Source organism: Brienomyrus brachyistius, unplaced genomic scaffold, assembly GCF_023856365.1.
Source record: "Brienomyrus brachyistius isolate T26 unplaced genomic scaffold, BBRACH_0.4 scaffold58, whole genome shotgun sequence".
NCBI classification, from domain to species: domain Eukaryota; kingdom Metazoa; phylum Chordata; class Actinopteri; order Osteoglossiformes; family Mormyridae; genus Brienomyrus; species Brienomyrus brachyistius.
Genome location: NW_026042333.1, coordinates 1,325,518 through 1,383,698, shown reverse-complemented (window position 1 = coordinate 1,383,698; position 58,181 = coordinate 1,325,518). Strand labels below are relative to the sequence as shown.

Below are 58,181 nucleotides of genomic sequence, written 5' to 3'. Positions count from 1 at the left end.
GTGTGGCTTGACAGTATCGCCCTGGCCCGGCTGGGCGCTGCCTGCCTCCCTCTGCATTCTGCGGCAGACTCCATATCGCTCCTGACTGGCTCGCCAGCGAATCAACCCACTCATCGTAATTAGATGTCGATATGTGCTGTCACTGCCAAGACTCCAACAGCATGGCTCTGCCTTCCACAGAACGCTGTGGCCCCACCTCTTCCTTGAACTGAGCTTTTCTTCAAAGATCTAGCAATGTGTATAAGCCTTAATCACAGGGGCATATGCAAGGGGCCTGACCAGAGATCACACTCTGTGGCTACTGAAGAGTACATGTCATTTCCTGAGGCTACCGGGCAGCACATGTCACTTCCTGTGGCTACTGAAGAGCACATGTCACTTCCTGTGGCTACCGCTGGGTGTCCTGAGGGTTATTACTGTTATTATCTGTAGCGGTTCATTAAAGGAGCCCAAATCCAATCTTCAAAGCATATTTGGATCTGCTTGTGTGGAAGGCATCCGGTCTGGTTGGGCCTTCAGGGAAGGGAAGTGGAGATGAGCGTGCAGTCACAGGCCCTTGGGTCACTCCTGGCCACCCCCACTGGCCACAGCCTCCCCCTCCATTTCAGCGTTTGGGCCGCCCAGCAAAGGCCGGTTGTATTTCAGGTCACCTTTTCTACCCCGTCTCCCAGTTCACCGTTCAACTAACGAAAAGAATTCCTCAGTTCTGTTATTTATTATTTCCTAAAGTTCTTCCTTAAAACCGGGACTCACGAAGTGCACAGTAAGTAAAGAGAAGGGGTGACGTAAATTACTGTGACATTTAAGAGAGGAGTATGAGGTGAAGGAAAGGGATGCGCTGGGCTCTGAAGACAGGCCTTTAAATTTCCAAGTTTATTTACGTCGCTATAAAAACTGACTCCAGCCTGTTTGTTTGATGACAGCTGCAGACTCGAGGGGTAAAGGGAGAGATTACCCATGATGCACCGAAGACAGAGTCAGGTCAATGGCTTCCCAAGAAGACACAGTCTCTGTCACTCGTAAAAAACAAACCCCAAAGTAATACTGATGATAAATATACGTATATGAATATCATTACCTTCTGCCTCATACTCCACCTTTTTGTCAAGGACCTCCCATGTGTCTGGAAGACCGTGTTGTTTTGTAGGCTTCCTTTTGGAGAGCTCACCTGTTTTTGATGTTAGCGGTAGGTTTGTGTGCCGTACAGCTGTTAAGTGTTCATGGCTAAATAAGTACTACCTCCCCCATGTGCCAAGTTCTTCAAGCCACACCTCCTACTCTTAACAATTAGCAGTTAGCATGATACAGACATTAACCTGAGAAACTTGTAATGGAGGGCCAGGGTTCAAAGCCAGTGCATTCTCCATCCTAACTCAGGGATACGGGGCCAGGATTCAAAGCCACTGCATTCTCCATCCTGCTAGCTCAGGGACACTGGCCCAGGGTTCGACCCCAATGCATTCTCCATCCTGCAAACTCAGGAGCATGGGGCCAAGGTTCGACCCCAGTGCATTCTCTATCCTGCAAACTCAAAGACACTGGCCCAGGGTTTGACCCCAGTGCATTCTCCATTCTGCAAACTCAGGAGCATGGGGCCAGGGTTCGACCCCAATGCATTCTCCATCCTGTTAACTCAAAGACACTGGCCCAGGATTCGTCCCCAATGCATTCTCCATCGTGCTAAGTCAGGGACATGGGGCCAGGGTTTGACCCCAGTGCATTCTCCAATCTGCAGACTCAGGGACACCGGCCCAGGGTTCGACCCCAGTGCATTCTCCATCCTGCTAACTCAAAGACACTGGCCCAGGATTCGTCCCCAATGCATTCTCCATCGTGCTAAGTCAGGGACATGGGGCCAGGGTTTGACCCCAGTGCATTCTCCAATCTGCAGACTCAGGGACACCGGCCCAGGGTTCGACCCCAATGCATTCTCCATCCTGCAAACTCAGGGACACGGGACCAGGGTTCGACCCCAATGCATTCTCCATCCTGCTAACTCAGGGACACTGGCCCAGGGTTTGACCCCAATGCATTCTCCATCCTGCAAACTCAGTAGCCTGGGGCCAGGGTTCGACCCCAGTGCATTCTACATCCTGCAAACTTAGGGACATGGGGCCAGGGTTCGACCTATTCGTGTTTGTGCATGTCACAGGAGGCCCCAGTGACATAATGTCATGTGTGTCACAGATGTCACAGCTCGCTGTCCCCACTGCGGATAGCAGAGAGGGGGGGCAGGTGGGAGGGGGGGGTTAAGACAGCAACAATCTGGAAGGCTGGTAGGTGGGGCAGGGGGAGGCTATAAGTGTTCGTAGGTGCAGCAAAACAATACAGAAGCAGAGCAGACTGATGATGTAGGAGAGTTTGCAGAGATCAGGCTGCACAGAGGCCTGTCAGAGTAACGGAGACTGTGTGTGCGGGGGGCGTAAAGTGAGAGCCCCCGAGGACTGTTCATTCTAATATGACAGCAAAAATATTGGTCATTAGATACTGGAGATCAAACTCCATTACATTAAGGTGGCAATGGGGGAGGAGGGGGACCCATCTGTGCTGCTGATTCTTCCAGGCTGAAGGCCATCAGGTCCGCTGCTGTGCTCAGCCAGAGTGTGAGCAGACTGACTGGCCTTCATCCTCCTCTTCCTTTACACTTATGGGATTACTTTCCGTCTGATATATATGAGCGTTATTGGGAACCCCACTTGGGCGAGCTGAAGAGCAGAGTTGGAAGTGCTCTGGTGTCCAGCCCCAGCGTGTGAGGGGATCACGACCCCATCTAGCAGATGGGGGGAGGGGGGTGTGGGCTGGGGCAGAGGCTGGCCATCTCCTTGGGAGGCTAAACGGGTTAATGATCAGGGGAATCGGCCGGTTAAGGTCCTTATCCTGCTGGAGCTTCTGAGGTAATGCCACATTAATCTCCTTCACCTCCGAGGACATTAGCGGCCGCGTTACATGGGTTTAGCCATTGGCCCGTCAGACCGTAGCCAGGGAACCGTCTCCCTGGCGTCGTGCCAAAGCCCGGCTCTGTCCCGTTTGGGTTCTGTTATGGATTGATTTTCTGCCTCTTCTTAATTCCCGCCCATGTTCCCCACCTGCTTTGGCAGAACATCTGCCACCATGGGAGATCTTCCACAGCATCATCCCTTGGAGTCCAGGGTAACATCCCTCAAAGCCACCATGGAGAAGCTGTCTGCTGGGCAATTTCCACTTTCTACAATGGGAATTAGAAAGGAAGATCCTCATCTCTAATGGGCTCTTCTGTTGGGCTGAAAATGGTCTAATGATTAAAGTTCAAGTCTCTCTCTCTCTCTCTCTCTCTCTCTCTATTTGTCTCTGTCTGTCTCTCTGTGTTTCTCTGTTTTTGTCTGTATGTCTCTCTGTGTATTTCTGTCTGTCTCTATTTGTCTCTGTCTGTCTCTTTCTGTCTGTTTCTCTCTGTGTTTCTCTGTTTTTTTCTCTCTACCTGTCTCTGTCTCAATCTGTCTCTATTGCTGTCTGTCTGTCTCTCTCTCTATCTGTCTCTCTCTCTGTCTGTCTCTCTCTGTCTGTCTCTCTCTCTGTCTCTCTCTCTGTCTCTCTCTCTGTCTGTCTCTCTCTCTGTCTGTCTCTTTCTCGGTCTGTCTCTCTGTCTGTCTCTCTCTCTCTGTCTGTCTATCTGTCTGTCTCTGTCTCGATCTGTCTCTCTCTCTGTCTGTCTCTCTCTCTGTCTGCCTCTCTGTCTGTCTCTCTATCTGTCTTTCTCTGTCTGTCTCTCTCTCTGTCTGTCTCTCTGTCTGTCTCGCTCTCTGTTTGTCTCTCTGTCTGTCTCTGTCTCGATCTGTCTCTATTGCTCTCTGTCTGTCTCTCTCTCTGTCTGTCTCTCTCTCTCTGTCCGTCTCTCTCTCTCTCTGTCTGTCTCTCTCTCTGTCTGTCTCTCTCAGTCTGGATCCCAGGTTTCCAGGTCAGATGTCTTTGTTCACACTTGGGTTTCTTTACCACTCCAGACTCTGGTCCGTTAAGCCTCGCTGAAACTTGCCTGCCCTGCTCTGACACCCCAAAGGCTCTTAACACCATAATCCGGGACTTTGCTGGGAGCTTACTTGTGGTCTTTCTGATGTGGCTGTTTGTATGGTAAATGAGCAATGGTGTGTGGATGTCATCTGTCTTATGGGTGGGGGTTTATTGTGCGAGTGGTTTGTATTATAAATTTGGCCGGTGTTGTGTGCTGTAATATGTGGTTTTTAGGTGAATGAGGTCTGCTTTGTGCGTGTGATTTGTGATGTGTCTGCTGTACAGCGTGAATGCAGTCTGTGATAAGTGTGAGGTTTATAGTGTGAATGGGGTCTGTGTTGCGGGCGTGATTTTTACCGTGGGTGTGGTCTATGTTGTGGGTATGGCTGATGCTATGAATGTAGGTGTGGTTTCTATTATGAATGTGATCTATGAGTCATGGGTGTGGTTTGTGATATGGGTGTGGTTTATGATGTGGATGTGGTATGTGACATGGGTGTGGTTTTTAGCATACACAACATAAACTGCACACTGTAAAAGCCACACATTTTAGAGCCTCACCATTCAATAGCCAGGATGTAGCTTTAGAATACAACCTGGAAGGCCCCTCTTCTCTCATCATAACCACAACCACAGCCCAGCGAGTGTCCCACCCCCTCTCACCTTCTGCCCACTTCAAAGCAGTTACCCTAGGTTACCCTAGGAAGAGGGACAGAGGACAGGAAATGACATCATCAGCCTTAATGGGCTGGGTGATCCCTGCTGCTGTCTTGGAGCTAAAAATAAATGCCAGCAGGGGTTCAATGAATCCCAGGAAGGGGTGGAGCTAAGGGGCCCACAGGATGCCACATATACAATAACACAGTTGGACCAGAAGGCGGCAGAGTCATTAAAGTGTTGAACATTGATCTCCTAACTGAATCACATTCGCTGGTTCAACAGGACTGGTTTGAATGTGCGTACATATGGCAACCACTTTGGAGTGAATGTGTGTGTGTGTCACTGTAGGTGTCGTTCAGACCTTGTGGCAACATCCCCATGAAATAAAAAGCAGAACAAACAAGCAGAAAGGCAGTGTGGCCAGTTCATCCTGGGGCAGAGATTGGGAAGGAGCTGACGTGGATCAGGGGCAGACTGACAGAGTGTGCCGTGTGATTAGAGGGGAGAGAGGTTTAGAGCGGGAGATCCTCAGTTTGACAGCCTGGGGGGGGGGGGGCTCTAGTTCCTCTGATGGTTTTATTTCTCTACTCTGTGGCTCCAGACACCAAATGAATTTGTAACTTTCTGGAAAGGCCAGCAGGCTAGCGGCTGCCTCTGTGACTCCCACCCATCTCAGTCTCTTCATGGGACAGGCGGGGGTGTGGGCCCCTCCCATCAAGGCACAGCAAGAGATACAGGCCACTCCCATCAGGGGATAGGCGGGGGACGTGGGCCCCTCCTATCAAGAGGCAGCAAGGGACACGGGCCCCTCCCATTAGGGGGCAGGTAGGGACATCGACCCCTCCCATCAGGGGACAGGTGAGGACATCGACCCCTCCCATCAGGGGACAGGTGGGGACATCGACCCCTCCCATCAGGGGACAGGTGGGGACATGGATCCCTGCCATCAGGGGACAGGTGGGGACATGGACCCCTGCCATCAGGGGACAGGTGAGGACATGGACCCCTGCCATCAGGGGACAGGTGGGGACATGGACCCCTGCCATCAGGGGACAGGTGGGGACATCGACCCCTCCCATCAGGGGACAGGTGGGGACATGGACCCCTGCCATCAGGGGACAGGTGGGGCAGGCCCTTCCAAGGCTGTAACACATGTGACTTTACCAACGAGCTGCCGCCGCTACTCTGCTGTGCTGCTGAGAGGCGACTCCTGATGTTTGCTGACCTTTGCCACAGACCTTCAGTTTGCTGACTGCAGTGACAGCTTCCATTTGACTCTCCCTCCTCAGTGAACAAGCTGGCTTTGATGTGTGTGTTGGGGTGCTGAGGGGGAGGGGGGAGTGGCAGAGCTCCCATAATGCATTTAGAATGGAGCGTGCGTCCTGCAGCAGCTCGAGGGGCCCTGATGTGATTAGCGGCTATTCATTTGCAGGCTGTGCGGTGCGGCCGTGCGCTCACTGCCCCTAACTGCTGCCGTCTCCTGTCCTCTACATTAGATTAAGTCCGGCTGCTACACACTCGCACGCTGTGCTTGCAGGTCCATTTATATGGCCTAATGTAACACAAAATTCATTACTGAGAGCATGATGCTGAGGCAGTGTGCGTGGCACCCCTCCCTGACTGACACAGAGAGAGAGAGATGGGGATGCGGGTGAGTGGGGGGGGGGGCAAAGAGAGAGAGATGGAGAGACAGGTGGGGGGCAGAGAGAGAGGTGGAGAGACAGGTGGGGGGCAGAGAGAGAGGTGGAGAGACAGGTGGGGGAGCAGAGAGAGATGAGGATACAGGTGGGGGGAGCAAAGAGAGAGATGGAGAGACAGGTGGGGGGCAGAGAGAGAGGTGGAGAGACAGGTGGGGGGCAGAGAGAGAGGTGGAGAGACAGGTGGGGGGTGAGAGAGAGACAGGGAGACAGATTTGGGGGCAGAGAGATGGGGAGACAAGTGTGTCCTCAAGATAGAGACCCAGCCTTGAGAATGTGGAGAAAAGGAGATGGGGGGGGGGGTCCTTCTGCCCCTGCCCTCCCCCCATTATTAGATTTCCCTCTGCAGTGTAATGATGCTAAATGGGATTCAGCTCAGCAGCGCCGACCTAAAAGAAATCCCATTTTCCTGCCAATACACAGCGATGCACACAAACCGACACAAACAGACGCAGACACATGCAGTCACGGGTTTTACCACATTGTGGTAAATACAAACGCAAACAGACACACACACACACACGGCCACATTATTCCACTGGTCCTCTGATTTTTTTAAAGATTAAAGAAAGCCCACCAACCCCCCCCCTGCCTTCCCCCAGATCCCGCTATGGTCACTCCAACCCGTTTTTTTTTTTTTTCATCTCCAAGGTGTCACGTTCCTGTAAATGTTTGATGTGCCTAAATTTCAATGGGACGTATCATTAGAAAATGCTGCCGTTTGGTTTCGTTGGAAATCCTGAAGAAAAGCAGAGCCCAGCCCTTTCCTGCTCACCTCCACAGACGACTCATGTCCGCTCAAAGCCGACTGTAGCTACCGCTCAAAATTCCTGCCCAAGGGCTTTATGAGTTACGCACCAATCATCAATCTCCTCAAGAGTGGAGATTGATGATTGGTCCTCCCTCAGAGTCTGTCTCGTGGCTTTGATTATATGTTATTAACCCTATAGCTGGAGGCATTAGCCTGAGGGGGGGGGGGCTTACTGCCTGTGTCTCACTTCCTGTAACTCATTTAACACACATTGCTTTCAATCAGACTGGAAGTGGAAGCCCAAGCCACACACCATGAACATCACTTCAGCAACCGTGTCCTCAATGCAGCTGAGGTCACTTCCTGTGCTCCACTTCCTGTGCTCCACTTCCTGTGCTCAACTTCCTGTGCTCCACTTCCTGCGCTCACTTGATTGGTCATCATCATGTGGGGACACCATCTCCAATGTCGCCCATGTGATGCCCCACCTGTTCCTCAGTAGTTTTTTTTTATAGCATGTCAGCTTTTCCTAATAACCAAACATGGGGCAGGACAACTAACGTGCTGTTAAAATATGGGAAGAAAGTATGAACATCATAGTTAAACTCAGATCACTGGACATGTGAAATCCATCATGGCGTCTGTGTGTCTAAGCAGCTAAGTAGCACCCAGAAAGATGCCACTATGGTGTTCCGATAAAGCAAAAGCACCGTAGGGTGGCGCAATGACAGGGGCACGGGGGGCTGTTCTGTAATGCTGGAGTTAAGTGCCAGTCCTCTGGGACCCTGGCCACCTGAGGCAGCATGGTGTGGAGGTCAGGGGAAGGGACCTTCCAATCAATGAAGGTCTAAGTGAGGGCACAGTGTGCTACAACATGCAGGAAGATGCGTTGGAATAAACAAGTCATTTTATTTGAAAGATAGAAGGAATCTGTTGCTTTTAAATGTTTTCAGTGAAAACAGTAACAGCCATCTCCTTTCTGGTAGATTCCTGCATCGTACTTGTTGCTAAGAGTAACTCATTCTTGATTTTGAAGTTTGTTTCTTTATCTCCGCATGTTCTCTGAGCTCCTGGCAGAAGTAATCCATCCATTTCATAGCAATTTACAGGATTTTTTTTTTAATATCAGACACCGCATACACCACTGTCAACTCCTTTATTTTCTTAACATGTTCTTTATTTTGCTTCACTCTTTTGATATTTAAAATGAAAAATAAACAGGACCAACTCAGGTCTCTCGGCTTTATACCAACTGACAGTCCAACAGTGATTCCTCTCAAAATTATAGATAATCTACGGATTCATGTGTAACAATGTGAAAGGTGTTAAAATTTCTGATTGAAAGTATATTATGGGCAATGTGTGGGGGGGAGGGGCAGTGTCACCCCTGCTCGCCCTGTCTGTATTAAGATTAATTGGCGAGACATTAATTGGTGTTTTATGCTGCCGCTTTGCATCCTTGCATAGGCGATTTGTTGATACCCAATTGATATACAAAACAACAGGTTAAGCAAGATGCGTTTTTGCCCCTCCGCCAACTGTAAATATTTATTGTTTTGTTTGTTCGTATTAGATCTGGGGGGTGTCCCACAAAGCGGGATTTCTTGTTTAGCCAGATTACTTGTCGGATTGAATGTAGTCCGGGCTAAATTGACTTTCTCTTCGTTCTCTTACGTTTAGCTCAGACAAACCTTAAACCCGACAAGTTATCCAGCTAAGCAAGAAATCCTGAGTTGTTGGAACATCCCCCCCCCCCCGGTGCTTTGAAAATGACAGATTGCAAAAACACGAAGAAAAAGCCGGAGAAACAGCTACGCGTGCCAGCACAGATATCTGACGGAGTGCACACAGAAAACGATGTATTTCCGAAAACAAGAATCCAAAAACCCTGCAGGAATTAAACTCTCGTGACATTATAACATATTAATTACTTTCTAATAATGACTGGTGAATGTTTACATCAGGATTAAGATTAAGGAGATCAGCGACACATTTTAGGTTTTATAAAAATCATTGTTGAAATGTGTGTTCCTGCATATTTTTAACAGATGTAATTAAATTAAAATGGCAATTAAAAAACCGCTATTAATACATGCAGTGAGTGGCGTAATTTGTGAAATATTTATTTACAATTTACATTCCAGTGTGAAATGTATCAGTTATTAGGCCATAGTAAAATCGCGTATTTGTCTGTGTCTGATTAAAATTTGTGTTGTAAATGCGCGGTTAAACTTTACTTAACTAATTTTGGTTTAGGACTTGCTGTCAGCAGGGCGAGACCAATGATGAATAATAGCGGCGTCCAGTTGAAAATATAGACTAAAAATGTGCTATGGTTTTGATCATGGGGTTCTAATAATCCTTTTATGTAATTACTTTAATGCAATGTGATTTACACGTTTCACCGGTCAATTGTACAATAAATATACTCCTGGTCGATATCTTATCGAGAACATTCCACCAACTCCAACGATCCAAATGTCCATTTTTCTTACTGCAATTTTAACGTAACGCTTTTACCAAAAATCCGTCTTATCATTTTCTGTGCATTGGTGTTTCATCCTCTGAAATTATACTTACCTGTTCCATTAATTAGAAAGCCTAAAGCCTATAACCTTAGCATAGGTATCTGACACGGAGGGATGCAGGTGCCGATGGTCTTTCTCCACCAACGAGCGTTCAGATGGTGTCCTGCTGTGTAGGTAAGCGCTGGAACGCGCACAAATATAAGGCCTTTGTCGGAACCTTTATTTCTTTGGCTCGATGCAGCTCTTCCACACCAACGTATGTTCTGCACGTATTTCCAAACGTGTTCATAGGTCCTAAATATAATGGTTGGATTGCATTCCAGTGCTCCATGTTAGTGTGCCGCGTCCGGACCGCACACTTCACCTGAGCTGCGGAGACACGGAGCGGGGGATCCACGGAAGCTGGCCGGTCCCCAGGGCCGGTGTAGAGGATAGGGTCATGTAAGAACATTTAAAGCCGAGAAAATGGTGCCTCCACGCGCATGCACTCGTTACTGGAACTGAAATAAAGCAGTGATGTTGAATATTTTTAATAATTATCCCACAATTATTTGTGCATAAATCAGTGAACAAGCTGCAGACTGTTTCAAACTGGATTTAAATATATTATAAAAATTTGAAATCAAAATTTCCCTAATAAAATAAGTGTAACTGTAACAAGTAAAATCGATCCCCGTCTACCGGACATCCTGCTAATTACGGCAGTGGGGTAATTAGTTGATGGACATCGGTTTTCCTCTGATGTTTCACCTGCTCCAGTCACAGTGAAACTTTAGACAGCGGCTTATCCTGGAAGCTCCCCCCCCCCCTCCCCTCCCCTCCCACCCTAATCACGAGGGATAGGTATGTGTGTCATGCAAAAGATTAGATCCCATATGCCTTATGTACTTTTTTTTAACGTGTTAAATAGTGCGAAAATCGGCGTTGTAAATGACCGGGATTTACACACGTTGTGTGCGTACAATGCAAGTCTCGAATGATTCAGGAAATAGTTTTTTTTTTATACCAGTAGCAACGTCCCTTACTGCTGTGACTTGTGAACTTCGTACACTTACTTTCTTGTGCCTTAATAAATAAATAAATCGTTTTATTTTCTTGTTTACTTTATTTCAGTGACTTGCAAAGCCTTACTTTACACGCAATTCTGTGAAAGTGAATACACGACAATAATGCTGCATAACTTGCGATAGCGTCCGCTGGTGTTGTGGGTTTAGTAGGGGGTGCTGTTTTGTGTGTATACGGTCTGCTGTTCCAAGCTAGTTGGGGGGGGTCGATGAGACTTGTTAATTTTCGTCAGTCAGCTACAATTTGTGCGGCTGTCGGGACAGGGCCGCGGCGAAGAGGAGCAAATTGCACAGGCTCGCAAACAAAGCGCTGAACTGTGGGATTAAAACCAGACTTTAATGAGGGGAGGGGGGGGGCGGTCTACGGGAACATAAACAGGCAGAGGGAGGCAGGGGATGAAAGAGAGGAGAGTCGGGATAAATGGGAACGGGGGTGGGCCGATGAGAGGCCCAGAGTGTACATCTGAGGAGGAAATATGAAGGTTTGTGACGGGTCCTAAACGGTCTGGCGCCAAGGCCTCGGACTTTAGAGTAAATATGGCTGGAGAAATGATGCAATGAAGCCGGATGACGAAAGCGTGCAGGGGGGAAATGGAAAGGAAAGCATATCTGACAAATCCGCGATACGGTCCTCGGCTGCGTTTTACCTTAAGATATTTATGATTTTGTCTATTAGATGTTTTACGCTATTTCAGCAATACATATGGGGTAACAATGGTCATTTTCATTGTCCTCTTAGAGAAAACACGGAGTCGTGGGCTTACATCTAATAAGATCAGACAAACGAAAAGCCACAAGTGCCATATTGAAGTACCTGGTGTGTCTGCAGCCTACGTAACATTATTATCGCTGCATAACATCAGAAACAGTGTAAGTTCCAAATTAATAGACAAATGCCATTATTTGAGGATCACGCGTGTTCATGTTACCCAAAAGCGAAACTCTCAACATATAGTTGTTCAGCACCTTGTTTTCATGTCAATTTACGTTGTAAGTGTAACCAGGCTCCAGCACAAATAAATCAAAAACCATTTAAGTCTTTGTTTATGTAATTAGTCCCCTAAATATATAAAGAAAAAAAATCATTAACGATATCAATGTGTCGGTAATATCAACCATTTATTTTCCAAAACACCAAACAAAGAACATTGTGCGAAACCATTTATTTCTAGAGGTTTCGGTGGTTAATAGACAATTAAAATGATTATAACAATTTTTTGTTGTTGTTGTTATTTCTGATTCTGGATTAAACGTATTAATTAAGCCACGTAATAATACGCAACTAAAATAGCACATAAAAACGAGCGTCCTTGTTAAGACCAGCGGACTTGTGGTAAAGGGTAAGCGGAAGGTCACTTAAGATAAGTGCTTTATCTGTATTTAATCGGTAGAATTTGATGCGTTAATTTCTGCATGTTGCAACAAATTTACAGGTACATCAACTAATAAACTGTAAAAATTTAAAGTCATTTGCATCAAACATTTTCATTACACTCCAGCTCTACGCGGATCTTATCCAAACCGGCCTGCTTGTATTTCCAAAACAAGATCTATGCGAAAGCTATATTAATAAAACATTTCCGTAAAATGTATCTAAATTCTTTTCTTGTATTATACACCACGGGCTATTTTTAAATTTAAATTGATAATAATGTAACATACATTACGTTTTATTGATATACATAGCTATACCAATACATGTTATGCATGATATTTTACAGTATATTAGTTTAATCGACGGACTCAAAGACAGATTAATAATAATAACAAAAAATATTTAAATTCGATTATTGGCGATTAAAAATATTTTAAGAAATGTGAAGTCTACTTTTTTAGACGGAAAGCAACTGTGAAGATCGCATCTACAGAAAGTCAATGTAAAAACAATTGTTTTGACGCTGTTCATATACAGCATCTCCACTTAAAATTATAGCGATGATGCACAACCTGCAAGAATATCATGTTGAAATAAACGCGCACACTACTAAAAACACGACTTTGGCTGAAAACCGCAATTTGAAGTTAGCATATATAGAGCATAACGACGTAATCTCAAGTAGACCGAAAATAAACTATCTTAATAGACAGCGCATCCTGTACGGAAGGTCACGGGTTGGCAAGACACTGGAAACGGCGATGCCGCTGTTCAGAAGATTAAATTCTAATTTTTAAGATTTAGAGACATACCTCCAGCTAGGTTTTCCTATACGGGTTTTGCTCTAACACGGAGAAAGCAAAAAAAAAAAAAAAAAAAACCGTTTCTTTTGCCTTTTTTATTCAGAAGTCGTGCTGTGTCTCAGCAGGACGCGAACTGGGTGTTTCTGCTATGAGATGTTCCATTTGGCTATGCAGGTTGCATATACACACGTCCGCTGGAACGCCGTGTATTTCTTACTCATTAAAACCCATCGTTTTTCATTGAAAACGCGCTAGGAGCCGAAAACAAAAATGTCAATGTGAGCCTTGGCGCTGTTTTAATGGCACGGGGCTGATGCACGCTGTTTGAGCGTTTGGGGCTAAATGTGAAGTGACAGCAGACGGTCCTTATTGTGGGCGGCCAGCAGACTGGCGCCGGACGGCCCTCTAACGAACCGAGTGCCAGTTAATCAGAACTCCTGCGATGGCTTTCTTAAAGGTCCACAGCGGTACTGGGTCATCCGGAGGTTCGCATAACACGGTACTCAACACACGTTTGCGATGCGCAGGTTGGGTGCTTTTAAAGAATTTTAGGAGGGGGGGAATCACTGCCAGACTTCATGGTACTGAGCAAAGTCGGCCCTGTAAACAGGTTTCTCTGATTCAGTCACTGAAGTCACACATCACAGGCGCAGGGTGCTGCCGAACACTCACCGATTCCCGCCCCCGGCTTTTTGTCTTTTCACGCCAGTGGTGCGGAGCTTTAGTCCGGCCCGGGGACGCGTTTACTGAGGTGCCGTTTTATTTATCCTTCCCATTGAACATGAAACCCGTTTCCTGCAGGTCCAGTTAAACGCTTTCTCTGCGCTGTTGTCTAGGGAGGGCATTAATTTAATAAAAACCCGGTTAGATAACGACCATTCCTGTTATTTGGCGCACTTTGGACGTGCGTCAATCATTTCCCCCTAAGCACATAATAAACATCAGGTCTGGGTAAAACGCCAAAACGACATTTCGTTTGGGAAGACCTTTGTTCAGTAAGTGAAAAGTTACAAAAGAGCATAAAATTATGCCTAAATTAAAATAATAATAATAATAATCAATAAGCAAAGTAAATATTTGTACACTTTAAATGTACGCTTAAAAATACTTCCTTAAAGATGTATGTTTAACCAAAGATTAGTCTATCAACATTTAAAAAAAATAAATAGGCGTATTCTAACAGAAACTGACCCAAAGCGGAAAGAGCTGATAAGATCGGGTGTCTATTGGTATTTTCGAAACAACGTGCCTAACTCCGGAAAATAATTTACAACAAGTGAGTAAGGACTCTCCGCCGGCTGAGGACAGAGCCCGGAGCCGCTGTTTAACCTTTTGCTGGGTGGGATCTTCCCATCTCGTCTCTGTCATTGGTTAATATTTTATTCTGTTGACATGATTTTGTCACTAATGCTTCTGACACCTCGTTGCCGCTACAGCCGCCCCCTCCCTCTCCAGTCTTGGCCACCGCTGTCAAAACCACGCCTATTCGGGTCTGCAATTGGTCCGGAAAGCGTAAAATGAGTAATCAAAGGCTCGCTTCATTAGTGCGGGGACCGGGACCCAAGGCACAGGTGAGATGCTTTCACTTCCCCGGGAAGTGGGTGAGATCTGAGAGTCTGGGAGCTGTTTGACGGCTGCACTTTTATTTTCTGCGAGAGGAAGGAGCGCCGAAAGTGTGTTTTCAGAAAGCAGATAAAGTCGCACAGATTCATTCTGCTGCGGGACTATGTGGAGGGAGTCGATAATGGATGTTTTCTGATCGGGGTCTCAAACACAAACAAAACGCTGCAGTTTCATTTTCAATTCAACATTTTCTACTGCTTCTGTCAAGTGGATACATATTCTCCTGTCGAAGGGAGCGACCTTGCAGTCTGTTGTAATTTTGTACAGATTTTGGATGCACCGATGAGAGACCGAGTTTTCACGGGGACTGCGATGGCTTACCAACCTTTCCACCCTCATCGGCCGGCCGATTTTCCCGTGTCAGCCTTCCTATCGGCTGCTCAGCCATCCTTCTTCCCGGCACTGACGCTGCCTACGGGCTCCCTGGGCAAACCGATAGCGGAACAAGCTTTTGCTGCAGCCGCGGAAGCTGGGCTTAACACGCTGGGTCATCACCAGCAGGCGGCTCATCTGCGCAGCCTTAAAAGCTTCGAGTCGGCGGGGGAGGAAGCCGAGGACGACCCAAAAGTAACATTAGAGGCTAAGGAGCTTTGGGACCAGTTTCACAAAATAGGGACCGAAATGGTCATTACCAAGTCTGGAAGGTGGGGAGAATAATGGTGCTTTTGCATAATACATTTACGCGTGGGTCTAACAGTATGCTTTGGGAATAGGTTTAGGAAACGTATATGTTCTGATAATTAACATAATGTGTGAGTGGGTTGGTCAAACTCGCATGTATCCTCTGGAAAGTTATTTATAGCGACCTGGAATGGTCTTAAACTCGGTAGATTTGCCATGATCTGGCAGCAATGTTTTACAGACGTGTCTGGATTTGATTCTGACCTTTTATCGTCTATAGGTTTACTTCACAGAAGACAACGTGGTAGAATAGTGGGCATTTAAAACTAAAATATCCATAAAAGTGTTTTTTATTCGTTGGCCTTTTATATCGTACACTAAAGTAGAAATGCTCCTTGCGTTATGGGCCGAAGAGCGTGAGTACGAATATTTAATATAAATATGACCGTCTTTTAAAAGCTTCTCTGCGGGGATGTGCTGCATTTCTCTCCGCGTTTAGCGACGGACCTCCTGACCGTCTTTGCTCTCCATTTCAGGAGGATGTTCCCGCCCTTTAAGGTCCGCGTTAATGGTCTCGACAAAAAAGCCAAGTACATCTTACTGATGGATATAATGGCTGCGGACGACTGTCGCTACAAGTTCCACAATTCCCGCTGGATGGTAGCCGGGAAGGCCGACCCGGAGATGCCCAAGCGGATGTACATCCACCCGGACAGCCCGGCCTCCGGCGAGCAGTGGATGGCCAAGCCCGTCACCTTCCATAAGCTCAAGCTCACCAATAATATTTCTGACAAACATGGGTTTGTAAGTAGTCCATTAAATAGCTATTATACGGGGCCACTGCGCTTTGTGTATCAGTTTTATTTATTATTTTTGGTAATAGCTATATATAGCTTCCAAAACAGGTTAGAATCAGGCAAGTTAAAACATTCGAATTGGCCATTAGTGCGCCTGTGTTACAGTTAAAAGGAACAAAGGAGGTACTTTATGAATTAGTCCCTGCAGTGGCCACTGCACAAGTCTCCAGTGCATTTATAGGGTGGGCGCCTGGATATTTTATTTAGGCCTTCAATGCCTGCCCTTTGCGTGAAAGCGGTGTCGGTGGCCCTATTCATTGATAATTCGGAAGAAAATGTAATTAACTGCTGACCGGTGAATGTTTCAGCTGTTGGGTTTATAAATAATAATTTTACTTTTTATGAGATGTCGCGCATGGGGGATGTCCCATAAGTGCATTATTAGTGCGGGCTGCAAAGATACTGTAATTTGTCTTTTGTGTACAACAGACAGGCTGTAAGCTGACATCAATCCTGCAGGCCTGCTGCACTGTTCCGTGTTTAGATACAGACGTAAGAACGATTTGCCGTACGCGCTGCCATTGACAGAGATGCTTGGCGCGTTTTGCAGACCATCCTGAACTCCATGCATAAATACCAGCCGCGCTTCCACATAGTGAGAGCCAACGACATCCTGAAGCTCCCCTACTGCACTTTCCGGACCTACGTTTTCCCAGAGACAGAGTTCATCGCCGTCACCGCCTACCAGAACGACAAGGTACCTGCCGTCTCAGCTGGGCCTGTCCCTTTAACATCTCTATGGTCTGGTGTACGAGTCCCTCTGTTATAGCTAAATAATTTCCGTCCGTCAGTGGACTACGTTGGCTCACCAATATGTAAATATTTGTATATACTACCGAGGTTTGAATAATTAATGTACTAGTGCTATTTTGCAAGAAATATGACTATATAGGCCAATAATAATAATCATAATAATAATATTATTAAATTAATTTAATAAAGATGTGTCTCACATCTCTAATAAACGTGACATCGTGCGTGTTCGTGTCGGGGTTCGATACCGTATCACGCCGCGTCTCTGCTCTTCGCTTATACCACCGTGGATACGATTCTTCTTACATTAAATTATACTTTAATGTAATGAATGAAGTTGTCGGAAATGCGTGAATGCGGAGGGACGTTACTCTCCCTCTTTATTTTACGCCCGCTTTACTCCCTCCTTGCTCTCTGCTTGGTGCCATACAGATTATGGACCGTCGGCCTTTTTGAGAGTAGCTTGTATTAGTTTGTGAACCTAACGTTTCGTTGTGTATATCCGTATGATTATATCGTACATTATACTGTCTCTATTTTAACATGACCATTCGACAGTAGCCTAAAACATTTAATTTATTCATTTTAGCATTTACTTTTAACAATCTGGAATAGCTGTTCCGATTTCCATTTTGGGATATTTGATGGATATGCCTAATAAAGTTGTAAAAGTTAATAATCAAAATGTTCAATAGAATAACCTATGACATGCGGTGTATTCATTATTTTTCATGCCATCTTAAAATAAATGCTTATTAGAAATTACTACTGCGTTTTAATTCAGAATGCGTCTTATTTTAAACACAGGCCTATCATCCGAAAACCAAGCAGTATAGTCTACGGTAAGATAGGCCCATATTTGTGAAATCGCCAAAATCACGTCCGTGTAAAGTGTTTGAAAACGTGTAATTATTTTCAAGTTCCTATTAATATATGTAAATGTAGATTGTGCTGGTTTGTCGCACAGAAAATCCGCTGGCAAGTTATTTCTTAGCAATCTGATAATAAACCTCGATATACACAGTAATAACTTGATAAACGATTTCTAACCGTGACATGACCCCTACCTTCCGTTCTTTGCAGATCACTCAGTTGAAAATTGATAACAACCCCTTCGCTAAAGGCTTCAGAGACACGGGGAACGGGAGGAGAGAAAAGAGGTACAGTGATCGCTGCCATACTGCTATAGCCTAATAACCATTGCTATTGTCATTCTGCTGCGCGTTCTCTATTAACGCCGCTATATTGTTATTTTTACGGGCCGAAATGTAATAAATATTTTTGTGGACATGGGCTGTAATTGATTCCCGTGTCCTTGTGTAATGTGTGATTCATTTGCTCCCTCTAGAAAGCAGTTGACTCTGGCGCCACCGCGAGCATTTGCGGATCCGGACGGCGGGGAGTCGGACGCTTCCTCCTGCGACCCAGGGGCCGGTGGGGACTCGCCGCCCGGCCACGGGACGACTCGCTCCCAGAGAGGTATCGGCTTCACAAGAGAAATTTCTCAAACGCGATAACTGGCGTGTGTATATCTGATCTGCTTTGGCGGGTGTATTAAAGCCGTGTAAAATAAAAAAATAAAATAAAATAATAATATATATATATATATAGTAGGCTATGTTGAAGGCACAATGGGTAGAACCTAAAGTTTTTGTAACCGGTTCCAGCACAATTTCCGTTTATTCACTTTTATCCAATAAAAAAAGTGTTTCTGTCAGGGGGCGATTGGGGCACAGGTCCGTAAGTAGCGTTTTCGTTTTGGGTCAGAACGCAATCCGGTGCTCTGCGCCCCCCAGCGGCCGTCGAGCTCACGGCGCTTTCGCTACTGGCAGTGGACCCGCCTTACTTTTAATCGGGAAACTCATTCAAATCTGCATAGTGCGCTCCTGTTAAATGTTTTGCCTGTACCAGTACCAGTACCAGTGGGTTAACGTGGAATTTTGCAGACTCTCTGTGGGTCTTGACGGAGAGTAAAGCGGAAGATATTTAACACTGTACTGTGTGCCTTGTAATAATTACCCTGGGTCAGATCCAGCGACCAGAGGCCTGTGTGGATGTTTCTTTCATGTCTGTAAATCTGTTTATTGGCCATGTGACAGATGCTAGGACCCACAAAGACAGTGACGAGGAACCAGACCACCTGGAGAATCCCTCTGTCAGACCAAGCAGCCCCGGGACCCGGAGCCCCCCATCCGGGCCACGGTCAGAAGGTGGGGCCAACCCCAGTAAGAAGGGAGACCCAGGAAACCCCAGCGACCTCACGCAGCAGAAAGACCAGTCGGATAGCAGGTGCAGGAACAGGGCGGATCACGGGACCCTGGGGAGTAGCGAGGGCGGCTCCTGCCCAGTGCTGCTTCAGATGGACGGCCCCTCCCACCTGAGCACCGCCCACCTGCAGGCACTGGCCTTTTCCAGCCTGTCTGGCCAATCACTGTACGGCCCTCAGCCCCTGTTCCTGCCCCCAGGGCAGCTGGCCGTGACTCCCGGTGGCTTGTCCGCTATGAGCATGGGGCAGCTGCTGGCATCCGTCTCTGGGGTGGCAGGCCTGGGGGGCAGCGCCCTGTCGGGGGGGCCCTGCGGATTCCCGTGGCAGCTCTCACAGGTAATGCATCCCATTCCCGCAGTCATATAGCGCAGTGTGTCCATCAGTATCCATCAGACTGTGCTCCGGATGCTCGAGCCCCTCCTACCTGTAATAAGAGGTGGACCCTGCTGATTATGTGGGCGTGGCTTAACCGCACACATGTCCAGTAGGTGTGGCCTACAGTAGGGATTAAATGCAGCTGTGGTACATCATGCCACGGAGGGGTGTAGGGGAGCAGAGCTGCAGAACGGTGGTTCTCTGTTGCTCCATAACTCGCGCGTAGAGATACAGGGTGTAGGTCAGGGGTGGCCAATCTTACCCGCAAAGGGCTGGTGTGTCTGCAGGTTTTTGGGATAACCTTTAGGTCAGCCGTTCAAACCCAGGTGTGAGGACTCTTCGGCCAATCAGTTCTCTAATTAGTAATCTAATTAGGGAGCTGTAGCGAAAACTTGCACACAGCGGCCCTTTCTGGATACGACTGGCCACCCCTGGTGTAGGTGGATGGCCACTGTGGGAAAGGTGGGTTTGAATTTCATTACTCATGTCACTGGAGGATGTGAGGGTGACAGGTGGTGCTATTTCTCCTTTGCAGGGCATCCCTCTTCCGGCTTTGGGGGCACTGTTCTCCCACCCCTACGCCTACATGGCAGCCCCCCTCTCACGCAGCCCGCTGTTGGGCGCCGCCCGGTCCTGCCTGCACTACAGCCCCTACCCGGTCCCTGGTGCCCTGTGCCAGGGCGCTGGCACGCTCGCTCGGACTGCGCCAGCCAGCCGGGATACGAGTCCAGTGGCCCCGCCCACTCCTGAGCGCCATACAGTGACCCACAGGGGCAAAACCTTATTAAAGGACCCCATTAACGAGCTGCAGAGCATCCAAAAGCTCGTCAGCGGCCTGGAGGGGCAGAGGAGCGCCTCCCCAAAGTGACAGCTGCGCCTCCCGCAAGCCAGGTCAGGAACATTCAGTTCACTGGGATGCAGTTCTGCATAGGAATGGGCATCCACAAGTCACTGGGCTGAACAGCAGACAGGAACTTCCTAAACGGCTGCCTGACAGAAGTGGACGGCTGCCTGACAGAAGTGGACGGCTGCCTGACAGAAGCCCCACGGGCTGTTTTCTGCGCGTGAGTCTCACTGAGGCTCATAGGAGATCCGAGGTGGGGGACTCGCGCGTGCCGAGAAGTCGAGCGTGACGGCAGAATGAAACGGCTAACTTTCACCTCCTTCTGAGACGGGCGTTCACCGTGCACCAGAGCACCGAGGCTGTCGGGAGATACGGACTGGCAAGGTACTTAGGCCGAGGAACGATCAGCCGGCTTCATGGATGCCCGAATTTGACTCATTTATGTAGTTAAATAGAATCATTTATGTAAATTCGCCGCATGCAGACTGATATTAATTTATTTAACGATGTACATTGGCTTGTACGTAATGTTTTTGATTAGATCTGACCTCATGCTGCAACGACAGGGTGAGTTCAGGTATTTCACAGTCATCCCATTGCTGAAGAAAAAAAATGTTTCTAATCGACCATCTTCATGCTGGTTACTTCAACACTACTTCCTTGCCCTCACGTTTTCGGACACTCAATAAAAAAACAAATTGTTAATTGTTAGTCACACATGTTATATATTTATATTATAAGTTCTTTTATCATTTCAATAGGATTTGTTTGCATTGGGGTTTTTTACTTTTGCTTTTGTACTTTTTATATTATTATATAATGACATTGACAGTACGGGCAGGTACTGAACCATTTATTTTGTTAAAGATGCACGGAATTGTATTGTACAGTTATTATGATTTTAATTGCCCTCATTTGATGTTTATTTTTATATACAACATTATCTGCAATATAAAATATTCAGGAAGGTTTAAAATCAGTCTGATATGTGTATCCTTGGGCATAATCAGACACTCTTGTTATATTGTTATATTTTGTTGTCCTCGGCTTCCTGTGATGCGCTCCAGGTTCTCGGGACGCTGTACTGAGCAGTTGGGAGATGGATGGATGGATGGATATTTTAGACGACTAAAAGTATAGGGTTAACGTTGGTTTTTGAGTTACAGCGCCCCCTGCCGACTGTAAATGTGTGTATTAGGAGCTCTGGGCTACACTTGTACACATTGCGTGTATACGGAGACAAGTGTTAAATTATACAGTATTATTTATATCATTTATCGGTTTCTAAAGACGGAAAGGCGTTTTCAACTTAATAAACACGGGAAGGGGTCGTTTTGAATGTAAATATCATGGGATTGACTTGCTTGTCTACGTGCAGACATAGACGCGTCTTCCGAAGGTTTAGTTTGCTGAAAAAACTAGTTTGCGGTGTAGTATCAACTCAGGTTACAAGTGTTAATTACTTAGAATGACCGCGGCTCTTTCGCCCGTTCCGAGAGAGGGAGAGAAAACGTGCTGATTATGATGGGAGTTCTGAAGGGCGGCGATCGGGCGTCCAGCCGCCCAGACAGCGCCTTGTCCGCGAAACGTCGCCTGTCGCCTGCCTGCAGACCGGCTCACAAAGGCCGGGGCAGACAACGGGAGCAGTGGCTTCCAATTAGCGGGCGCTACAGCCGGTTTTCCTATAGCTGATCACTGAAACACTCTCTATTGTTCCACCCTGTTGTACCCAATTAACGAAGCGAGCTGCTGGACATGGAAAATGGCTGTCGGGCCCGATTACCCCTCATCTTTGACAAGAAGCAGCCCCTGCTCGCACGTTTAATTAACGGATTACAGGATGGACGCTTTGCTTAACCTTCCAAACTACTGCGTTCACTTTAATAAGTTTTGGTTGGTAAAGAAGAATTAAAAAGTTATTTATTTGGTGCTTGCTTTGCTAAAGCATAAAAGAGGGATGAATCAGAATACAAGACAAAGCAACGCAAAGAATGTGGGTTAAATTATAAAATCAAGCACGAACACTGTTGTTTTCTGACTGAAATCAGTTAATTTCATCCACCCATTTATCTTCGAACCATTCATTCTGGTCAAGGGTCGGTATTTTTTCTCATAAAACGTTAAAAATGCACACCAACTCTCGGGTAAACCGAATATATTTATCCGGATAGAACAAGAGATGACCGAGCCCGGCCCCAGTTAGTAGGCGATGTCCGGTGCCTGAGCGGCCTGTTTGACCAGGGACTGCATGGTGAGATTGGCAAAGAGCGAGTTTCATACTCATGAGAGTGAGGTGAGGCAAGCAAGTTTTGATTATGACATTTTCCTGATTAAACCATCCATCCATTTTCTGTACCCGCTTAATATATTCAGGGTTGGGGGGTCCGGAGCCTATACGGGCACAAATTACCTAAACCAAAGAATAAATAGAATCATTTATTGTTAATTTGGTTATTTTCTTGCATATCAGCGTTATAACAGTTTCTAAATTGCCCGTAGGTGTGCATGTGTGAGTGAATGGTGTGTGAGTGTGCCCTGTGATGGGCTGGCTCCTCATCCTGGGTTGTTCCCTGCCTCGTGCCCATTGCTCCCGGGATAGGCTCCGGACCCCCCGCGACCCAGTAGGATAAGCGGTTTGGAAAATGGATGGATGGATGGATGGATTATCATGCTATTGAACGCCAGGGGTCGCACTAACTCCATTAATTATCCAAACTCTGTGATTGTTACCGCTTTATTTAATGGAAGCATAAAACGTTTGTACAACATCCTCATAACAAACACACCAGCATTTAGATCTCACTGAGAAACACTGATATTTGCATCATTGTCCCTTCTGGGCTCCAGTTTAACGCGAAACTGATTTTTTCTTCATACTGGTTGTTTCGTATATATTCCATGGAACTTTTGGATGACTTATGATTAATTACTTAAGCTATATTCTTCAAACCCTCGCGTTGGATGGATGGATGTTTTGTAACGAAAACTCAATCATGGTATTAGTCAGCAATTAAGTTTTAACTGCCTCATGTTTCGTAGAAACGCCGTTCAAGGGGTATACAGCGCCTTTCCATGACGAAGTGCAATTGTCTGTTTAACTGAAGCATTACAGTCAAACGAATTCACATTAAACCAAATAATTAAAAAAAACCTTTTATTGCGTTAGACGGTAAACAGAATCACTTGACTATTAACGCTCCCCTATTTACATATTTAAATAATTTAAATCATAAGTTGGTTACTTAAAAGTCCAGTATTTTTAATAATAGGCCTATTAATGTTCGGTCTGCGCCCGTACACCTGACAAATATAATTACTAGGTGATTTATGATTAACTATCAATTAAGCTGTAAATTTGATATGTACGTCAGTGCTCGATTAAAATTCTTCACCACGCCCCTGTTTAATTTCAGTAATTAACTTTTACTGGTATAATCGATCGTTACATCTGCCAGGTGAGTTCATACATTGCATGTCTATGCCTGAGTTTCCCTTCACAGAGCTCACGGTCACGTGTGACAGAAACCTATTACACAAACTACCAAAGAATCATTACAATTTATAGGCCTAATTGTTTATTATTAACGGGCGTCCGCACTACGCGCATAATGTCTAAAACCAAATAATCAAGAAGATATTTACTAGAATTTAAAATGAGAAATGTTTGCGTTCACAGATAACAGCTTGTTGTTATTTTTGCTTGGTTAATTTACAGGTCCAGTGATGCTTTCCATTTTTCATTCCGCACTGATGAAGGTGCATATCAATGTAGGCCTATATTAACAGCTCTGTCATATTTGTGCGCCTAAAAAGAGACATACATAACGAAACCCATTCAATTCGTTGAGAAGAAGAAGTAAAATACGGCACACTAAAAAAGTGTGAGCCGTGAGTAGCCGCGCCGCGGATCACTAGGCCTAGTAGTAGTAGGCTTAATAATAATAATAATAATAATAATAATAATAATAATAATAATAATAATAATAAAAGTCGGATCTGTCTCCCAGTCCTTCCATCAAATAAAATCAAAAGATAATGTAAATTATTTGTTAGATTCGTAAATTCGCAGCTTAATATATATGCGGACAAACTCAACTCAACCCAACACATTCGGCCATCGTACACTGAAAATCCTTTGTTTTGTGTTTTGTTTTTTTTTTTTTTGGGGTGGGGGGTGGAATTACGTTAAATTGAGATTTTAGCTCTTTTGTATCATGTAGACTGCAGATTGCTGAAAGGTGGTGTTACTGATGGACGTTTTTTGTGCGTGTCCGTGTAAGACGGCGTTTTCCGTTTATCGCGCCGTAGCGCTTGATATTTTTATTTTTAAGTATCATATTTTATATCACATCACATACACGTAACTCAGCTTTAATAACCATGCAATATTTATTTCAATGAAAGATTTTTTCTTTGGTTGTCCAGCCACGCCTGAAACCTACCTGAACCATCGAAGATTGCACGCCATAAAATATATAGCTGCCATATATAAATGCAATGAAAGGGCAAAGAATAGTGAATTAAATATATTCGTAGAACGAACCACTTTGAGTATTCTTTAGTGGAATGCTTCAGTCGTGAAAAGGCTGCTAAACAGGGGGCGGCGGTGAGCAGCCCCCGCGCAGGGGCGATTATTGTGATTTTCACACCATAAACAGCCGCGTCGTACAGCAGAGAAATGGATTTATGAGGCTGAACACAGCACCAACGATCCGGTACTAGGAGAAGAGTTGCAGAGTCAGCTTCGTCTCTCGCGTGTTTTTAATATACCAATACTCCGAGATTGATATATGTGTATATATAGTCTGTCGTTACGGTAGCTGTGCTGTGTTGAATGTTGGTGGGCTAACGGAGGAGCCCCTTGGAGTGCAGTAACACCGACCTAAAGATACATAGCTTCATGTACGTGCCTCCTAATTTACCAGCATTGTAACGACTTCCACTGCGTGCCTATTCGGCGTGGGAAAGCAGACTGACGTTTGGACCGAGAATGAAGGAACCCAACATACCTGTTGTATGAGGTAACATTACATTTCAGTTGGACGCCGATACGGTTTCCAAATCCGTGCATGGACCGAGCCGTCTACGCGACCCGGATTAAAAAAACATTCGTTTTCCTACTCCAGCGTGTTGCTTTACGGTCCCTTTGGATTATACCTACCGTATCGTTGATCTTATATGGCATGATTTAAAAAATAATCTGTAATATGCGTATCTGCCCAAAATCCATGTGGGTTCGTTATGGCGTCAATAGATCAAATTGAAACATAACTAATATAATAGTTTCGTTTTAAATGGACGTATTTTACAATGTGTTTCTTAACACTGAATCAAAGTTAGACTAGGACGTGATATGCGTGTGTTGATCTAGTAAGCACAGAATAATTCCGTTCAGGATTTGAGAATTTATCAGTCAGGTTTAAATTTAATGCAGCAATACGAGTTGAACCACCGGACTAAGAAAACTTTAATTAATTATTATCAATCACTATTGTTTTATTTTTATTGCCTACAGTTATTTATAATAATATTGGTGGTTTACTGTGTATTTTTGTAATTCTGTGTTATTCTTCTGTTAACCCGTTGGGCTAAAAGTTATACAGCAACACTCAGGCCTATAGGCCTAGCAGTTATAAAAATATAACCACACATTAGTTTAGATAAATATGCTGCTACGAGTTACTTTAATATATATTATAAATAGTGCACATTGGAAACGGCATGTAGATGTGGTGCCTATCTTTCCGTTTTAATGTTTCACTATAATGAATATATGAATGACATCGTTTTCTTGGTTTCAGTCACTAATATGGACGTTTCTATGAGTGTTTATGGCCCATTTTAGCGCTTTATGCGCTTGTAGGATGAACAGTTACCAATTTTGATGACGAACTCATGCAGTCACCAGAAACTTTCAGGTCCCGGCCGATCCAGACGAGTCAGTTATTTGTTATATGTTAATGCGCAAGACTTGTGCAGGCGTCGATCGAACACTTAACTGATCATTACATTGTATTACAATGCATTCATGTAGTGGAGAAACATTCAACAACAGCTTATTGGAGACAGTGATATTTTTATTGGGCAGACAATACTATCGACTTTAGGACAAACTCGTATACATTTTTTAATATTTTAAAAATTGCGAATGTACATTAATATATGTCATTTTCGAAGCAATACAGATTCATATCCTAACGACTCCATAAACAAAATGAGTAAAAATTATATAGGAAAATGAAGTGTACAATATACATGCAGTATTTTCAAAATAATTAGAATAGAAAAATCTCGGAAATTGCAGAAATGGAACAGTAAAGTACCGGTGCTTGTGTAACGTATTGAGCGCGGTGTGTGACTCTTCGCCTGCGATCGGATACTTGCCGGTTCGAATCCCGAGACTGGGGAGTGCTGTCGCTGTTGGGCCTTAACCCCAATTGCTTCAGGACACTGGCTTGACGCTACTCTCCAATCCTTACTTGTGCTTCGCTTTGGACAAATGTCTGCCATTTAATGCAATGCTCTGCAAATGCAATCTAAATTATATATATCCGCAGAGACGTTTTTTCCCCTCAATATTTCTACAGAATTTTTGCTTGAAATTTTAATCCATACGTGAGTATAATCTTACCTTGAAATATTACCTGTGATTTATTTATGTCTTATCTAGGTCTATTCAGGTAGTCAGCCGATGCTGTATTCACGCGGACAAACGGTATTAATATCTGCTAGATTCATGCACTTTACGAATGGCGGGGGAGGTCGCTGAATTCCCGCTATATACACTCTCAGAAAAAGGGGTAAAAATTTGTATACCTTTGCTTGTCACTGGGGCTATACCCTTGTAATTGTACCTTTTAAGGTACAGAAATTGAGAAACGTCCCAAAGGTACAAACACCATTAATGTACCATCGATGGTACAGAAATGCTTCCGTACCTTAAAAGCTTTAGTTACCTACAGCTAAGGGTACAATTGGCAGACTCTTGAGGGAACAGCCCCAGTGACAAGCTAAGGTACACGTTTTTCTGAGAGTGTAGAAACGTACTTCGGACGGAACTAGGAAACCTCCGTACAGTCGATCACGGACAAATCTGCTGAATGTAGTTTTAGAAGGTTTTTTTTTTTTAAAAAAACTTGTTCTTACTTTTAAGATTAAGATTAACTTCATGGATATCAGGGTGAAAACTGGTGCGTACTGCAGCAAGAACATAAATGGGCCTATTTCACAGACGAGCATGCAGACCCAGGCCGCAAGAGACCGAGCCTTAAAGCTGAAATGTGGTTGAAATAATGTCAGTTGTTGAAAAATCGTTGAAACAATGTTTAATGCTAATGGTTGTGCAAAGGTCAACAAAATACTTATAAATTAATGTTGAAATTTTAACAGGAACTCTATGCTGAATCGACATAATGTCTATAACAATTAACATACAAAAGCAACTCCTGCCTTTTAAATTGCTATTATCACCATCATTGCTATTTAATTGTCATCTTATTATATTTTGAACAAAGCAAACGGAGTGCAAACATGCAGCATAATTATCAAATACTTCCCTGAATCCGTTTTTTTTTCTTTTCGTGAGCCGGCGCACACATTGTTCGAATCATTGAGTAAAATATGTTGCCTTAAAAGTGGACCAAGTGAGCATTCCGCTATGAAGGGCTCCTATCGGATACACTTAGCATCGTGTTGCCCATGGAAAAGCACCAAATATTTAAATAATATCAGGGTGGCCGACGGTCACGCGTCTGGCGTGACACTCAAGCTTTCGGAATCTCATGCTTTCGTAAGAAATCTTACGGCAAATGTGTATTTTTCCATTATAAACCTAAAATGAGTTATATCAAACGCATTGGGGTATAGTTTGCAAACCATACAGATTATTTACAAGGTAATAAAACTCGTGCATAGATGTATATGCGTGTGCAGGCTTGTCACGAATTGAAAATCTCACTCCAGCCAGCTGACTAAAGTTGGCAGCTCTGTAAGATAACGTCAAAAAAGTGAAGCTGGCACTTAGCGTGTGTAAAAAGAACCTGGCAGCCCCAGTGTTCCAAAACCCGCTGTAACCGAAAGGTTGCCGGTTCTAGTATGAGCAGGTGAATTTACCGAACAAGGTTACTAACCTGAATTCCTTATGGAAAATATGCTATTGTTTTATGGGCCAAAATCTATGTGAATGTCTCTGGGTGAAAATATCTGTTTAGGGTTTAAATAGGATCAAAATGAAGTAAACGCGCGTCGCTTTATCTACGTTTCTCCCTAAGGGCACCTCATTGATCACGTGGCGGGCGAATAAGCGTGTGGTCCTCGGTTCATTAATCGCGTCGCCCCCACAGTGATCAAAGGCTCGCAGCTGGGAATGAGACCGAGCCGAACCCGGTGGCAGCAGGAGCGACAGGGATGTAAACACGCGATCCGGTCCGGAGCGCGTTGTGCAAACAGCCGAAGTGGAGGCGTTTATGCCGGAATGTTAATTAGACTCTGAAATATTCGTGAAATTTAAATACGGTCTTAAGCAGAAATAACACACACACAGGAAGCCAAACGCATCTTATCGACGAAGCGGCGGTATCTGGAGGACCTTCCTGCTTTTGTGTATATAACCCATCAGATTCCCTTTCTGTATCTACCATTTTACCGAGTCTCCGCTGTTCTGGGTGTAATGAGTATATCTCCTTTGGTATCCAGCCGCTAAGCCAGCTGCTAAGGACAGGCCATGTCTCACTGCCACAGAAAACACCTTGAATGGGGTTGGGATTGACCCTGAAGCTGGGATCCTAATCCATGTGCGTGGGCTGGGAGCCTCCATCACGGCCCAGGTGTAAATATTTAATCCAAGCTCTTTCTGAATGAGAAGCAGGGCTTTAAAGACTATGAGGAGGGGGCAGGGATGTGTTTACTTTAGACGCTGGCTCTACAGTTTACAGGACGGATTACATGTGGGGGGGGGGGGGTGGCAAAACCAAACATTTGGAGCTGAGGCCAAAAACAAGCTTTTAACAAGCTGTCTGATGTCATGAGGAATCTGTTTGACTCCTGGGTACCACAGCAGAGCCTCTGGGGTAACCCTCCCCCCACAACCCCACCCTCAGCTGCCTGGGGCTTGCACCTCATTGGCCTGCCTGGGGCTTGCACCTCATTGGCCTGCCTGGGGCTTGCACCTCATTGGCCTGCCTGGGGCTTGCACCTCATTGGCCTGCCTGGGGCTTGCACCTCATTGGCCTGCCTGGGGCTTGCACCTCATTGGCCTGCCTGGGGCTTGCACCTCATTGGCCTGCCTGGCCATCTCTTACTCCTCGGCCCATGTCCGCCCCGAGGAGTGTTTCCGGCCGCCGTAGCTCAAGGTCCTGCTGTAGAGGCTGACCTCCCACGTCCTTCCCTTGATCTGCTACCCTACCTTCAGCAGGAGGTCTCTGAGCACAGGTGATGGCCAGAGGTGCTCCTGGACCTGCTGGACACGCAGATGTTCAGGGAACGGAACACGCCGGTTCCCGGCTCCCTTCAGAAAGAGGGTCGCGGCTTCTGGAATCTAGAGCCTCCTAGATACGTGAATAACGGACGTATGCTTAAGTGCAAAATGGTCAGACTGGTGAAGCAATTCCCATTGACGAGATGTTCAGGCAGTAAATGTCAAAATGTGCTGAACACAGTGAAATTGTGAAAGCTCATTAGGAACGAGGGTGGGTGCATCCTGAAGGTTAGCAGACTGTGGGACGTCCAAGTGCACAGCAGCAGTAGCAGAATCTCTCTCCTCCCCGCAGCTCGAGAACATGGACGACATCAAGGTGAGCCTTCAGGACAGGGAGCTGTGGAGGAAGTTCCACGAGGCGGGAACAGAGATGATCGTCACCAAGGCTGGGAGGTGAGCGAACCCACAGCTTGGGATTGGACCCTCTGTTATACCGGATCACAGAGTGTCCGCTGTAGGAATGGCTAAAAAATCCCAGATTTTCATGAACAGGCAACAGGTTGTATATTTGGCCGGTGCAAGAAAAGATTGGCTTGTTAGTGGATGGCATGTTTTAAAGGAAGAATATGAGCAGTTTGATGGGGTCTGTATTCAGAGACATCGCTGTATCTGTGTGCAGATCACACTAAGAAAGACTTAAAAATGAAACTGAAAGGTAATTAATGTCTCAAAGGCTTTTATGAAATTATTTGGCTGCACATTAAGGTGAAAGTTTCAGGTCTGGAAACCTTTCCATCCGTTCATGTTGCAACAACAACAATAATAATAATAATAATAATAATAATAATAATAATAATAATAATAATAATAATAATGAACTGACTCGATGACCTCTTCGTAGCGTTAAAAATACGCTTAAAATTCTGTATCAGAGATTAAAATACGTTTCAACACAGGAACCCGGTTTTTTATTATATAAACCGCCGCTGCTAGAATTGGAACGGACAATGACAAATATTATATTATATTATATTATATTATATTATATTATATTATATTATATTATATTATATTATATTATATTATATTATATTATATTTTTAATGAAACGATTCCCTTGTTGAACAATTTGAAATGTAGGTTAAAGTCCAAGACCGTAGCCATGGAAGCAACGCTGGGAGGACCAAGGCCGTAATTAAAATATATATCGGGGGCGGGCAATGTGAGCACAGTTTCCTATATATTGTAATTACGGCCTTGGTTAAAATAAATTGATTTCAAACTGATTTTTGAACTTTTTGACAAAATATAATTAAAACAGAATTTACGGACAATGAGGTGAATTTCTTGCGGGCATTGTTTAGAATACACACGGAAAAATGTTTATGCATAAGGACAGAAGCATCGTGAAAATATAATCTAAGCAATTTACGGGACTTCTTGCGCTCTCATGTAACTAAATTTTTCATAAAGGAAATTTTAAGTACGCAATACATACAGAGGGGGGAAATGAATACGTTGAGTTCGTAAATGTGTGAACGCGCAAATGTGTCAATGCGTTGAAATAAAAGTTTTATATTCTTTCGAACAATAATTTATGTTAAGTAAAAAAAAACGTAAAAAAATGTGCAGATTTACAATAACAATAATCTATTTATCGCCACGTACAGTAGTGGCCAAATTGTGGAAACACCTAGCATTTGGTATTACGCTTTAAATATCACTACACGAATATTGGCGGTAATGTTTATAAACAATCAAAGAATATTACAAATGCCATGCGCTTGACGATTAAAAAAGTAACTGGAGCAACAGTTTAATGAAAGTTCTGTAATCTCTAATAATTGGAAGTGTTTCCACAATTTTGGAAACTAGCGTATTTTCACATATAAGGAATTTGCTTTGGGTGCTGAACGATTAGGGGCCATCAAAGCAATGACTACATTAAATAAATAAAACATGTGTCTGTCCGTCCATCCGTCCATCCATCCATCCATCCATCCATCCATCCATCTATTATATTATCATGTCCTGACCTTTCAAATATGCTTACCTAAAAGGAAAATCTGTTGTGCTGCTATTTAAAAAATCTCATACTAATTCTCATTTAAAATACACCTTAAAACGTGCTGGACAAAACATACGAAGTCGGAAATGGAAATTAAAGGAAATACACAGCCTGTTTAAAAGGGGGAAATTTGAAAAATACTATAGAAAGCTGGATAGTGATGACGTGTCGGCAGGTCCGAAGCAGTGCAGCGTGGCTCGGCGCTGGTCCGCCTCCTGTGTCGTTGTCGCTGTCGCTGTCCGAGCGCCGCGCTGCGTTTGTTTTCTGTGTCTGGGTGTCAAAAGCCCATCCGCAGAGGAGCCGCATCTAAAAGTTTTCAGGGGCTTGAGGGGCGGCGATCCGTTCATTTCTCTGTGGCAAACATCACAGGTGTTTTACTCCTCTTTTATGCCTTTCGCTTGATGCTGAGCCCCACATTCCTGAATAGCGTCACGTTCGGCGCTAAATCAGTCAAAGGCGCAGACTGCGTTTCTCCAGCAGCTTAACTAGGAAGCTCCGACTTCCTGTCTTCACAGGACAAAGCTGATGCAGCCATGAAAGTGTCATTCAGCAGATTGCAGGGGCTGCGGATCATACGGGCTGCAGATCGCAGGGATGGCAGATCTCTGCAGAACAAACAGGCCACCTAGTAGGAATTACTCTGGTTAAAATATCCTATTGGGATATTAAATGCATTTTAAAGCCTTAACAGTGATATATCTGAAGCAGAAGGCTTCACTGAATGAATGATCAGTCATTTTACTGCTTCTCAGTGCCAAACACCACCAATGAGGCTCTGGTCACTGTTTTTTCTGTGATCTTCTATTCCTGACTCCTACAGTGAGATACCATCTGTGTTCCTTTTCCATCCATAACCCCAGATCCCACCCTGTTGCAGAACCTACCCCATTTATACCTCCATAACTTATCTTCTAACATCTCTAGGAGGCTCTTTCCAAGCTATAAGGTGAAAGTATCAGGTTTGGACCCCAAAATGAAGTACATCCTCCTAGTGGACATTGTCCCAGCTGACGATCACCGCTATAAGTTCTCCAACAACATGTGGTGAGTTCTGATGAGTTTTGCAGGCTCTTGGCGGACAGTGATGCTGAGTTTTATGTGGACTATGATGTTGAGTTTGACGTGGACGATGACGTTGAGTTTGACATGGACGATGACGTTGAGTTTGACGTGGACGATGACGTTGAGTTTGACGTGGTCGATGACGTTGAGTTTGATGTGGACGATGACATTGAGTTTAAGATGGATGGTGATGCTGAGTTTGCGGTGGACGATGATGTTCAGTTTGATGTGGACGATGATGTTGAGTTTGACTTGGACGATGATGTTGAATTTGACGTGGACGATGACGTTGAGTTTGACGTGGTCGATGACGTTGAGTTTGAGGTGGACGATGACATTGAGTTTAAGATGGATGGTGATGCTGAGTTTGCGGTGGATGTGATGTTGAGTTTCAGGTGGAAAGTAATTCTGTCCTCGCTTTCCCAAAGCCACTGGGTTTACATCCCTGGGCTGGTCTTCACTTGATGGCTCCAGAAAAGTTGCTTTGTCGGAGCACCCCATGACACTGGGGATGCCTGTTTTCTTCATGAAACTGGTGGAGATCAGATGTTGGCTGCATTATTGGGTATTCTCTTTCTCATAGTCACATCTGGTCTGTCTCCCTGCAGGGTGGTCGCTGGGAAGGCGGAGCCTGCTATCCCTGGGCGGCTGTACGTACATCCGGACTCACCAGCCACCGGTGATCACTGGACCCGCCAGGTCGTGTCTTTCCAGAAACTGAAGCTCACCAACAACCACCTGGACCCCTTCGGACACGTGAGACAGGACTTGGGCAGTGCAAACCCAAACCCCTACCCCCACCCCATTCCCCATCCCCAGCTCCGCCCCCATCCCTGCTGAGACCTGACCCAGGTCTAATCTCCACTTCCCTCAGATTATCCTCAATTCAATGCACAAGTTCCAGCCGCGGCTGCACGTCGTAAAGGGCGACGAAAACGACGGCTTCGGACACCAGGGCGGTGCCTTCTGCACTCACGTCTTCCCTGAAACGGCCTTCATCTCAGTGACATCCTATCAGAACCACAGGGTATGACCCTGCCCCCTCCCCCAGCAGTCAATCACATACCGGGATATGCAGTGAAGCGAGTTTCTCTTGTAAGAGTTCAATAGCAAGTCCCTGGCATTTAACATTGACCAGTTATTGTACAACGTCTTCTCCCTCTTCGTTTTAATTTTGCCCTGTACCTGGCCATAATTCTCCTCTTCATCAAAGTGTCGTATCCAGGGTTCTGTGAAATATGCCATTTTATTCAGCTAGACAGGGAGGGGTTTCCCTGGGGGTGTCCCAGACTGATCTTGTTGCTTCTCAGATCACGCAGCTGAAGATTGAAAACAACCCGTTTGCCAAAGGTTTCCGGGGGGGTGATGAAGGGGAGCTGCATGAACCCCACCCCCTGGGGTGAGTCACTGTTATAACGCTGTAACGTATCTAACATTCAGTGGATTCGGAGGTCGGAGGTACCTGCATATTTTTCATACTGTCCAGACATTATACTGAGGTATAAAGTATTTTAAAAGCCGCAGCATTCCAGCACTTTGAAATCTTGCATGGGGCTTTGGGGTCCAGGCTAATTGTGTAGAGAGTGGTCTGCCTGATTACCATAATACCTCCCGAGCCTTGGCTAATAACTTTACTATCATAAAAGTTTACCTGTTTCACTGCACGTCTTGTATTTGTGTTTGGTGCAATACATCTGCCCTCTCCTTGTCTGGTGGATAATCAGTGATGTATGCATGCACTGACGGCGACCGTCCGAATCCACGGTCAGATGCAATATGAAAACCAGCTGCCCTGCAGATGACCATCCCTAGCCTGAAAGTGCACGGAAGTGCACAAGCGAAAATGACGTATGAACTAGGCTTTACTGGGATGGGAAACCCCCAGCATCGTAACTCTGAGTCCCTCCGACTTCGTCTTCAGGAAGCACTTGCTCAGGCTGGCTTCCTGTCAAGGCCCAGCAGATCCCAGGCTGCGATCAGACCACTGCCACTCTCATGGCACTGGCTCTGCCACACTGCAGCGCCAACACCTGCCTCATGAACCTGTCCGGCCTCGGAGGAGCACTGCACTGCCAAATTACTATCCCAGGCACAGAGGTACCACCTCACTGAACCCAAGCACTTGGGTTAAGAGAAGGAGGCAAAAAAACCAGTTGTAAATATTCTTGGCTGTAAAATAATTAGAGGTGATTGTACTGGGATTTAATCTTTACCCTTCTTACAGATCACAACAGGGCTCGAGAGCTGGGATGTAAGCGCTCTCATCCTGACACGTCGCCCCCTTGTGGACTGGAGGGGGACTGCCATCGGCCATCTCCATCATATGAGTCTCTGCTAATGGCCCAGCCATACAGGGGTGAAGCGCTATGCTCCCCAGAGGCGTGTATGCTTGGGGGGTCCAAGGGAGAGGCAGAGGGGCGTGAGCCCTTCAGCCTACTAGCACAGGTGGCATATCTGCCCTACGGATCCCACCTCGCCCGGGAAGCCGTATCCACAGCCGCCCCCACACTGCCCCCCTATGGCCAGGCTGCTGCCTGGGGTGACCAGCCCCCAAATCTCCCCTTAGCCTCCAACCAGGGCACATGGGAAAGAAGTGCACATCACCCACTCTACCACAGGGAGGTGCTATCCCCCTCTCGTCCATGCTTGGACTTGGTGCCGTTCCCTTCCCAGAATTCACCATATCAGTGCCACGTGACACTGGGCGCCATAGTGCCGCACTGGGCAGACAGTTAGCCGGAGTAGTTGGCCGTTTCATTACTATGTGTGAGATGAAGGTCACTTATCTTGTGGTTGGAGGACGACGGCAAAGGAACTGCTGATGCTGAACAGCTTCCCAAGTGCCGTCTGCATGCAGCCGCGTGATCTAGAGATGTTTGCAATTACAGACTGTCCTGCATGAAGACTTTCGATCGGTTCCTCAACCGCTACACCACCTGCTGTCCAATACACGTCACTGTGTCCTGAATGAGCCTTGCAAGAATAATGAATATAGTGCAGTGTTTTTATCTAGGGTTCGAATCCTGGCAGGGCTCCCCCCAGTCCCCTTTGATAGCCGGCTGGACCCCAGCAGCTGACCTGCAGCTCCTGACAAACCGCTTCCCCTGCTGCAGATCAGACGCTCACCGCCACATGCAGGATGCTTAATTGCCTCTGATTTCCAACCGGGGATTAAATGGGAATAAAAAGCTCGTCTGAGATATATGACTGAGGACATGCTGTCTGTCTGCCTGAAGGTCTGTGTGCTGATAGTCACGCACACCAGCACGCATCTGGGACTCATTCCTGGGGGTCTTTGATTTTAACCCACCCCCCCCCCCCCCCATTCTGGGAATATTCAGTCCAGTAGATTTCTCCACAGCCGTCTGGATCAGCTTACCTGGCCAGGTGGCCTCCTACCCACATGAACCTAGACCACAGGAAGTGTCCAGAAGGTGAGAGTCTAAAGAAGGTTGTTTAACCTCCTCAGAAATCACCATTTCTCTCCAAAAACACAGGCAGCTTTGGGGCAGCCGTCCCAAAGGCCTTAAATTGACTGTGCTTGACGGTTATCCACTTCACTCTGTTTAGACGATGTCCACGGGCGCCCGTCTCTGGAGTTCAACAAGCTGCCAGGCCGAGTGTGAGCTCTGTAACTATATACAACGCTTTGTAACTGTATACATTATGTTATATAACGCATCGCCGGTTCCAGGGTTACCGACACTAGAACAATCACACCCTCTAGAAACAGGCACCTCACCGCACAATTTTTGGAGCGTGCAAATGAAGGAGAGATAGCCCACCACGCACCCAACCAAAGGTACGCGCTGGATTACGGTTGCTCTCCTGTACCCACAGCCAAGCAAAATTTTGCTTCTTTGCATATAGAGATAAATGCAGTTGCATTGTTCTTAGTGTGATGTACAGTGTTTTTTTGTTATGTTTTAAGCATTTAAAACGCACTGTCTGCTCAAATACAGCAGCGTCATCTGCAATATTTTTTAAAGGAAGTCTTGATTCGAAGAAATTTTGAAGTTTTCTGCAGCGCTGTATTATTCACAACAACCCACGTCGGAAGCTTATATATGCTTGGCATTAAATAAAACCCGGCTGTTTTATTTAAAGATGTGATTTTTTAGTCCTGCTGAGCGCGTCAAACCCGCTTAGTTACCTGCAAGCATTAGGTTACACAGATCTGCGTTCTGGGAAAGCCACGACGAATGGGAATCCCTGAGAAAAATGTCTGTGATCCATGAGACGATCACATGCTGCACACAATCACAGACTGGGAGCCGGAATCTATGGACGCACCTTTGTGGCGCATTAGCAGATTTTCACACATGCACATAAAATCCAACGTGAAAGGTGTCGCTTTGGAGAATGGCAGCATCGTCTGGTCAACCTACATCAGGCAGGGATGGGGGGGGGGGGGGGGGGGGGTGATGTATGGAGGGCCTTACAGCTGTGCCATGTGCTCTCAGGCTTTTATAAACACTCTCCGCTGGCGCTGGGTGGCCTGAAGGGGGGGGGGGGGGTGGGGGGAGGTTACCCACACAAAATCACAGGTGTGCGTTTGCTAGCTTCATCACCGCGGTCACCGAAATCAAGATGGAGAACCCACCAAAAATAATCAGCTTCCTTCAGCTTCATCTGAAGCCAGGAATTCACGAGCAGAAGGGAACTTTCTTCCAGAAGCGGGGGGGGGGGCATGCGTGTCATGTGTCCGACCCGCCAGGTAGCAGATGGTAACAGCTGATGCTAACGCCGGCCCTTTAAACCAGGATGAGGTGCGACGACACGCTTATCAGCCGCAGACAGACACACAGCTCCCACAGCAGCCCAGCAGGGGAAATTTCCATGCGACTGTCCCTCTGCACCAACACCTGCGCCCGTGATACGTCACCACACACGAGTCTGATCTACGCTGTCTGATGAAGAGTTAATCTGCCAGCGGCTGTTACACAAACGCGTGACTCTGACACCTGCCCCCCTCAACCCCTGCTACTCGATACGCTCATTCTCATAACGGGCCCCCAGCCCCCCCACCACGTCGCACCCCTTTGGCTAACACAGAGCGACAGGCCAGCACACGACACAAGACAAGGTCACGTCTCAACCTGTGAAACTGCTAGGGGTCAGGGCTTTGCTCTGTGCCCAGACAGCAAGGATCGTCTTCCTGGGGAGACATTCTCATAAACGGTTTATGAGGTTAATGCTGATGGCACACTAAATCAGATATATTTCAGCAGAAAAGAGGTGTAGTGAACAAGCAGGAACAGGAAGCCTGGAGACAGACACCCTCCTGAGGGAATTCCCCTCGCACCCAACCCTCCAGTCACACCTAGAGGGTGTCACTTTCAAAGCCATTAGAGAGGCAGAGTATTACAAGAAGGTCACATGGCACAGAACTTCAGGCCAGGCATCTCAAACAATGCAAGAGTCTCATGAAGAGATCCGGATTCAGACAGCGATTCCCGATGCCTGACAGCGGCTTGCGTTTTTTTTTTTATGACCTTCCGTGAGACGGCTCGCAGCTCAGGCATGTTCTTTCCAGAAGAACCTTGTCTCACATCGGTGAATTTCACAAGTACTCCTGTCCAGCTCACATCCATTGTAATCCATTTTTCTTGTTTAAAATCTCAACCTGTCTGGGTGGAGATTTTAACAGCCTAGTGGCAAAACACAAAGCACTTCCGGCCCATGCGATGCATCTACCAGTGATGTGCTGCATATGGCATACCTTCGGAAAAACTACAGGAATCTAGGCATCCGGTGTAATACACTTGAAGGCTGTGTCACACATAATATTACATCACATTACGATGTAACTGACCTCTTCCAATCATCATTCAACAAGCTATGCCATCTAGCTAGTCCAAGCCGTAATATTTTTGTTGCAGTTTCTCGATGTCACCACTAGAGGGAAATATCGCACCATGTATTTATTATGATTGATATATTTATTTTTATATATATTATTTGTATTCACCATCCTTTTCTGGGTCTCGCCTCTCAACCCTGGGACGTCACAGCTTCCTGGTTCCAGGTTTAAGACAAAAAAAGGCAAGACAGAACTACAGATACTGGATAGATAGATAGATAGATAGATAGATAGATAGATAGATAGATAGATAGATAGATAGATAGATAGATAGATAGATAGATAGATAGATAGATAGATAGATAGATAGATAGATAGAATCTTATAATATACTGTTAATGTTAGAGTTATCTGGATGGTGAAAACCACCCAGTATTGAATGAATGAATTTAAATTTATTCTGGTCACATACATACATACATGCAATACATAACATACATACATACAAACACACATACTGACCAAAACATGTGTAGTTTGAACTTCAGCCTATTACACCAGCCGTTTTCACATCACATTTCCAACAGGTAACCCTGTCACTATTATTTTCTCTTGAGTTCCTTTATTATTTCTCATTGAAGTGGCAGAATCTGACAGAGCTGGTTTTCTAGAAGCGCTCATCCACTTGCTTGCATGCTGCTGCAAGCTCGCGGGGCCCTTTAACATCACGAGAAAACAAAAACAATTATACACCAGTTGTTAAAACTCATTTTTCCAGTCTGTTTCCAGGGCGACTTCAGACATTATTATTATTGCTACTCCTGGCCAGTCATTACGTGCTGTGGGTGTCAAATGTTGCCTCAGGAGCTCCAGTCATGGGAAAAAAGACGTAAACAGCTGCTAACACTGGAGATGTCGGCCAACACACCCACTTCAGCAGTGTTTCCCGCAGACCGTGTGATCTGTATATTTCTTTGTAGGGTCTGAAATACTCCTCGCCTGCAAGTGGCGCTGTTCTCCTAGAGATGCCTCTGGGGATATGACCAGTAAGAGAAAAAGGGATCAGTTCGGTAAAACTTGAGTAAAGTGTTGGTCACGTCTCTGTGTATCATTAAAATTCAAATATCACGTATCAATTCATCCAGGGTCCACAGATTTTGTGATGTCAGAAGTAAACTGTGGAGCAACTGAAACCGCTGAACAGCATAAGCCAGAAAAGTGGTGTCGCCTAATATCTCACTGCATTTAGTATAGCAGAGAAGAGCGGGAACGTGCAGCATTTCTTCACGTGGCTGGAGATGATGCACTAAAGGCATTTAATTCTATGGACTTTGATGACGATGTGGATGTTTTGGATGTGCTCAAACAAAAGTCTAGAGCAAGGGGTGTCAAACTCCAGTGCTGGAGGGCCAGAGTCCTGCACATATTTGGGTTTCCCCTCATGTAACACAACTCCTTGTGCTAATTAGCACACAGCTCTTGAGCTGAATCATTTGTGGTGGAACAGGGAAAGAACTTAGCCAGTGTTTCCCAACCCAGTCCTTAAGGAAACCAGAACAGTCCATGTTTTTACTTCCTCTCAGCTCCCAGAGCACCTGTACCAGGCATTCGGTGTTCCTGATTGGCTGGGAGCTCGGAGGGAGCAAAAGCTTGGACTGTTCGGGGTTCCTCGAGGATTGGGTTGGGAAACACTGAAGTAAAGCAACGCAGGGCTCCACCCCCCAGGACTGGAGTTGAACACTCCTGGATTACAGTATACTGTGAGCCGCGAAAGAACATCACGTATCTGAGGAACAAGTTTTTTTTACGTGAAATAAAAGAACGGCTGATGCATACGTGATAGACTTGAAGAATAAGGCAAAGGAATTTGGACGATTAACTGATTAAAGGCCGCATTGTTTGTGGTATTGACGGCAGTGTGAGAGCCAGGCGACTCATGTGAACCTTATTTGAACCTAGCAAAGGCTGTGGATATATGTCGGGCAAATGAGGTCACGCAGAGCCGCATGAAAGTTTGCACGAGGACGCAGAAGTAGTCAATAAGAATACGAAAAGTAAGACAATAGCATACTAATGTTACACAGACGGGTAAAGAAAAAGAAGTCTGCAAGCGATGTGGATACACACACGAGCCAAAAAATAATGCCTAGCCTACAGAAGCATATACAACGAACACTCACGAAAGAACCATTTCAGACGCATGCGCAAACCAAAAAACAAACCAAAAAAGCAAGCCCAGGACAACACAGAGAAAGGTTCGTGAAATAAATCAGGAAGCAAATGTTGAGATGTTTATGGGCAGCATTGATATCAAGCAAAAAAAGCAAACAGCTAGCAAATGGCTAATACGGTTAGATACAGACTACGATTCAAAATGAAAATCAGATACGGACACAAGTGCTCAAAATAACTACATACTTAACTTGAAGCTAGACGCAGAAGGGGAGTGTAACGAACTGACTTCGAAAATGTAGCGAAAAAGAAAACACTTCTTGAAGTCGAACTGCAATTTAGTGACACATTCTGGTCACAAGATGGAGCCAAAGGGTAAGGCTATGCTCAAGTGTAAACATGAAGACGATTCCAGATAGAATTCCAAACCGTAGGCTTAGACTCACCTTTGATCCAGTGGAGAAACTTGTTCAGAATTGGGACTCACCAAAAGAGTTTACAGTGAAGGAGCCATAAGAAGAGAGCATTACCCATTGTGCACTGTGGAAGAAATAACAGCAGACATGCCAAATGCCAAAGTGCTTTCGGTATTGGATGCCAACTCTGGCTTCTGATATGTACAGCTGGACAAAGAGGGCTCCAACCTATGTACTTTCAACACTCCTTTTTGCAGGTATTACTATCATCAGCTCCAGAAGTGTTCCAAAAGTGCATTGCACAAAACTAGAATATTTAGACCAGTGGTTCTCAAACTCGGTCCTCGGAACCCACTGCCCTGCTTGTGCTCCAGCTATCCCTGCCCTACACACCTGGATTACCTGGATCAGGTGTGTTCAGTCAATCAGAAGCTGAAAGACAGCCGGGACTTGTGTGTGGGGCAGGGATAGCAGGAAGACAAGCAGGGCAGAGGGGCCCGAGGGCCGAGTTTGAGAACCACTCATTTAGAGCATGGCAATTCAACTCTGGCCCTCCATTCTAAATCCAGGCCTTGTTCTCAGTTTTCCCGGGCAGTTATAGTTTAATAATTACTGATTCCGATTGGCCACATACGCATCACACCTGGCTCACAGGTACAGAAATGTTGAGCTCGGACCTTGAGGACTGTGATTTGGAGACGGTTATGGACGTGGTGGATGATATTCTGGTGCGGGATGAAGACGAGAAAAGCACGACACGGCACAATAGGAGACTAAGACAACTGTTAGTTTAATACCGACAGTATTAAAAGCATTAATCTAAAACTTAACGAAGGGCATGAATCTCACTGAGACATTGTCATATGCAAAGAGAGGGCAAGAGATGTCATGTAGTGGCCTGGAATGATGAAGCAGATAGAGGATGCTGTGTTTAAGATGTCCAGCACACCCTGCTACATGTGACGTCGCCACTACCAGTGACGTCCCTGCATCTAGCTCGTCATTCTTTCTGTGTCATCTTCCATGTATGACCCGCTGCCTTACTTCTGGTTGCCTGGCGATTGGAGGGAGTGTCAGCACCGGCTTGTTGCACTGGAGTGTCAAACCTGAGACACCAACTAAGGAAGAGGGGGGGTCACGATAGCGTAGACTGATTAGACCACCAACACGTTATTCTCCTTAAAAGGAACGTTTTGGTAAAAAGAAACATTGTAGTAACAAAAGAAGAATGCGAATGCTATCAAATGCAATAGTTTGCATTGTAAAATTAAATATCAAAAGCTGCTGTTTAAACTGTCATTGGAATACAGGTCATGCGGAGGGAGATATGATGTATGTATTTCTATGTACTGTAGCTTCTGAAATACTCCTTACCTGTAAGTGGCGCTGTCCTCCTAAGGATGACCTGTAAGAGAAGATAGGATCAGTTCGGTAAAACTTGAGTAAAGTGTTGGTCATGTCTCTGTGTATCATTACAATTCGAATATTACACATCACTTCACCCAGGGTCCAGACATTACAGACCGAAAATCAGATTCACCCCGAGTGCTTTTTGAACTTGTTATACGAACAGCATCGCTGTTTATATTATGGCATCGAGTGTAAAATGACATATGTACAGCATTCCATAATGCCCTTTTCCACACAAGATTTAAGATCAGCTGGTTAGAGATACACATAATATTAACCTATTTTTTACAGGAAAATGCCACTGACATGTTTACCTGGTGGCTCAAAAGAAAACTGACGTGTAAATAAACTGTCACAGGCGATCTTACCTGACTCCTGTATTTAAAAACCGTCAAAATAACTACAAATGGAAGCGTAGGTGTATATCTCATGGCAAGTGTTTGCTCTGTTATGTCTTAAGAACAACTTAGGTCTGAAACTGTTAACCTGTATGCTGTCATCTGTTTGAAGAAAATGAGCAGATTTATGTCAATAATCAGCATGTGGTTCAGGGGACTAACCCTTTGTGGCTGCGATCAGAAGGTTGCTGGTTTGAGCCCAGCCTCAGCACATCTGTGAGTCCTTCAGCAGGGCCCTTAACCCCCAGATCCCTGGGTGCTGCTATGGGTGGCTGTCCTTCACAGGCAGCTTGCTCTCACCTATAGAGAGCAAGTTCGGGGAGGCATAAAGAGAACTTCCCCACAGGGATCAATTTTAAAAAGTATCAATTATTGTACCTTCGCGCAGGTAGTAACGCTCACCACATCGATGTAAGTGGTGCGCCATCTGGTGGACATGCTGAATTACGTCCATTTATTTTTGTAGTTACAGCCAACACTGTAAACATGTTGATATGATGCCTGGAATTATTCACAGCCCAGCCCTAGGGAATACATTAGCCTTCAATGTTAGCGAAATTTTTATTTTGTCCTCAAATTACAGATAGAGAAGAATTTTTTGTTTCATTCGTTATCTAAATAGTCATATGATAGTCTGGTCATATGGTATAGCTAGCCGGTTATCTACGAAATTTCCATCTGACCCCATTTTTACTGTATGATATTCATTACTGTGCCTGCGCTGTTTGAACGATTATGTTCATTTTACCGGAATTTTCAATAGACATTTACACGGTTGGGGACCTATACCTGTTAATAGTAAATATCATCCAAACACTAAGCAGAGAACAGTAAATATAAGGCATAGAGATAATTTAAGGGCTTGACATTTCAAATAGCAAACGGAGGAAAAAAAATACTCCTGCGTTGGCATGGGAACCATGAGCACTGCATGGAGGTGGATGTTTACGGTGTCTGTCTGTTTTTAAAAATAAGTAAATAAAAAGAAATACTGTCTCAACATTACCAGGGGAGGGCGCTATTCATTAACACAGCGTAAACATGCAAACACCCTCAGGGGAACCGACCCGCAGGCCTTAAAATCCGCGCATCTCCCTCCTTTCCCGCTCTCCCTTCTCTGCCGCCAGCGATGCGATCGGATGCCTGTCTGTGGACGTCGGGGTATCTTCCGGTGAGTGGGGGCGCTCTACAGCAGACGGCTCCCACATCTCTGCCCCGCCTTGTCCCCCACCACACAGCGTCCCTCTGCACTTCTTCTTATAAAAAAATAAAGCCATTATTAGAAAAGAGATGGAAACGCCTTAGTAATCAACACCTACTAAAAACAACAAGGCACGGCTGGACTAAACAGTCGCGACCCGGCAATTTGGCACTTTCTCTTGTAGCTAGCAGAAACCACCGCAACATGAAAGGTCCATGTACCTATTTTCCATACCCACTGATATAGTACAGGGTCATACAAAACTGAGGCAGCAGGAAAAACATTTGCTTGCTGATATTTTTCTTGCTGGTTCACTCCACCAGCCTCTAAGAATTCGATTCCCTTTATGCCGAAATATCACTGCCATCTTATAAACATGCCTACCGATTGTTATGTGGCAGTCTGGCTCAGCCAATCCCGTTTTGCCTAGTTTTCTGTAATAACCTGGAAGAGGTCCTACCGGGAATTTTTATAAAACTGCCATAAAAATGCTGACTACAGATCCAGATGTTTCATTAACATAAAACTAAACTTAAGAACAAATTAATTCTTGCCATCACAGCTCAAATAAGTTCCTCTTTTATGTACAAATAAACACCAGGTAAGTCTCGTGTATTTCCATTTCCACATCTACCGTACTATAGGCTATTCATAATGAATAGCCACACAATTTCACAAAATGCCGCGCACGTGGGCAAATTTGAATGGAAAGCAGTTGACTTCAGAGGTTTTAATGAGAATGTTTTTTTCTCAGCCCGCTGTGGAAACTTAATATCTCTCCCAGTGTCTGAACCCAGATCCACAGAGCCAAATTAGACAGCGTCCTCGCCTCGTTTATCACTGTGTGGTTCCCATCATGCACTGCTGCAAAAAAACACAGGCTGGGATGTATCGTACGAACAGCCAGGAGGCTCATTGGGCAGGGGCAGGTGTCTGTGGGGTCCGTACGACGTAGGAGTCAGGAAGCGGGACAGCAGCAGTGTGTCATACCCACATACCCACAGTGAAAGATGTTAATTGGGTAAATAACTTGGTAAAAAACAAACTGAAGAGATAAAAATGAGCTGGGAGCAGAAAAAGGACAGAAGCAGGAATCACAATGGACTCACTATTCCGCTTAGAGTTAAAGGCTGAAATCTCAATAAACGGGCGGAACTGGTCTGTGACTGAAGACGCATCTGCTCTCAAAATACCATCACAGCGCTTCGGCCATATAATCGAGGCATCGGACAAGAGATTCCCACCTGTCATTATTCAGTATCTGCGGCAACAATAACGAAAATTGCAAAGTTTTCCACCCTGCACATCTTACACCTGCCAAAAAAAAAGCAGCGCAGAATTGAAACAGGCTAAAATCAATCGTCTATTAAATATATAGCCGATACTCATATAAAAGTGAGATCCACGAAGCCACAAGACACTTCCCTTACGTGCGTGGGAAACATAACAGTACACTTCTGTGCTGCAAACGCTGTCCTGCTGTGACACTCGCGGCGAAGTCACGAAACACTGCCACGGAAAACGTAACAGTACACTGCACTGTGTGCTACAGCCGCTGCTGCGTGCTCTATAGATTAATGGATGTGAGATGCAGTCAACCTGAAGGGGTCCTTGCCTTGTTTCCGTTATTAAGCAGTCCACCCGCCCTGTGCTGCTTTGCATTTCGGTTGGCACAATTTTAAACAGAACCAAATGGCAGATGACAGCTGGCAGGAAATGCGGAATAACCGGGTGTTAGAGAGTTGCAAATAAAAGGACAAGAAAAAAAATGTGCAATCGTGTTTAATATAGCTAATAGACGTAAAGGATGGTTAAAGGCATATAACAATAATCAACGACAATCATAACAAACCAAACGTCCGTCATGCAACGTATAGGGAAATAGGAAGGTTTTAAAAAAAACTATATCGTACAAAGTTCGACTTCTGGAAACATCTCTGTTTGCCCAGCAGTTTCCACGTCCGATGGCAGCGGGGCAATGGTGTGCTTCATGCGGTAAAGCATCACAATGACCAAGGCGAGGAGAAACAACAGCAAACACACAAAAAGTCCCAGGTACGCAGTGAGACTCGGCAGTTTTACGCTCGGACGACCCAACACAACCACGGTGGTGGTCAGATACTCGTCGGCGGTAGTGTTGGAGGGGAACTTGGTGTAGATCTCAGGTGTCGGGGTGAGGAAGTTCCTCCAGATGATCCTGTCGTTCAGCATCTTCAGAAGTCCTCATTTAACGCCTGGCTTCGCCCGCACCGAGGATCTGACGGATCGATTCCCCAACTGAGCTCGCCTTCCCTTATCTAAATCAAACAACTTCGACAGCTGAGAAAATCACAATTTCATTGCCCGGAATATCTTCCTTTGTCCGACAAAAAGTCTGTGGAGATGTGTGAGGAGATTGAGGATGCGGTGATGCCGCGCCGCCTACATGTGCTGCGTGGGGCTGAAGTCTTTCTCGCTGCTGTCTGAGCTCCGTGCCGATGGTTTCTTTATTTAGCTGCACATCGCTAGCCTCGAAGGGGGTGAAAACCCCGGCATCGGAGGACCTTCCAGTCGATATCTTCACGATGCTTCCCGACATTCCATGTATAAAATCGGGAGGCTATCGACGTTTCCCCGTTAGTATGCGCTCCCAGCCTGTCCCACCCTCGAGGCGTTAAACAAATCCTGGATATCACAGACGCACAACACACGCAAAATATGAATATGGTCCAAGTCTCCCCTATTGGCGGGAAGATATTTGTCTAAATATACGTGTTCAGTTTACATAAACACAAATATGAGCTATACCAAGTATGTAATTTGTAGAACTAATTGGGCCACCTCTCGTGTCACTCCCAGTAAGATGCGTCACCAGATCTGCTTCCTCATGCCATGTGATTTATTTAACACCTATATTTTTATACTCTAAGTGTCTTGGCGCGCGCACTGCGAACAACTGCAACACCGCTGGCTGTTTGAAAACATCTTATTACCATTTTGTAAATATATATTTTAATGTTTATCCCATCGGCCTATATACAAAACAGTATATAAACGATTATAAATGGTAATACATAAAAAGCCATGTGAAAAAAAAAAATCATTTAGTTGTCTTAGTTAATTTATATTAATACACATGTCTAGAGAGATAAAGATGTTTTGGTTATGTTTTCTGAGAAGTTTGGTATATGCTGGGTAAAAATGACCTGCACATTGACGAAAAGGTAAAAATTTGTACCTTTGCTTGTCACTGGGGCTGTACCCTTTTAATCGGACATTTTATGGTACAGAAACGGACTCTGATGAACATCCAAAAAGTACAGGCGGCATTATTGCACCATCAATGGTACAGAAATGTTCCTTATAAACCTTTTCTGTACCTTAAAAGGTACAATTGCTTGCAGCTAGGAGTACAATTGGCAGACCCTTGAGGGTACAACCCCAATGATAAGCAAAGGTAGACGTTTTCACCTTTTTTATGAGAGTGTGCTGCTTTACAGTGTAGTTGTCACTATAGTCTTCAGCGGCGCCTCGTGACCTCGTTTGTCAGCGTTTTATTATTTCTTCCTATGTGCGTTGGAAGGTCTCAATCCATTCAGCGAAAGCCAAAAGCTTGGGTCGTACTACTTCTTTGTATACCATTCTGCCGTTTCAGTTTTCCCACAATATCTTTACATTGGTTGTTCCTTTCTTTTTAATTTCTTTTCATGTAGAAAAACCGTACAGTAAGATGACAGCCGCGCTTCAAGCGAATAAAAGATTACTCAGGGCACTGGAAGCAGCCCTCCAGAAGATCTTCATTTTCATGTTTCTTTGTATTGTTATAAGTATTGCGGAGCTGGAAGGAGTCATGTATATTCTCAAGAATGCAAAACTTCATGTAGCATTTTATCGGCTTCTTGCGGTCCTTAGCGCAGTTTAAAACGCAAGTCTGTTGCCCATGCAGTTTAACTATACCGAGGGGATGTGTAACACCCCGGAGTCATTTCCTTTTGTTTTCTCCGTTGTATGACTCTAACGAGCCTCACCGGTCCCTTGTTTAACCCTGCCTCTCGTTTCAGCCCCCGTGTGGATGATCCCAGGTGTCTCCCGTTTGCGCCCTCATCTGTGACGTATTTAAGTGCCTCCCCGTCCTAAGTTCCCCAGTCCGGTCGTTATATATTGTTAGATGTGTAACGGTGTTGCCCGCGTGTACTGCCCAGTTTGCCCTGTATTTCATTCTTCATACCACCGTTTTGATCCTCCGTGGTCTCTTTCATTTTGTGCTGTTTATAGTTTTATTAAAGTCCCTTTTGATTACCCCTTCGGCTCCGTCTTTTCTCGCGACGAGACAGGATGCGCGTTCACATGGAGATTGGCGTTATCATTCGGCACGTCGATGGCCGTCTCAGCTTTACGGAAATGAATCGAGATAAACTGGGGGAAATGCCAACACAAAGAGAGAATCTGTCACTTATTATTTTCTCTTAGTTCTGATTTTCCTCATACGTCCCTGGCTGTCATTGATATTGTTTTGTTTTCCAGCGGTGGGGTGGCCAGTGTGTAATTGCATGAACCCCTTGCAAACGCAGAGGACGCGCCAGCAACCTTTAAACCTTCATGTCCACATGTGACCCTATTGCTCAGCAGTGTAATTATTTTTTAGTTTTTTACAAGACCTGTGAGACGGCCTTGTCAATTCAGGAGAGAAATAACCTCTGGTGACCTTCAATTTCAGCGAAGTCCTCACAACATCATCTGTGCCGCCAATAGCCTACCGCCAAGCTCCGCTCCACAGATTAGCATAATCACTTAGTCACAGCAAACTGACAGCGGAAGATACAAATGTTTAGGTGATAGTCCAGGGTGTTATTTCACTGACATTCTCCTGGTCGATCAGATAAAAAGTTGGATAAGATTAAATTTGCAGAGGATAACAGTGTTTGTTTGTTTTCCATTCTTGGTGAAGTTCTGCTACATGGCCAACAGGGGCAGTCTTCTGTATTAACGAAAATTAATTACCAAAATTTATACAGGTTTTCGCGTTCTCATTTATGACCGTGGGCTAAAACGGTTACCAAGTTTTTTAATAATGAGTAGAAAGTACGTAAAATATCTAATGAATGGTTTCTAAAATACACAGTGCAAGAATTTATAAATTTGGGTTCCGTCAAAAAAAAAAACACTTCCATGAATTTTATACAGAATTACAATGCACTATATACAAATTTTATAGGTTTTTAATGCTTGATTTGGTTCTGTCTTGCAAGTGCACTTTTAAACCGTTTTCCCACACACTGTCCTCACCGGCCGTTCAGGTGCATTCTGCCTTGGTTGTGCAAAGTTCGTATTTTGAGGGTCGAAGCACCTGCATGGGACCTCGGTGCGAAAACCAATAGACTGGAGAACAGAAGATAATGAAAAGTGTTCCCCTTATTGATGTTCGGCGTGGGAGTTTGGAAGCTGCAAAGAAAACTAGCGCAATAGTGCCACTGATATAGCAGAATATGTATTCCCGCGTGCATGTATTCCGTTGTTTACAAGTGCGCGCGCCATGAATGCATTTCTGTGTACTTATTAGTATGTCTTTCTCGGGCGCTCTCTATCTCTCTGTGGGTGGGTTTTTCTAGATAACATTTGGGGACCAAAATGTCCTCAAATTGTGGAAAAAACTTGAAACTTTCTTTGAAATTTTTGGGGACATTTTTTCAGGTTCCTATTTGGATAATCTCAATTTTATTAAAAATCAGTGAATGCAATCAAAAAAGTGAAAATGCCAAAAGTTTTGTATTTTATTTATGGTTAAGGTTGGAGCTGGGTAGGGGGGCTTAAGGGTTTGATTAATATTAGGGTATTTCCCATAGAAATTAATGGAAGGTCTCCATTTTGATATGTACGACAACGTGTGTGTGTGTGTGTGTGTGTGTGTGTGTGTGTTTGTGTGTATGGCGGGTGTCTTTGGGGGTGGGGAGGGGGTGCTGAGACAAATGACTTAGCGGGTTGGTTTTGTGCCTGTTCAATATTGTTACGCCGGCAAATAGATTATGCTTACCAGACCTTAAATATTAGACGAAGGTGTGCTTTTCAGAATCAAATACGTGCTTTTTTCCCAACACAATCTTTGCATGGATCCGATACCTAATGTACGGTGACGCATTAGGTTACCATATTCTATAGGGCTGAGCAGAACCTTTACGTTTTCACGCTTCTATCGGAAAGTCAATACGGACGTCAATAATGTGATGCGGAGTGAACTGGCCCCAGAGTTTTGTCCAAGTTAATCGGATCTTTGAAATCCAGGTGTCGTTGCTTGTGGACACCATCCGATCTGATAAAAGCATAAATAAGGGCATATTGCTTTATAAACGAGGTGGCTGTTTTTTTTTTTTGACGTAGTATATATACAGAACAAGCATTTAGATGTAATCATTTATTACCGTTCCTCTGCAAATCTGTCCGTAAACGAGTTAATCTGACAGAAGTGAAAATAATATGCTACACGTTCTGAGCAGACTTCTGTTACCATCTGTGAAATGTGGCTACACAGCACCAATCTACTGTTTAGGCAAAATACCGGCACATAATCAAAAAGCATAACTTCAGATGTTTCAAGGACTTCCAGACCCCGCGTGTTTCACTTCCAGTTCAATCTGCAGTGTCTTCGTGCGAGCTCATTTTACTGAAACGTTACATATTTAGGTCACAGTGTCTTTCTTCTACAAAAATGGCTGTCAGATTTGAATTTGTCCCAGTTGGTCCCTCTTCACTCCCACGACTAAATAGACTCTCAGAAAAAAACGGTAAAAACTTTGCTTGTCACTGGGGCTGTATCCCTGTTATTGTACCTTTTAAGGTACAGAAGCGGAAAATACCAAAGGTACAAACAGCATTAATGTACCATCAATGGTACAGAAATGTTCCTTGGAGTCCATGTCTGTACCGTGAAAGGTACATTAGCCTACAGCTAAGGCTACAATTGGGAGACTCTTGTGGGTACAGCCCCAGTGACAAGCAACAGTACATTTTTAACCCGTTTTATGTGTATTACCGCGATTATTGAATTTAGCGACCATTATGTTCTGTGTGTGTGCACTATAACACTCTATAAATGTTAAAGTACAGGTTTAAATATTTACATCCCAAACATTTTAGAAAGACCACAAGCTAACGCACATCGATTCCCCATCCGTTTACAGCATCGTGTAACTTGCCTTTGATCCCACAGGGGGGAGGAGGACCCAGGGCAAGTCTCTCTGGGTGCTTTGCTGTCCTGCGTTTATTTCCCTTGCTGACATTTAAAGAAGCAGCAGCCAAATGGATAATGTTTGTTCAAAGACGTACCTGTTAGTTCTAAAGGTCACGAACGCCTGTTTCACTTAGTCTCGAGCTTTGTGATTAATAATGTTCAGTTAACCGCCGAATCATTGGAAATCACTGGGCACAAAGGGCGACTAAGCAGTAAGTAACGGTCATGCGTTTCAGAACGTACTTTGGAGTATTTTGGACAGAACACCGGCTCATCCCAGGAGAAAACGGAGGCTATAGACTGGCAGGCGTCTCAGCACATCGTTTATGTCCTTGCTTTCTAAATTATCATCTGGCTGTTTGTTGTGGTTTCGTGTTGTTAATTAATGCCACTGGCATTAAGGTCAAATCCGTTCCAAGCGCTGACCTATAATGCCGCAAGTTTATTGATGATTATTCGGTTGTTTCAATACAGGATTCACCCGATTAATCGACATCGTCCGAGAGAGATTAATTTTCAAGTAAATACTGGCTCGCCTTTTCTGTGCTTTGATTTTTTTTTATTAGAAAAAAAGACATTTCGCTGTATTAGAGTGTTACATGATACTCGCTATAGTACTGAGACAATCAAAGCGTGGACAAACCTCCTTTTTCTTGCAGGGTCCTATTGGCGGCGCACAGAAACTTCTCCTCCCGGCGCTCGGAGGATGCTCCTGCACCGCGCTCAGTCCGGCCTCATGTCACCGTGCCACCCAGCTCAACTTTAAGAGCAGAGGACCGGTCCGATTTAAGTCTTTTCCCAAACTACCGAAAAGAGGGAGTTTTTTTTCACTCTTTCTAATCTGAACATGTCGGCAGAGGAGGCGTACGTGGCGCGCCCGTTCAGGTTGATCGCGCTGTTTTGCGCTTTCCTCGCCCTGTGTCTGGACGCCGTGGCTCTCTGGAGCCCCTCCTGGGTGACCGCCGAGAGCTTCTCGCTGTCGCTGTGGGAGTCCTGCAGGAGAGCCGCGTCCGCCTGGCGCTGCACCTCCACGCTCAGATCCGGTAAAGCGCTCATCTCCAAATCGCACACCTCACTCCTAGTTAATATTGCTCTAGATAATACCTTATTGACCAGACTTCAGTCTGGTTGTTGCAATTCCCTTATAGCTGATTCCTTTTATTGTTGCACTGGATTCGAAAATTAGCCTGTGTAGCCTAGGTGTTACCATGAGATTGTCAGTAATATGCAGATTATTTACGTGTCAGCTTCAGTTAGTCATCGAACAAACTTTTGTTTTTCTTGCATAAAGGTTTGCTAAAGATTTACTCGGTTACAGAAGACGCTAAACCTGTTTTATTTAATATACCTTTGATCTAATGGTTTTGTGGATTTTAGTATTTCGTTCTAAAGCGAATTAACCAGTTCTAGCGTGAATTAACCCGCAAAGAAGTCCAACAGCGATATTTCTAGCGTCTTTCTTGTTTCGCAGCTTCTGCTTCGACGATGTCCCGATTTGCACGGGGTCCTGAATTCCCACAAACACCGATCCAGTTTCATACTTAATCGGATCAGCGCTCAGTTGCGTCAAACGCGATGCCGATCCTGCGTGTTTACAAACGAGAACCGGGAGGGATTAAGCTTTCCACCGGATTTAATTTATGGAATTTGAGATTAAACGGAGTGCTGCCTTTATGTACGAGGAACTAAGCATTTATCCTGTTTACCCCCAAACAACTGTCCGAGTCCTCAATGGAGCTTATAAATAGTGTCACACTCACCAGCTGCATTTTTTTATGTTAAATTATAACGTAATCAGAACAGACATTGCTGTTGAACAGAATGACGGCACTGTCCTGATGTGACGACATAGAGTCACATGTCCTCGTTTAATATGGAATGAGGACGGGGCTGCCCCTCAGTTTCATCCAGTGGAGTTCCCTTGCCATTCATTGGGACAGGGGACTGCCCCCCACCAAGGGAATCAGGTAGATGAGGTCTAGTGGAGTCTCTGAAAGCCCCCAGACTACCATTACCCACAGAGGGAGCGTCTCCCTTCCCACTGTCCTTTCTGTTCTCTGTGTCACCTCCTCAGGTTTTGTCTACCTGTTTCCCTTGGGGAAGGGGTGTGACCTCCTGGGTGTATCCTGGGAAAGGGGGGGGAGGTGTGTAAGGAATCCTGTCCAGGGACGACTTTCCGCTCTCATGGTGTCCAATGAAAGGGCAAATAATAGACTCATTCAGCAAAACAATGGCGGGGTGGGGTGAGGTGGGCGGCTGGGGGTTCAGTGGCTGTAGAATGTTCAGGAACATCGAGGCCAACCAGCAATTGCCTTTGAAAGAACCCCCCCTCACCCCCCACCCCCCACCCCACCTGAAATAAATGAGAGGACCAGCCATGCTGCATGAGAGAAATGGAGCAGGGAGGAGGGGGATCATTACCGTGGAGAGTCACCTGGCCAGGAGCGCTGGGAGGCAGCCCGGAGCCATTAGACTACCAAGTGAGTCGGAACGGGGGCTCCGGGTGGGGGGGGGGGTGCAGGGTGTCTGTGAGCTCGGTCCGAGAGGAGCTGGGAGAATCAGACACGGCGTGATTACTATTTTTTATGGAGACAAAGTGCCTGTTTGATTAGCGACACCTGTTTGTCCGGAACCGAAGCCGTTGACGTTGTTGTGCGGCATCAATCCGCCAGGAGAAAGGAGGTACAGAGGAGGGTCGATAGCTGAGCCTTAGAGACGGGATGCTGCGCGTTTCAGGAAGGTCTGATACACAGCGATCATGGAGACCAGCGTGGAACGAGGTTCTCTGACCGAGAGCTATATATATCGCCGGGTCGCCGATCGTGGGCATTTAAGTGCCGTCGCTGGTGTAACGAAGGTGGTCAGCGTGGCTGTGACTTCATGTTGTCCGCATGTTCTTTCGCAGACTGGCAGGTGGCCACCCTGGTGCTGCTCCTGGCGGCATCTGCGATGACCCTGTCGGCCTTCATCGTCGCCCTGATCTCGCTGTGTCGGGGCACTCGCAGGAAGTGCTGTCGCACGGCGGCCGTCTTCCTCTTCACCGCAGGCAAGGCCTCTGCCCGTTATCTTTGTCTTTAGTTCTCTTCATGCTCCTTGAGCTTGCCAACATTCCTGCACAGTGTCACCGCAGCCCTGGTCTCCAGCTTCATTGTGCCAGGCTTAATGAGCACGGCGTACCTTCTCCTGAGGGGTTAGAGACAGAGCCAACGGATCTGCTGAGGTGTGGAAAGCAGATGTCTTACAAGGAGCGTGACGTCTGACACGAGCAAAGGGTCTGCTGTCCTAAGCTGCCATCACATCAGCATGGCTTCTCGTTCTGCATATTAATTGAAGTGTCACTTAATGAAAGACCCTAATTACCTGTCGTAGGAGGGTCAGACAAGGCTCACTGAGTGCTGACAATTATGCTGGTCACTTTTCCCCTTGGCGGCATGGTGGTGCAGTGGTTAGCACTGTTGCCTCACACCTCTGGGACCCGGGTTCAAGTCTCTGCCTGGGTCACGTGTGTGGAGTTTGCATGTTCTCCCCATGTCGTCGTGGGGTTTCCTCCGGGTACTCCGGTTTCCCCCCCACAGTCCAAAAACATGCTGAGGCTAATTGGAGTTGCTCGATTGCCCATAGGTGTGCATGTGCGAGTGAATGGTGTGTGAGTGTGCCCTGCGATGGGCTGCCCCCCCATCCTGGGTTGTTCCCAGCCTCCTGCCCATTGCTTCCGGGATAGGCTCCGGACCCCCCGCGACCCAGTAGGATAAGCGGTTTGGAAAAAGGATGGTTGGACTTTTCCCCTCTACAGAGTGAAGGAATTAGTGTCTCGGTGTAACTCTGCTGAGGCCGTAGCTGAAATTGAGTTGCTAACAATTCATAATGCCCCGATCTTGAGTCAATTGACAGCTCACTTTACTCCTTGGGAATAGTTTAACGTTGCCCTTGTTGTCTGGTCACGCCGAAGATGACGGGTGACCAATCGCCCCAGAGCGAATGGCATCCCCACTGAAAGGCAGGTGCCGATTCTTCCTTCAAGGTGTTTCGGTGTGGAAGCAGTATCTTGTTTCGCTCTCTCCCCCGAGAGATTCGCTTCTGCCGTGTAACTTTCCCGCATCTCCTCCCGCCCAGTACAGCTCGAGAGACAGATGCAAATCCTGGTAGCTTAAATGAGCCGGACATCAAGAAATCACACTCGGCCTCGCTTTAGTTACTCCGAAGTGTTTTACTTTCATGTTGGATCTGATGCAGGATGGGAGGTTCGGAAATTGGTTTGAATTTAGGATTTTTGCTTCGCTTTTTTTGTGGCTGGTCGTCTTTCCACCTGCCGTCAGCCGTGGCTTTACCAGTGTACGTACATCGGCGGCAAGTGACTCACTGCTAGTCAGTGACGTGTGCTGATCCCACCGGCGCGTGGCAGACCGGGCCAGTTAAAAAGTGCTGACAGGCTGGAAGAGACAAAATTTCTTTTGAAACCTGGGCGAAGGAATGGCATGTTCCTGTTGACCGACTCGCATTCCTGTGCATCAGCTGTATCCATGGTTATACTGAAAAATATTATGAGTTTATCTGTCTATCACATTCAGGCTGATCGCGCTGTTTTGCAGCGAAATGTCTTTCGCGTGTCTGACTGACAGCTGCCTGGTATGTGTTTCTTTACACCGGGAAGACAGATGGCAGTGAGGATAGCCCCCCCCCCCTGCACTTCTGAGGGGGGCTGTAACGCCTGCTGATGTGTGAAAATTCTGCGTTGACTTTGGGGGGGGGGAAGGGAGGGGTACACACACTGCTCTGCAGGGGGGCAAAAGGCTCACCTGGTATTTTCATCCTAGGATTCGCAGTCTCAGGGCGTGATTCACATTATGACGCATTTTACAGATGCGACTATAAGCAGATTGCCTTTTTTTAAAATCTTTTCCACACCTTTTCTCTGCTGGCCAGCTGATTGCCCTGAGTTCGGTGTGGCTCCTTCACAGGCACTGTGGAATTGTTATGAACTAAACAATACTGCACAACTGTGAATGGCAACTGCTGATGGCTAAGGACAGTTAATCTGATTGGAGGGTGTTTGGGGGGCATGCCTAAGAAGGGTTGACTTGATTGGAGGGTGGTCGGGGGAATACTGAAAAAGGATTGATCTGATTGGAGCGTAACTGGGGGGGGTATCTACAGTTCAGGTGGCCACTCTAAATACACTTTCTAAACTAGAGTTGCTATTTGCGGTAATCTGTGACCCCACCCTCCCCATTCCCCCTCCACAGTGGTCCTCCAAGCCTGCGCGCTGGTCCTGTACCCCATCAAGTTCATCGACGGCTCGGTCCTGCAAACCTACCACGAGTTCAACTGGGGCTACGGGGTGGCCTGGGGGGCCACCGTCTTCATGCTGGGAGGCGGCGTCCTCTTCTGCGTCCGGCTGGGCGCGTACGAGGCCCCCCTTTACTGAGCCGTACTGTATGCGGCCGCACCCGTGTCATTTCACCTCCCTTTTCAACCGAAGGATTGGGCCGGTCTGCTCACTATTCTTAGCTATGGTGAGTGGCTGCCCAGTGCACAGGACAGAGGATGAGGACCAGAGAGACTCTGGAGCTGGGTTTGCCCCCCTCCCCCCCCGAGATGCTGCTGGAGGGACTGAAGGCCGAGATGAAGAGCCAGGACGTTCCTGTAATCCCATCAGCAACAAGCGGCGTTTCTGTTCTGCTATATTTTTTCATTAATGTCTTAGCTGACGTAGCAAATTCTGATATTTTCAGCCTTTTCCCTTCATCTCCAGCACCTGCTGTCAGTGTTTCTGTAGCGGCGGCGGGCAGATGGAAGGATGTGTGCGAACGACAGCCATTCATTTCTGTCACACGCCCTGCGAATGACAATAAAATGTTCAGATGCTGTGTGCGTGTGAGTGTATTTTTCTGCAGGGATTTTATTTCAGTGTATGTCATATTTCTTCTGTAAGTAGATCTTCCAGCAATCCCCCAGCTGCTCTCCAGACTGGTTATTTATTTCACTTATTTATAAAGGAGCTTTTAAGTAAGACAATCCTAACCGAAATTGTAATGCTGCACCGAAGACCTTAAATAGAGCAGATCTGTAGAACGCAGATGATCGACTCAGTCTGACGCTCTGTGAGTTGTTTTAATCCCGGTTTGATTCTGGGTCAGAACCAGAACCGGGGAACGTTTGAGGATCCACCCCTGCTACATCCTGGAGCAGGCCCCCCCACAGGAGGTGAATGCGTGGCTGGGAGAGGATGCATCATGGTGGGGAGAGGGTGAGGCAGCCAACCCCCCAGCACGATGTCCTGCCAGAACCTGCAAGGTGGTCCCGGCTGGTGGAGACGACAGCTCAGTACTGCCGTTTTGGGTCTGATCCGAAATTGGATTTGGCAGATTCCCCACGGCTGGGATTTAATTAGGTCTTTTTTTCTTCCCAGTCTGTCAGGGTGTCGATGTAGATAGAGACGACTTTCTGATTTCTTCAGACAGGATGAGCAGAGAACTAAATAAACCAGATACAGCCCCGTCGGCCCCCAAATCCTGGTGGCTGACACACCCGGACCCCCCCCCCCCCCCCCCCCGCCCTCAGAAAAAGGAGGGCGCGGCCAAATGTACGATGCGTTCTTCTTGAACGTGAACCAGCACTGCAACTGGGTCAGAATGAGACGCGTTCAGGCACGGTTGCAAGTCCCGGGGGGAGGGGGTGGCTTTGCGGGGGCAGGGGGGGCAGGGGCGGGCACTTCTGTGGGGTTCGAATAACTGCTGAGTGGCGAGAAAGCAGCTGAATTTTTACAGAGAGGTTCAGACGTTGGAAACTTCCAGAAATAGTAATGGATGCACAGTGACTGTGCTGCTGGAC

At 45.9% G+C, this 58,181-nt stretch overlaps 3 protein-coding genes and 1 long non-coding RNA gene across 7 annotated transcripts; 3 read left to right on the top strand and 1 right to left on the bottom strand.

Moving 5' to 3' along the window:
* The first annotated feature begins 14,467 nt into the window (after window positions 1–14,467).
* LOC125724978 (T-box transcription factor TBX2-like) lies at window positions 14,468–21,177 on the top strand. The gene is made up of 7 exons (XM_049001480.1): window positions 14,468–15,129; window positions 15,643–15,910; window positions 16,514–16,660; window positions 17,800–17,876; window positions 18,065–18,195; window positions 18,816–19,318; window positions 19,893–21,177. Exons 1-7 carry the CDS (start codon window positions 14,768–14,770, stop codon window positions 20,223–20,225), a joined length of 1,821 nt encoding a protein of 606 aa, XP_048857437.1. The 5' UTR covers window positions 14,468–14,767; the 3' UTR covers window positions 20,226–21,177.
* LOC125724979 (T-box transcription factor TBX4-like) lies at window positions 20,451–36,035 on the top strand. Of its 3 annotated transcripts, none has more exons than XM_049001482.1 (8): window positions 20,451–20,585; window positions 29,969–30,069; window positions 32,609–32,728; window positions 33,355–33,502; window positions 33,621–33,773; window positions 34,057–34,145; window positions 34,668–34,843; window positions 34,971–36,035. In XM_049001482.1, the coding sequence occupies exons 2-8, from the start codon at window positions 29,978–29,980 to the stop codon at window positions 35,480–35,482; spliced, it is 1,290 nt and encodes a 429-aa protein (XP_048857439.1). In that variant the 5' UTR covers window positions 20,451–20,585; window positions 29,969–29,977; the 3' UTR covers window positions 35,483–36,035. The 3 variants fall into 3 exon arrangements, with proteins under 3 accessions (XP_048857439.1, XP_048857438.1, XP_048857440.1); XM_049001481.1 differs by lacking the exon at window positions 20,451–20,585 and adding an exon at window positions 24,873–25,222; XM_049001483.1 differs by lacking the exon at window positions 20,451–20,585 and adding an exon at window positions 26,802–26,816.
* Window positions 36,036–41,441: 5,406 nt separating this feature from the next.
* Window positions 41,442–43,224, bottom strand: LOC125724983 (uncharacterized). The gene is made up of 3 exons (XR_007387272.1): window positions 43,108–43,224; window positions 42,512–42,542; window positions 41,442–42,255 (listed from the first exon to the last, which is right to left on the bottom strand). It is a non-coding gene; the product is annotated as an uncharacterized LOC125724983 (long non-coding RNA).
* Window positions 43,225–51,386: 8,162 nt separating this feature from the next.
* Window positions 51,387–57,217, top strand: LOC125724981 (transmembrane protein 47-like). Of its 2 annotated transcripts, none has more exons than XM_049001485.1 (4): window positions 51,387–51,562; window positions 52,010–52,393; window positions 54,256–54,396; window positions 56,594–57,217. In XM_049001485.1, the coding sequence occupies exons 2-4, from the start codon at window positions 52,198–52,200 to the stop codon at window positions 56,773–56,775; spliced, it is 519 nt and encodes a 172-aa protein (XP_048857442.1). In that variant the 5' UTR covers window positions 51,387–51,562; window positions 52,010–52,197; the 3' UTR covers window positions 56,776–57,217. The 2 variants fall into 2 exon arrangements, with proteins under 2 accessions (XP_048857442.1, XP_048857443.1); XM_049001486.1 differs by lacking the exon at window positions 51,387–51,562 and adding an exon at window positions 51,698–51,870.
* Window positions 57,218–58,181: the final 964 nt, after the last annotated feature.

Coding starts and splice junctions, on each gene's coding strand:
- LOC125724978 (XM_049001480.1), top strand. CDS start 14,768: ATGAGAGACCGAGTTTTCACGGGGACTGCGATGGCTTACCAACCTTTC. Junction 15,130..15,642: donor GTCATTACCAAGTCTGGAAG/GTGGGGAGAATA, acceptor TCTCCATTTCAG/GAGGATGTTCCCGCCCTTTA. Junction 17,877..18,064: donor AACGGGAGGAGAGAAAAGAG/GTACAGTGATCG, acceptor TGCTCCCTCTAG/AAAGCAGTTGACTCTGGCGC.
- LOC125724981 (XM_049001485.1), top strand. CDS start 52,198: ATGTCGGCAGAGGAGGCGTACGTGGCGCGCCCGTTCAGGTTGATCGCG. Junction 52,394..54,255: donor CACCTCCACGCTCAGATCCG/GTAAAGCGCTCA, acceptor GTTCTTTCGCAG/ACTGGCAGGTGGCCACCCTG. Junction 54,397..56,593: donor CGTCTTCCTCTTCACCGCAG/GCAAGGCCTCTG, acceptor CCCCCTCCACAG/TGGTCCTCCAAGCCTGCGCG.
- LOC125724979 (XM_049001482.1), top strand. CDS start 29,978: ATGGACGACATCAAGGTGAGCCTTCAGGACAGGGAGCTGTGGAGGAAG. Junction 32,729..33,354: donor AAGTTCTCCAACAACATGTG/GTGAGTTCTGAT, acceptor GTCTCCCTGCAG/GGTGGTCGCTGGGAAGGCGG. Junction 33,774..34,056: donor CATCCTATCAGAACCACAGG/GTATGACCCTGC, acceptor GTTGCTTCTCAG/ATCACGCAGCTGAAGATTGA.